Below are 72,089 nucleotides of genomic sequence, written 5' to 3'. Positions count from 1 at the left end.
GCTGTGCTTAGCGAAACATTGTTTGGGTTCTTGGCCTATTAGTTATAGTGACACAATGGATGCTGATTATGAGCAAAGAGTAAACATTAAGTTCTACATTAAGCTCAGGATAACTCCTAGTGAAACATGGTCAAAGAATATGAAGGTGAGGCACTTTCAAGAAGTTGTGTTTTCAAGTGGTACAAAAGGTTTCATGAAGGCAAAGATTCAGTGCAGGACAATCCCAGAGATGGTCACCCATCTACAACACATTCCAATGCACACATGAAGCATGTAAGGCAGTAATTGCAAGAAGAAAATCACGTAACTGTGCATACAATATCAGAACAACTTAATTTGAATCATGATATGTGCCATAAGATTTTACGCAAAGGTTTATGGAAACGGAAACTTAATACAAAACTTGTCCTTCACACACTGACATACAAACAGAAAGAGGAAAGACAAAGAATTTCTTCTGCACTACTGTATAGAGCCAGATGTGATCCCACATTTCTGTCAAAGGTTATTGCTGGGGATGAATGCTGGTGCTATCAGTATGACCTGTACACGAGTCATTAAAGTGCTGAATGGTGGAGTCCTGGATCACAAGCCTCAAAAAATGTCTGACAACAATCTTCGAGAACAAAGACAATGTTGATCACATTATTTGATAGTAAAGGATTAGTTCACCATGAGTGTGTTCCTCCATGTCAAACAGTAGCCTTGAAACATTTGCAACAAGCATTTGATATTGCCGCCCAGATTTGTGGCATTCTCAGGACTGGTCCTTATTGCATGAAAAACCTAAACCCCATACTGCTTTACCTGTTACCGAGTATCTGGCAAGACATCCTGTTGCTGCCATCCCACATCCACCATATTAGCCCGACCTCTCACCTTGCGATTTTTTCTTTTTTCCTTGAGTGAAAAGGCGACCGAAAGGAAAGCTTCATCAAAATATCTTAGACATCCAACAACATGTGATAAATGAGCTTACTACCGTCGCAGCTGACAATTTCCCTGTTTGCTTCCAATACCTCCAGAAACGTTGGAAACTGCATATGGATAACCAAGGGGACTACTTTGATAATAGCTAGACTCATTACAGTGCAATTTTCTATTTATATATATTAAAAACAAAAAAAAAAAAAAAAACAAAAAAAAGCCTGTCCTGGAACTTTTCTGACAGAGAGAGTATATATGACAAATGAAAGCAGTCCCAGCACCAAACACTGGTTGGAAGTATTGTGTTTGATTAGGGGCCCTAGTTTTCAGGTTAACAGAACCTGTTCCACCACTTGTGGCATGCTTATTTGGTAAAACATCCATATCTCACCTCTGTATGGCTCATCATCGCCAGCCACTGCTTGCATCTGTCCTGGAGAGTGGTGGCAAGCTACAGTTCCAATTAATGGGATGTTCTATTAGTCCAGTGGCAGGTCTCCATGCCTGTGATGACATACGGAGCAGTAGCAGGTCTAGAAAACTGCAGGTGTGGTAAGGGTGTTTTGTACTTTTCAAGCCAATAAACAGATGATCTTTTCTGAAGGGAGTGTCGGGCTGCCACCTTCTTGATCAGAAAAACTGATATTTTAAGCACAATACTGATTTTTTACTACAATGTTTGATGCTTCTGCATCTGTTCTGTCTTCACGTTTACCAGGGCACAATTGCATTTTGTGTGTAGTTTTTATGTGGTGACTTGCACAGGATTTTATCTGGTATGTTGATACTGGGCTTTGTGTGTCTTTTATTTAAAAATACCATTTTTTTCCTAGGATGACAGGATGGTCTTGACCACGTAGGATTTGAATGCTCTTGTGCAGAATTTCACAAGGTTATGTTAATGCTATTTATAAATAACTTTTTAAAAATGTTTTAGTTTTATGACTAAGCCACAAGGCTCTAATGAGTATTAGTGGCTAGCCACCACACATCACAGTGGCACTCAAAAGCTTGTACTAATTGTTGTCATCCTCATTTCTCTTTTATACAACACCGAGCTAGGTTGGGACATATACGGTACTTCTTCATCTTCTCGTCTTCACACCATTTTTCTCCTATAGCTGTTTTGTTCCATTCTGGGTTTCTTCTCAATCTGATTTAGACTGTGCCCATCCATCTTGCTATGGGTCTCCCTCTTGCCCTCTCAGCCTCAAGGAAGGAAAGATCTTGCTTTTCATCATGTCAAGTAAGGCTCCCCCCAATCTGGCCTTCTGGGTGATGTTTCCAAAACCTTCCCCATTTCCTAGACTTTACCAGTCCTTTTCCTTCATCTCTGTTTTTTCCCTTCAACCCTTCTGCCAGAAGGAGGAGCCACTGGCCACAAAAGTTTGTGCATTTCTATATCTTCTATGTGTTTTCTCATGCTGCTGTTTGGTGAGTAGATTTTGTACCTATCCATATTATATTTTCAGACAATGATTATTTTTGTGAATACAGTGAGAGGTGGAAATAACATGTGAACTGGATGGGAGATGTAAGACTATGCAAGAAAATAACTACAACTGAGTGGAAGGAGGGATGCAAGTCGACCAAGGAAATGGTTGACATAAACTTTGGTACAATGGAGCACGCATGTGCCTTCTCCCTGCATGTAAGATGACAATGACTAAGACATAACTGAACACTTTTTCTTTACCACTCAGAAAGGAAGATTGAGTTTAACATCCCATCGGCATCAAGGTCATTAGAGACAGAGCACATGCTGTGATTGTGTCAAGAATGGGAAAGGAAATCGGCTGTGTCCTTTCGAAGGAACCATCCTGGAATTAGCCTAGAGTGATTTAGGGAAATTGCAGAAAGCCTAAATCTTGATGGCTGTATGCAGGATGAAACAATTGTCCTCCCAAATGCGGATCCAATGTGCTAACCAATGGAAAAACCTCGCTCAGTGTTTACCACTCAGAAAATATCATATTATGCTAGGGGGGACCTGCTGCTCCACACATTGTGGTTAAGACATTTTATTAGTGGGCCACAGACCGAGGTGGCTTCAGGAGGAACTGTCAGATTGTGCTGCAAGGCATTCCCAGGTGGTGGTCATTAAGAATGACAGATGGAAATGTAGAAGGTGAATGTGGAGTAGCTACACTTTCAGTTTATTCAATTAATTAATTCTTTGTTTATTTGTGTGGTCCTTGGGATCTGATATTACACAGTGTGCTACAGATGTCACACAAAATATGAGGGTGGACCAAATATAAAACAGATAATGACAGTATTATGAAAAAGCTATTCTGCGCTCATAGGTAGCACACCGTGCCGAGTACACATCCACTGTGGCACTCGGGGCCACAGCACCAAGTTATGACACCTGAAGATGGGCTTATAAGAGCCCAAAACCAGTCAAGTGATAATAAAAGAACTTTACAACTGAAGGAGTACTTTCAACCTCTGGTGTTATGAAAATAATTGTTGCTACTCACCATATAGCAAAGATGCTGAGTCACAAACAAGCACAACAAAAAGACTGTCAAACGAAGCTTGCAGCCACACACACACACACACACTCTCTCTCTCTCTCTCTCTCTCTCTCTCTCTCAAGGAAATGCAGCTCTCACATGACCAGTTAAATTTTGTAATCTATTTATTCTCAGTCTAAGAGATTTAACATTCCACGTTCCAAGCTGTAGAATGACAGTTTTGATTTACTTACTGATTTAATGATGACATCCTCCTGGGTGATAATTTACCCTAGAGGATGCTGCCATCATTTGTCCAAACAGAAGGGCTGCTTGCCATTGGGAAAAGTTCTGGCTACAGTTTCCCCTTGCTTTCAGCTGTTTGCAATATCAGCACAGCAATGCCATGTTACAATGTCAGAACAATCAAACATCTAGACTGTTGCCTCTGCACATACTGGAAAGGCTGCTGCACCTCTGCAAAAGCCATATGTTGTCTAGCCTTTCCACAGACACCCGTCCATTGTTGTGGCACCTACAATATGCCTATCTGGAGTGCTTGATTTGTAAAAAGACATCCTGGTACTGTAACCCGCCAGGGGATGCTTTTGAAATGTACACTTCTTAAAATAACAATGAAAACAATCAATTTTTGACAACATAATGTAATTGGATAGATAAAAAAATTCTACCCACCAAGTGGCAATGGAGCAACGACATAAAAGAAAGTTATAATTATGCAAGCTTTTGGAGCCAGTGGCTCCTCCTTCCAGCAGAAGCATTGAAGGGGAAGGACGAGGGGTGATGGAAAAGGACTGGAGAGGTCTAGGAAAAGTGGTAGATTCTGAAAAAGTCACCCTGAACTACGGGTCATGGGAGACTTACCAGATGAGATGAGAAGGAAAGCAAAGCCTTTGACATGGTGCCCCACTGCAGACTGTTAACGAAGCTCCGAGCATACGGAATAGGTTTCGAGATATGTGAGGGGTTCGAAGATTTTTTAAGCAACAGAATTTGGTATGTTGCCCTGGAAAGTAAGTGTTCACTGGAGATAAACGTATCATCAGGAGTGCCCCAGTGAAGTGTGATAGGATCGCTCTTGTTCTGTATATGCATGAAAAATCACAGGTGGAGTGAGCAGCAATCTGCAACTGTTTGCTAACACAGTGGAGTGTACAGAAAACTGTCGCTGTTGAGTGACTGTAGGTGACACAACATGACTTAAGATAGAATTTCCTTTTGATGTGACAAAACACAGCTTGCTCTAAGTGTGGGAAAATATAAGTTAATGCAGGTGAGTAGGAAAACGATCCAGTAATGTCTGAATACAGTATTAGTGGTGTGATTATTGACAGTCACTTACTGCTAGATTTGTAATTCATAGGTTCAATCAAAATGTGAGTGTTACGAAGATGCTTCATGAACTCAAATTTGAATCCCTGGCGGAAACATGACATTCTTTTTCATAAAATATTATTGAGAAAATTAGAGAACAAGTATTTGCAGCTGGCTAGAAAACAATTCTACCACCAACAATGTACATTTCACACATGGACCATGAACACAAAGTAAGAGAAATTATAGCTCATCTGGACACAAATAGACAGTCATTTTCTCCTCACTCCATCTGCGAATGGAACAGAAAAGGAAGTGACTAGTAGTGGTACAGATGCAGTTATGTTGAGGGTTCACTGGCCACCCCACATTTCGGATGGAATAGCTTTATCCACAATACATTCATGCACAATAACAACTGAATGCAAACAAGCATTACCATCCGTGAATAGTAAATCCTGACTAATTGCATTTCTGAAAAGCTGCACATATGCTTCTACTATCCTGTTTCTGTATATCTGGGCACTAACGCTGTTCCTCTGAACACCAGTGCAGATCTGAAAATCCACAATCCCATTCAATAATGGCGCTTCCACATGTCACAACCCTACCACCACAAACTGGTCCCTTTCCACAAAGTAAGATAGCCATTGTTATTTATTTTGTTTGTTTTATTGTTCAGTTTTTGTAATTATATGACTGTCTTTTGACTCATAATACAGGAATACAGACATAATACATCAGTTCCTCACGATAAAGAGTCCCAATGCATATGTGGAATCAACCTTTAAAATTTCAAAATTATTCATGAAAGTCTTCTGCACATAGCCTACTTCCTCACTCCTCGAATCATACTACACTAATTCCAGATTCATGTAAATGTGCGCGTATTCTCAATAACTGCTTACAATTTTGGCATGAGTCTACAAGTTGAAAAGATTAGTACTTTCTCATCACCCACAAAATACTCAGAAAACTTAATTCACAGTGGCAATTTATGAGAGGATCTTAAAAAGGAAGTTACACTTGCTATACCATGCTAATACGAGGGTAATCCCAAAAGTAAGGTCTCCTATTTTTTTATAAGTACATAGAACTCTTTATTTCTACAATGGTTTACATCAGTTTACAGCTTGAACATTTAGCTATTTTTTGACATAATCACCATTTATGTTGATGCATTTTTGTAGACGCTGGGGCAGTTTTTGTATGCCCATGTCATACCATCTCACCGCCATGCTGTAAGAAAGTTATGAACCTCTTCTTTCACCTCGTCATCGGAGCTGAATCGCTTTCCGGCCAAATGTTCTTTTAACCTAGGGAACAGATGATAGTCACTGGGTGCCAAGTCAGGACTATAGGGTGGGTGGGTGATTATGTTCCACTGAAACTGTTGCAGGGGAGCAACAGTTTGCCGAGTGATGTGTGGGCGAGCGTTGTCACGGAGAATGTGTACGCCCTTGCTCAACATTCCTCTTCTCCGGTTCTGAATTGCCCGTTTGAGTTTTTTCAGATTCTCACAGTACCTGTCATTGTCAATTGTGGTCCCAGCGATTCACAGAGTTTCATAGCTTTCTGAACAGCATGGCGGTGAGATGGTATAAACATGGGCATACAAAAACTGCCACAGCATCTACAAAAATGCATCAACATAAATGGTGATTATGTGGAAAAATAGCTAAATGTTCAAGCTGTAAACTGATGTAAACCATTGTAGAAATAAACAGGTCTATGTACTTATAAAAAAATAGGAGACCTTACTTTTGGGATTACACTTGTACCATTGCACAACAAGTGTGACACATTGTCAAAAGAGAAGAAATATTCTGGGTTTTCTGCATATACATTCCCTTAGCAGTACAGATAACTAGTGTATCATAGTGTGCGAGTGAAATGGTGCAGCAACTGGGAACATCAAAAGCCAAAGTACGTGTGATAGTTTGATTCTTGTAGGCAAAATGTCTAAATTGCACATAGATGGCTCAAGAAATTCTGGCAGCGTATGGACGAAATGATATGTTGCATCCAGCCATAATGAAATGGTGCCTACAATTAGACCAGTAACACACAGAAGTGGGTGATGCTGGTCAGAAAGGAATGCCATCAACACTGACCATTGATGACAATTTCCTGGCCATTGGGAAACTGATTAGCAGCAATCACAAATTTCCCAATGATGCGGACTTTCAACCAGTGGTTCTTGAATGTCTCCATGACCAAGGAGCAGGTTTCCATCATTGGGGAACTGAACAACTGGTAAACATTCTCACTGTTGTTTACACAAACTTAGTGACTACATATCTGTGTCACTCTGAAGCGTAGTGCAGCATTCCATAAGCTGGTATGTCATAATAATGAGCAGCTTACTTTTTGAAGTCCCTCATACATTCCATTTTCTTGATACTTTCAGAGAATATTACAGTAATATTTGTACATCTACATGCAATTTTATGAAAATCTCAGTTTGCACTCTTAATATTCCTTGGAGGAATTGTAGTACAGTGAGTAATTTAAAAACTTCAATATGTGTGAATCAAACAATCTGCATCTGAATGTAGAGCCTCATTCTCAGGGTCAGATTGAGAACATTTTTCCATGCAAGTGGCAACTTATCATTTCATACTTCCCCCTTCCCCCCCCCCCCCCCTCCCACCTAGCCCTCAAACACTTTCACCCACACCATTTTCCACTGTGCATTTGAAACTTGCACTTTGGTGCCCCAAGCAGCCACTACTAATTCTGATACATCCCGTAGAGAAATCTTACAGTTGTGATGCCTCTGGCACCTCTCTCAGTTCAATGCTTCAAACTGCAGCTTCTGTAGCTTGGGCCTAAAACTGGCCCTGCATGCTTTCTCACAGGTGTTCCAGTAGCATCATATAACAACATTCATTCAGTCATTCACACATAAGTTTCAATAAATCACATGATGAACAACCTCGAGGGATGTGGAGAGTTTATGAGTAGTGGTGGTCTCTTAATACTCATAATTACAGATATTACATTATATAACTGACAAGTAAGCACATCTCATTGGCATGCGGAAGACCTCCCTTTGATTCATTTTCCTTGGCGGGTGACCTGGAACGGATTCCACTCTGCTTTGCAGTGCCAAATGAGGACCAACATGAATGAGAAATAGTGACTTGAAAATCTGGAAGGCTGACAATGGCTGGGAGGGTGGCGTTCAGACATCATGCCCATCCATACCACGTCCAAATGAATGACATATGGCAGAGGATGACACAGAATCTAGTAGCATCATGCAGTTCTCAGGGCCTGATTGTGGAGAGAGTTTTACCTGTATGTACAGGGTGTTTATAAATTAATACACTCTCTACCAGGGTTTTGACTACCTATTGTCATGCTCTGAAATGAGAAATTTCCTACCCACTATCTTCCCACCCCTCCCACAGTCGTAGTCCACCACCCATTGAACTTATACAACATCCTCAATCCATCCCCACACAATTCCCACTCACAACCCCTTGCCTCATGGCTTACATCCCAACGACAGACCTAGATGCAAGACCTGTCCCATACACCCTCCGACCACCAGCTACTTCAGTCCAGTCACGAACATCACCTATCACATCAAAGGAAAGGCTAGCTTTGAAACCAGTCACATGAACTACAACCTACACTGCAACCATTGTGCTGCATTCTACGTGGGCATGAAAACCAACAAGCTGTCTGTGTGAATCAATGGCCACTGACAAACTGTGGCCAAGAAACAGCTGGACCACCCTGTTGCTGAGCACGCCACCCAACATGAAGTTCTTCATTTCAATGCCTAATTCACAACCTGTGCCATCTGGACCCTCCTCTTCAACATCAGCTTTTCTGAATTGTGCAAGTGGCAATTCTCCCTGCAATATATTCTTCATTCCCTCAATCCTTCTGGTCTCAACCTTCGTTAGTCATTGTCCTTACCCACCTTGCCTCTTTCCTGTTGCCATTCCTGCACTACACAGCTCTCTATTCCACCATCGCACCCTCAGACTTTAGACTTCTCTCTTTTCCCAACCTCCATCCAACCTCCTGACTGCACCTAGTTTCCCTACCCACTCTCCACCTTGCCCCTGTACACAAGAAGCACTTTACTGTACCCACCCCAGCCTCCTCCTTAGCACCATCGCCTGGCTGCCTATCCCATCATGTGCTGCTGCTCGCAGTATGGCTTCAGCTGCCAGATATTGTGGTCTCGTGAGTGTGAATTGTGTTTACGTGAGTAAGCATGTGTATGTTGCCTAGTTTCAACAAATGTCTTGGTGGCCGAAAGCTCACTTCCTGGCAGTCTTTTTGTTGTGCCTTTCTGCAACTCAGTATCTCTGCTATATGGTGAGTAGCACCTATCCCTTTCACTACAGTGTTTATACATTAGCTATACAAAAATAACCTGTAAATGTGAAAAAGGTAAATAACTTACAGAAATGTTTGATACAGCACTGACTGCAGTATATCTTCAAGTTATATTTAAAAATGTTCAGTGTGGCTACCTTTTGTAGCAGGACAAATCTCACATCTGTAATCGAGTTTCTGCCAAATCATATGAACCAAGTCATAATCATATGGCGGCAACTGTTTGTGTTATCCATTGTCACAGCTCGTTGATGTTTCCTGCAAGACCATTCACAGAAGTCCATTGGGGTTAAATCAGGTGATTATTGTGGCCACTCCAATCCAGGTTGGCACATTCCTGCAGTGATATGCAACAACTTCCACAATGATAATGTGGTGGGGTGCCTTCCAGCTGCAACATAAATTCTGCGCCCATATCTTGTAAGAGGCATTAGATAATGTTCAACCATGTCCATGTATGACGGACCAGTTACAGTAGACTTGGCAAAAAAGAGAGGAAGATAAATCTTGTTACAACTTGGGATGCAAAAACCATTTACTACAGGTTAGCCCAGTACATGTTCAATAGGTGACGTTTCTGCTCCCCACACATCCAAATATTACACGCTAGTTCACTTTACCCCATGTACGGAAGATGGCTTCATCAATGAACACAATTTTATTAAGAAATTCATCTTTCATATTAAGAAAATCATCTTTAAACATTTCTACACAAAACTCAGCTTGTTTTTCTTTGTCACTTTCCCTTAAAGCTTACAGAAGTTCCATTTTGCAGGGCTTGTATGACAGATGTTTCTGTAATATCTTTCACGCTGTAACACTACACATATTCGGTTCTAAGCTGAGACCTCTTGTTGATTTAGCCGTACTACAAACGTAAGATTGTTGAACTTGTTAAGTTGCTGTGTCAGAGACCTGACCTGGACCAGGCATCCTATGTGATAGTGAAGTGTGGTGCCTTATATCGCTCCTGTCTACAGCCTTTGTATTGGGAGAATGACTCACACGTGCACAGTGACAGATTGTCTGAAGCAAGTTCAGTCCAGTACATAGTTCTAATTTTCATCCACCAGAGCACAGTAGTGCACAGAAACATTCATGATACATGACAAGAGAATGTTTTTTGTGAATTGTTCTGTTTATTTCTTGAGGGCTTTTTTATTTATGTTTGTACGGTTTTGTATATGCTTTTAGTACTGTGAATGATGTGAGAATGTGGTCTAAAGTGAATATGTAGATCACTGTTCTACTGATAAACACTGTAGCATGATAAAATTTTAAGACTGTGTGAATGCAGACGACGGGGAATTTTGCATCATAATATATAAGTAAGTTTATGGTAAAAGGAACACTAATTCGAGTACAAATGAAAATATTTAATAACATAAAGTACAAACAAAATATCAGAATGTTAAATATTTATTTTGGGAAAAAGTACAGTTCAAAAGTGTGTTATTTGTTAATTGGTTAGTCATGTAAAGTGCGAACTAATGCGGGGGAATAATGTTTTTCTATTGCCCTTAAAGAAAACTGACCAATCAGAATGGAGTATTCTTTGTGCATCTTTCCTCTTGGAGACAGAGACTGCTTACAGCAGTCTAGGTGGTCGGAGCCCAACCTTTCAATGGTGCAGTTGTATGTAGTATGAGCTCTGGAGGAAGTTATAGTTTGCCAGTTTTAGTTGTGTAGTGGTGCTACACACCCAAAAAGTGCTTTAAAGTGAAGGCATATTTATTACAGAAGGCTGCATTGTGTTTTTTTTTTTAATTATGGATTTTTAAGTAATTTTTTGTATGAGAAAAGACATTAATTCTGCATAGCATATCGAGCAGATCGGTGTCTAAAAACTAATGCATTCGACATTGATAAACTTAACAGTGTGGCGAGCATTTTCATTTAAGAACAATCTGTGCTTAGTAGGTGCTCAGATTCCGGGAAATACATTACCATAAACTTGCTAATGTGAATGGAAGGGTTTGTGCATAACTGTGTTAGGATTAGCATGGGCTTGGCAGTGAACGTGTAATTCTTGACTTCAGAATATACCTAAGTTTTGCCAGTATTTCCACATTTCATTCAAAATTAAGACCTTTTCCCAATTTTTAGAATAGTTACATTGTTTGCAGCATGGTGCAAGTTGCAGTACGGTAGGTTTCTGCTTGGCTTTCCTACCGGCAATCTGCTGCAACGAGTTCATAAGTAGGTGTACGTAAAGGAAGAAAAAGAAACCGCGCCGCCACAATAGACAGACAATTTCAGTGAAACAACTGTACCAATCAATAAGTGTTTGTACTTGAGGTGGTGGCTTGTGATATTTAATCCCGAATTGTCTCTGAACTGTAGCAGTGGCTGTGTTCATGAAACCATAAAGAAAGCTGTCCATGTTCTGCAGTGTTATAAGGTTCCATGATGATAGCTGGAATAACTCATTTGCACGTCACATAACAGGAACTACCAGTAACAGCATTAGGCAGGCATAAAACTTGAAGTCATATTGCATTAAGTGCTGTACCAAATATTTCTGCAAGTTGATTACCCTTGTCACAATTAAAGGTTACTTTTGTGTAACTAGTTTATAAACACCTCGTACATAAGGAAGGAAACTGCTGCTTTGAAGAAAAGCATGATCTTCCTCTTCCACTGCCCACCTGCTGTTTCTCATTCTTCCAACAAAGCATTTATGTAATTTTACTCAAACCCTTAACAGCTGCGTATGTACTGGCAAAATACAAGATATGTTTAACACTAACATTTAGAACTCTGCGCTGTTTACATCCCTGTGTCCAAATATTCTGATAAATTGGGGCAACAGCTAATGACGTGTTTGTGTTTTTGAATATATGGGGACTATCCTGGCATTTGTCTTTAGCATTTTAGTAAAACTAAGGAAAACCTAAATGTAGATGGCCAGAGATGGATCTCAAGTGCCGCACTCCACATATAACAACACAAAATGTAATAGCTGGAGATGTATTTGAGATATTTACTGACAGCATGTTTCTACAAGTATAGTAACACACAAGTTTTTTTACACGTCTAACACACATTGATACGCACACCATTAGTGGCGCAACGGACATCTAATCTGTATTCCACTTCTCTCCAAGTACTTGGAAGTATTGCAGGCGTTAACATTTGCAATAGCTGCACAGCTGTGGTGGCAAAGATCTGGTAGATCAGGAACTGTTGTCTGGTGCACCTGATTCTTGATAAATCTCTGCAAAAAGTAAGTAAGTGGCATGATGTCTGAGATTCTAGGGAGCCAAGAAATGGATAGATCACCTCTCCCAATCCAGTGAACTGGAACCTCACGATCCAAGAAATCCCTCACAATGTTCATAAAGTAGCACGGTATGCTCTCTTCTTGAAACATCACACCATCAGGAAGTTGTGGTGCATACATTGTTGCATTAACTGTAGGCTCCACAAAGAAGAATGGGCCTATAATCCTGTCCTCCAACAATCTACACCACACATTTACTATCAGAGAATCATATTTGCACTCTTTAACTACATAGGTGGGGGGTTTCACTTCCTCATATGCAACAATTGTGTACGTTTATGGAGCCAGAATCATGCAATGTAGCCTCGTCTGACAAATAGACAAAAATCAAGAAATGCCTTATTTTCATCCATTTTTGCCAGAATTGTCTCCTTGAATGCCTTATTTTGTGGATTGTCCTCAGGTTTGATTTTGTGGTGAAGCTGCAGTTTGTATGCCCGTAGGCACAATCTTTTATGGACGACATCATATATGGTTGAATGAGGTAACCATAACTGTTTACTTGCTTGTCGAACTGACTTAAGAGGACTCTGTTGGAGGGATGTATGGATTAATTCAACGGTATTCTCTGGAACTGTGTGCTTGGTGTGGTGGCCTGACATTGAAAGCAAACTCTGTTTCCCAAAGCCACTTATCCATTTTTTGATTGTTACATAAGTGAGAACATTGCCATTTGGTCACAGTCCACACTCCTGCCAAAAACGGTGTTGTACCAGTGCAACAAACTTTAGCTATGTGAGAGAACGCACACAAGAACACCTTCTGCTGTGGAGTTGACATGGCTACTGACACACATTTAAATGAAGAAAGCAGTTATGCACCTGTGCACACACTACCAACTTGTGCAAGCAAACACAGAAAACATTTTGTGTTATAATACTTGTAGAAGCAAACTGCCAAGAAATACCTCAATTAGACAAGTTATTACATTGTATGTTTAGCCAAACCCCCTGTATTTTAAACAGTATTTAATATACACTGATGTGACTATTTTCTCTGAAAACTACAAACAAATTCAGTTAAATATTAAACTATCAATAGAAGACAAATAGCAGCTATTTAGTACAATTGGATGAGCAGTAGCTTACCTGCTTTTTTTCTACATCACATTTGGCTGGCATAAACACAAACGACATTAAACAGGATATGACAGATTGTTGTTGAAACAGAATACAGATCTGTCTTTTGCTAATGTAGAAGGTGACCCTGAGAAGGTTGTCACAGTTGAAAAGTAAGTACAGTATGGCAAATAGAAAATTGTTTATTAAAAAAGTATAAAGTTGTGTTGAAAACAGTTTGTACACCATGCTTGGGAAATCAATATGGATTCAGGTTTAGAATATAGGACTGAATAACCATGGTGTGTTGTTCTAACAAGGTGGTGTTACAGCACAAACCACTGGGATATCAAATAGTGTGCTGAAAACCTGTTTTCTGGAAAACTGATCTCGTTAGATGGGGATGTCACTTGGCCCCATTCACCAGATCTCAGCCCACATACTGGCCTCACACTTTCACCAACCTCAAGAGTGTACTTCAAGTGGAGGTAGGATGTTAGGTGGTGATAAAAATATGAGTCATCATCTTGAAATGTTCACTGCTTGCAATGGCCCACACTTACCAGGCATCACTTTCAAATCATAGGTGTTACAAGCAGTAGTCATACTCACTGTGTAATTTTGAATAAACAAGTTTCTCTGTCATCTCGTGTGTTTTATTATCCTTTAAAATGTGAGAGGGTTTATGGGTTACCATGTACACTTTGACTTGTCCAACATTACTTACTCGGGTCTACAGGAAACTATGCAAGAGTGAGTGTCTACTGCTGGACATGCGGTACACAGGCCAACTGCACTGAGGTTCTGACACACAGTTTTAGATGAAGATGATGATGTTTGGTTTGTGGGGTGCTTAACTGCGCAGTCGTCAGTGCCCGTACAAAGTCCCAATTTTTACACAGTCCAATCAAGCCACTGTTATGAATGATGATGATGAAATTATGAGGACAAGACAAACACCCAGTCCCTGAGCAGAGAAAATTCCCAACCGGGCTGGGAATCAAACCCACGACTCCGTGATCCAGAGGCAGCAATGCTAGCCACTAGACCACGAGTTGCAGACATTTTAGATGAAGCTTATCCTGAGGCAGCACTAAACGATGTGGATAAAGGGTTTCAACAAAAATGTGGAAATGCATGCTCAAACATAAATACAGATGCTAGCCAAGCCTCCAGGTTGTACTGTTGTATTTTACTAAAACTGCATCTGTGCAATGCCCTATATGCTAAGTGACTTTGAACATGGGCAAATTGTTAGTGCTTATACGGTGGGTGCTTCCATAACAAAGGGAGCTGAAGTATTTGTTTTCCAAGAGGTGCCGTGTCATGCATTTATATAGTGTACAGGGAAAGAGGAAAAACATCATCTGCTACATCACAGTGTGGACAAAAAAGTGTTGAGTGATCACAATATGGTCATTTGAGAGGAATATGACAGAAAATAAAGAGGACAACAGCTGCAAAAGTCACTGCAGAACTACATGTTGCACTCGCAAACTCTGTTGGCACCAAAACAACAACAGACGGTGTAACGTTGCAGCTATTTGCACGGCTGCAGAGTTTTGCAGTAGGTTTTATTCCATTACGTCAAACTGTATTGGAGGCTGGCAATGAAGCCGTTGTGCAGTTGGCTGCTGGCGTCATAATGCCATCTGTCACGGCGTGCGGACCATGAGAACTGCTCTGTGTGGAGCGTGCTAAGCTCACTTATTCATCTCACCTAAGAAACTACTTAACTATGATAAATATGATCTTGTTTGTTTTCAAATTTGGTATACAAAGTTTTATAATTTATAAGAACAGTGTCTAAAATTTTCATGTGGATAACTTTAATAGTTTTGAAAATATAAAAAAACCTATTAAAAAAAGTACTTAACCGACACTTCGTAAATTCAGATAGGAATCACAACAGTTTAAGTTTCTTTGTCATTTGAGAATACTAACAGCACTCTCAGTGTGCACAACTTATCTTTAAGGAGTTTTAATTCTAAACTTCTAATAATTTTGCTTTCGTAGGGAAAATAATAGTTTAAAAAGTTGATATTTATATTTTGTGTTAGGGTGGGAGTAGATGAGGGTGAATGTGAGTGTGTATGTGGGGACACACGTCAAATTTCAATTTTATAATGTATTACACCATCTGTAACTACCAAGTGTTACTAACCAGGATGTCCTGAAAATGGTGAATCCCCCTAACTGGTGGATGACGTATGTCTAGGAGCATTTGCTTTTGTAATAAGGCAGCCAGAAAGATAGTAAGAGGATACTTAGCTCTAAAGTATATTTCAAGCATAGTTTTCTTTTGATTTTCATTTAGTTTGGTTCTGTGGTACATTTTGTGAAATTCTACAATATGAAATGCATCTGCGAATGCTGATTGGCGTAAAGCAGTTTTGTGCACGAAATTGATCACGAAAGGTTAATCTGATTGGATGATCATTTTGATCAACCAATGAGAGAGAAGTCTTTTCCGGGTAATTGAATGAGTTTTATGTCCTGTGAGCGACGGCATTGAGGCAGTCATGGACTCTGTCGGACGAGAAGGTCATGTTATTATCTGTAAGGTGAAGAAATGACATATAAATTGCGCTTGGTTTATATCGCCGTGCTAGCAGATGCAATAACAGAGATTTCGGTGAAGTTTTGAGAGGTTTTGGAATGTTGGTTGCAGAATAAACTGCATGTGAATCTATCGGCCTTTGTGAATATTGTGTGTGGCGTGTTCCGTATGCAGGTACAGAACATTTTGGCGAGCATCTTCTTTCGAAGAATCCACTGAAAAGGACCGAATGTGAACTCGTTTTGTAACAGAGTATTGCCTGAGTGAATCTTGTAATATTTCAGGTTGGACTTACCACATTTCTGGCTGTCTTCCGTGTGATATAAGCTGCACGAACTAGTAGTAGATGTACTACCAACGTAAATGTGGGCTCAGTGACACAATAAATGCAAAGGACCGTAATAAAATATCAGTATCTACAAACATTTTCAATGAAGGGATGAAGCACCCACTTTGCCCATTACTAATAGAGATTTACAGGCTTATCTTGTTACTGGAGTTACACAGACTTTGTAATCGTAAGTATGGACGATGGTTTTCTTCAACGCTGCTTTTCTCATCATCTACATAGTACCTATGAATGCAGAGTAATGGGTGGTGAATGGACACTATACTGATATAGGTGGACATTAAATAAATCGTGAAATGAGACCCGCCAACCTCGCCCCACCACAACGGAATTCAAAAAGCTGGGAATTCCAAAACCACATATCAGTGATGCCAGTCCCCATAATAGGAAAACATGGTGCCAAAGCCCTAAAACCTGAACTATGGAGCAATAAAAAAGAGTCATTTGGTCAGATAAGTTTTGTAGAACAGTGTTTCCAACTTCTAGCCAAGTTTACACCCCGAGACTCACAGATGACAGGGGTTGAGTAGGGATTTGGGCACCCTTATTGTGGTATTCCACAGGCCTCATTACTGCCAAGGCGAGTGTAACCATTTTGGCTCCATCGCATGGTACTATGTTCCACAATGGTGATGCTATGTTCCAAGATGACAACTGGCTTTGTGAGCATGAGAATGAATTGTTGCACCTCCCCTGGTCACCACGTCAGTATTATTGAGCCTTTGTGGTAGATTTTGAAGAGAGGGATGCATGATCTTCTGAACTTGCCACTACTTTGCAGGAAAAATGGCATAAGATTCCCTTGAAAACAAGGGACCTGTATTTATCCAATCCCAGACAAATAGAAGCTGTTTTGAATGCCAATAGTTTTCCTAAACTATATTTACCACAGTAATATGTTTTTGCTGTTTGGATATTTTTGTCCACCCTTGTGACTTTAGGCACTGATGGATTTCACTATCAGCTTAAGTGCTGCTATGGTGTAGTTATTGCGTGTGTGGTACTCCACCTGCGTTTTGGAACTACAGCCAGAAAAATGAAACAACATACTGTGACACATTCACTACTGCTGGCAAGTATTCTGTGTCAAGCTGGTTTTGTGGCACTAGATATTCTATCTTTTTAAAAAAACAGTTTCCAATGCCATCTTTTGTTACAGTACTTCATCAATGGAGATATTTCATCATTTAAAACTGTAAATAAACTTGAAATCTGGGTTTCATTGAACTTAAATAAAACTTAATACACAACTGAGCACTGCACTGTAATCAAGACATTGTAAGAAATCCCTGGCAGCTACCAATGTTGTTACCAGCTTTCAGCTGTGAAACGCAAACAGCTGCAGGCATGACAACAGGATTCTACAGAACTGCGACAACACTGAGGCATTGCTGTACAAATGTTTACAGAATCATGTTACACAACTTGTCGATGCAGGAAAGCGAACCTGCAGCACCCAGACCACTGCAACTGTCAGGGATCTTCTTACGCTGTCTCAACTGTAGGACTGAACATACAATTACAAATGCATGTTTGAACATAAATACAGATGATGCTGGCCAAGCCTGCAGGTTGTACTGTTGTATCTGGCTATGAACTGCACCTGTGCAATCTCCTGTAGGCTAAGTGGCTTCGAATGTGGGCACATTGTTGGTGCTCATATGGTAGGTTCTTCCGTAACTGAGGGAGTTCAAATATTCGGGTTTTCAAGAGGGTAAATCAGACAATGAAACAGAAATTTACAAATTTTTAAGTGTTTATTTTGATATGAGCCTACACTGGAAGTCATCAAACTCTTGGTCTACACTTTAAGCAGTTTGACATATTGCTAACAGGCTCAGTGCAATTACTCTCTTATGAAGACTATTGTCAATAATCAATTACAGTTTCAAAACAACATGATATAATGCTAGAAGGAGAAATTAACTATATTGTCAGCCAGTCTGTCTTAGTGCGACTCCACAAGTAGTAAGGTAATCAACCATATGAATCTGATTGCTCACCCAGTGATGTGGAGAATCTAACAAATAACAAAATTGGAGTAACTGAAGTGCTCAATATCTCATTGCCAATTCTTAACTAAACTGTCACGTTTAAATAAATCTGATCTACACCTCTGGCTATGCTACAGGCCAGTATGTCGCCATCTAATATTTTGTGTTCACATTTGTTGACTTTGCCAACTCACAACCAAGTGTCACTCTCCAATCTAACTGTGACCCCCAGGCTACTAGTCTGTCACTGCAATCCACATTCCCAAAACTAGATGCAAAATAACTATTTTCAATGTTCTTTTCTATTTCTGTTTGCACATACATATGACATCAAATGCCATACCACCACCACCACGTCATGGGAGGAAGCAGACACTAGGTATCGGTACATTCAGTTAACCCATACAATTAGCTTCAAACACAAACTAAAACCATACTGTCATGACAACTTTTTCTACTCCATAAAATAATGTAACAATGTGTAATAATAATGAAAATTTGGCTGAAAATAGCCCAGAAAAATCGATGTACATAAGAAAGCTTAAGACAACTACGTAAATGGTCAGCATGTTACCATATTTTTTTCAGAGAGAAAGTGTACTGTATTGTAATCTGACATCATAGCTTTCATCTCCTCTTTGCCTTTTCCTGATTATTCTATGTGGTCGGCACTGTTAAATGGTTTGAAGCTATATTATAGTGGTAGGTGGTGGCTGGATGATAAGCCTCATGCCGCCACTCCCTTCACCTCCCTTCCCCTTCCAGACACTAGGATGAAATCTGTGTAGCCTGTCTGTGTGCATCTAGAGTAAATATATTTAAAAGTGTGAAAGAATTTCCTAAGGAAGGGCACCTAGGACTGTCTATACACCAATCTTATCAATTGGTAACCTACATAAATTAGTATTTTACGAGTCCCTAGCTATAGCAAGGGTGTGATAAGTTGGCTGCGTGTCCAGAAACACTGGTCTTAAAAGTCAGCATCATTCAGATCACTTCGTGTCACCTGTTCTCCATTTCAGATTGCTGCCACCCTTAGTGACTCCGACATTGTTCTGATATAATAGGCTGATGGAATGTGTGAAAGTAGATAACTGGTTCATTAATAACAGTAGTTACACTTACAATAATACTGAGTGTAGTTGCAGCTCTCTGAGACTACAGACGTGTGTGCAAGTTGAGCTTTTGTGTGTGTGTGTGTGTGTGTGTGTGTGTGTGTGTGTGTGTGTGTGTCTACTGCTGACAAAGGCCTTAATGGCTGAAAGCTTTGATTGTGTGAATCTTTTAATTGTGCCTATCGCAGCTCAGCATCTCTGCTATATGGTGAGTAGCAACTTTCCTTCTCTCGTATTGTTACATTCCATCCTGGATTTTCCATTGTTTGATTTAGTAGTTACACTTATATTTAAATGCATTATGCAATATGAGACACAATCACAAGTGTTTACTAAATGTTATGAACGACTTTTTTTTCTACCCACTGCTTTGTATTACAACCACCTAACTTAATTTCGTATTTCATTGTCGCAGATAAGTACCACAATTTTTAAGATGACTGTCTCAGTAAAGCAAATTTCTGAACCTGTCTTACTTCCATGTCAAAATTTAAACCACAGCAGCTGATTAGCACGAGTCACACACACCAGTGAGCTGTCAGTACTAGAAGACAAACAATAAATCAGTTTCACCCTCACGTCCTATAACCTCGCAGTGGCTGCCTTACTTTCCATCTACCTCTAAGATAACTGGCCAATTTTACTTAGCTGATAGCCAAATATACCAACGTCAATTAAGATTAATCACATATGAAGATATTACAGTCTCTGTAAGTATATTTGTTTCTTACTAATCAGGAATATTACAGTCTCAAGAAGTTGTAAACATTACCTGACGTATTAGGATTCAGCTGTTAGTTACTAGATGCATATTATGACAAAATATAGCTGATAACTACTGGCCACATAAGTACCTGATTCCAACTGTATGTGGCCTGCTGGTCTCATTTTGATGACCATGTATCTATTTCATGATATGTCTGTATTAGCTATACGCTAAATAATAAAAGCGTGTATCTGAGGTGGGACACTAATACCAGCTCAGTATTCAGCTAGTTAGGTGTGGAAACCATCTAAAAACCACATCCAAGTTTGTTGGCTCACCAGCCCTCATTGCTAAAGCATGAAGCTGGTTCGATCCAGGCATAGATCACCATCACGTGTCCCAGAAGTGTTGCTTTAACACGTTCGGCTATCAAGGTGGGTAGTATCATAGTGAGAGATCACAATTATGATCCACTGTACATCCAAACAACCAACTCAATACAAATTTAATAATTACGTTATCCTGTTATAAAGCACAATATAGAGTGCCCCAGATAAGTAGCAACAAACTCTGAGGGTCTGTAGGGGGTGAGGAACGTATAGAGGATAAGCACCTGTGTCCAGATATGTCATCCAATGATGCTACAGAACACTGAAGTTATAGGCGCCAGTACCTGCTACTAGGCAACCCCTTTGGCAGCAAATGTGACTTTGTATGCTAATGGGCCATAGGTGGAACACCGTGTAATATTGTTTGTCATTCAGTGCCTCGATCACCAGTGGAGAAGGTGGAGCTAGCTGCTTTCTATGCCTTGCCACCTACGAACGTAGCCCTCTGTTACCTTAGTGGGTTACAGTTTTCGGCGCAGGTTTCCATCTGCAGTTTATTTTTCTGCTGGAACTCTCTAAAATCTCCAATGTTTTTCGGTATACAAAGAAAATAAACTGCAGGTGGAAATCATCATGCACCAAAGCAACAGAGCATAACCTGAAGAGGCCAGCAGCAAGCTCCATCTTCTTCACTGGTAATCTTGGCAATAAGACGCTATCGTCACATAACAAACAACATTGCGAGACATTCTGCCTACAGTCCGACAGCATACAAAATCGCATTTGTTGCTGAAAAGGTGACCTCGTTGACGGTGCCGGCACGTATAGCTTCGATGTTTTGTAGCTTCGTTGGATGATGTTTCTGGACATGGGCTGCCATCCTCGACTTGTTCCTCAAGAGACCCTTTATAAACCCTCAATGTTTCTTGCACCATTTCGGGGCACCCTATACATAGCAACTAGTAAAGTGCCAAAATCTGCATAAAGGTTGTACTTTTCAGTTGTGAAAGTTGTTTCTGTACCTACTGTGGTAGGGCTGAAATCTAATAAAGACACTATTACTTTTTTCCCTACTCTGCTGTGTTTACCGTAATATGCTGTAAGTGTAACATATATTCTGGTGGGATGCAGCTTAACTATGTCCAAGAGGACAAAATTAGCTAATTGCTAATAATGAACTGAAAGTGTTTAGTTCAACATAAAAAGACAACCTACACAGGAAATTTATTTCTTTTAAGAAAAGGCTAACACAAGTCAATTTCAAACAGTAAGGCCTCCCCTTTCTTACACTGACAGCACTCTTAAGGTTTATGGGAAAGAACCCGTTCTTCTTTCCTCATTTTGTACATCAAAATAATTATCTCAAAACCAGGCAGATGGGTAGTACAAATACAAAAAGCACACCATAAGCAATAAAACATTGCACACAATTATTTAGTTACAAAAACAGCATTCTACAGATGTGAAATGTTGTGCAACAGAAATTCAAACATGAAACTGGAACTGTCTGAAATACGACGTAACACATACACGAAGGAATACATGAGGAAATAAGTCTATGGAAGGACCTTAACAGAGGGAAATTTGCTACGGAATTTAGCAATAGTTAAGTCTGTACTAGAAAAGAGTAGGACCAGGTGCGTATCATCTCAGGGCACTGTGGACAGCTTGTAAAAAAGATCCCTGACTTCCAGTGGGCTCCGCACATCTACCTCACGTGACCAAGTAATGTGCTTTTCTAAATGAGTACGAGTCAATGTCTCAACGTCGTCGCAGCTCTATAGAAGACTACTGTTTTCACCTTCAACTGTTTGTGCTCTGCAGGTGAAGACTGGCAAAGAAAGCTGTCTGCAAAAGAAGAAAGAATTAATAGCACAAAAGCCATACTTTTACAATAGCTCGAGTTTTGTGAACTATAAAATTCCAACTGATGTTTATCCATTGGGGACATAAAGATGCTAAATTTACAGGAAAAAAAGAAAGCCAACAAAATTCAGGAAATTGATAGTATTAAGCACTGGTGGGTAACATGAGGCCTGCAATTGGCTTCAATCTGTCCCACTGAATTAGTGTAGCAAAATCACCTGGTCCTACTCCAAATCCCATGCCACTTTCCTTGACGTTGACCTCCACCTGTCCAATGGCCAGCTTCACACGTCCGTCCACATCAAACCCACCAACAAGCAACAGTACCTGCATTATGACAGCTGCCACCCATTCCACATCAAACGGTCCCTTCCCTACAGCCTAGGTCTTCGTGGCAAACGAATCTGCTCCAGTCCGGAATCCCTGAACCATTACACCAACAACCTGAAAACAGCTTTCGCATCTCGCAACTACCCTCCCGACCTGGTACAGAAGCAAATAACCAGAGCCACTTCCTCATCCCCTCGAATCCAGAATCCCCCACAGAAGAACCACAAAAGTGCCCCACTTGTGACAGGATACTTTCCGGGACTGGACCACACTCTGAATGTGGCTCTCCAGCAGGGATACGACTTCCTCAAATCCTGCCCTGAAATGAGATCCATCCTTCATGAAATCCTCCCCACTCCACCAAGAGTGTCTTTCCGCCGTCCACCTAACCTTCGTAACCTCTTAGTTCATCCCTATGAAATCCCCAAACCACCTTCCCTACCCTCTGGCTCCTATCCTTGTAAACGCCCCCGGTGTAAAACCTGTCCCATGCACCCTCCCACCACCACCTACTCCACTCCTGTAACCCAGAAGGTGTACACGATCAAAGGCAGAGCCACATGTGAAAGCCCCCACGTGATTTACCAACTGACCTGCCTACACTGTGATGCATTCTATGTGGGAATGGACAGCAACAAACTGTCCATTCGCATGAATGGGCACAGGCAGACAGTGTTTGTTGGTAATGAGGATCACCCTGTGGCTAAACATGCCTTGGTGCACGGCCAGCACATCTTGGCACAGTGTTACACCGTCCGGGTTATCTGGATACTTCCCACTAACACCAACCTATCCTAACTCCAGAGATGGGAACTTGCTCTTCAATATATCCTCTCTTCCCGTTACCCACCAGGCCTCAATCTCCACTAATTTCAAGTTGCCGCCACTCATACCTCACCTGTCATTCAACAACATCTTTGCCTCTGCACTTCTGCCTCGACTGACATCTCTGCCCAAACTCTTTGTCTTTAAATATGTCTGCTTGTGTCTGTATATGTGTGGATGGATATGTGCGTGTGTGCGAGTGTATACCTGTCCTTTTTTCCCCCTAAGGTAAGTCTTTCCGCTCCCGGGATTGGAATGACTCCTTACCCTCTCCCTTAAAACCCACATCCTTTCGTCTTTCCCTCTCCTTCCCTCTTTCCTGATGAGGCAACAGTTTGTTGCGAAAGCTTGAATTTTGTGTGTATGTTTGTGTCTGTCGACCTGCCAGGACTTTCATTTGGTAAGTCACACCATCTTTGTTTTTAGATATATTTTTCCTACGTGGAATGTTTCCCTATATATATATATATATATATATATATATATATATATATACAAAGATGATGTGACTTACCAAATGAAAGTGCTGGCAGGTCGACAGACACACAAACAAACACAAACATACACACAAAATTCAAGCTTTCGCAACAAACTGTTGCCTCATCAGGAAAGAGGGAAGGAGAGGGAAAGACGAAAGGATGTGGGTTTTAAGGGAGAGGGTAAGGAGTCATTCCAATCCCGGGAGCGGAAAGACTTACCTTAGGGGGAAAAAAAGGACGGGTATACACTCACACACACACACACATATACAGACACAAGCAGACATATTTAAAGTTTGGGCAGAGATGTCAGTCGAGGCGGAAGTGAAGAGGCAAAGATGATGTCGAATGACAGGTGAGGTATGAGTGGCGGCAACTTGAAATTAGCGGAGATTGAGGCCTGGTGGGTAACGGGAAGAGAGGATATATTGAAGAGCAAGTTCCCATCTCCGGAGTTCGGATAGGTTGGTGTTGGTGGGAAGTATCCAGATAACCCAGACGGTGTAACACTGTGCCAAGATGTGCTGGCCGTGCACCAAGGCATGTTTAGCCACAGGGTGATCCTCATTACCAACAAACACTGTCTGGCTGTGTCCATTCATGCGAATGGACAGTTTGTTGCTGGTCATTCCCACATAGAATGCATCACAGTGTATGCAGGTCAGTTGGTAGATCACGTGGGTGCTTTCACACGTGGCTCTGCCTTTGATCGTGTACACCCTCCGGGTTACAGGACTGGAGTAGGTGGTGGTGGGAGGATGCATGGGACAGGTTTTACACCGGGGGCGGTTACAAGGGTAGGAGCCAGAGGGTAGGGAAGGTGGTTTGGGGATTTCATAGGGATGAACTAAGAGGTTACGAAGGTTAGGTGGACGGCGGAAAGACACTCTTGGTGGAGTGGGGAGGATTTCATGAAGGATGGATCTCATTTCAGGGCAGGATTTGAGGAAGTCGTATCCCTGCTGGAGAGCCACATTCAGAGTGTGGTCCAGTCCCGGAAAGTATCCTGTCACAAGTGGGGCACTTTTGGGGTTCTTCTGTGGGAGGTTCTGGGTTTGAGAGGATGAGGAAGTGGCTCTGGTTATTTGCTTCTGTACCAGGTCGGGAGGGTAGTTGCGGGATGCGAAAGCTGTTGTCAGGTTGTTGGTGTAATGGTTCAGGGATTCCGGACTGGAGCAGATTCATTTGCCACGAAGACCTAGGCTGTAGGGAAGGGACCGTTTGATGTGGAATGGGTGGCAGCTGTCATAATGCAGGTACTGTTGCTCGTTGGTGGGTTTGATGTGGACGGACGTGTGAAGCTGGCCATTGGACAGGTGGAGGTCAACATCAAGGAAAGTGGCATGGGATTTGGAGTAGGACCAGGTGAATCTGATGGAACCAAAGGAGTTGAGGTTGGAGAGGAAATTCTGGAGTTGTTCTTCACTTTGAGTCCAGATCATGAAGATGTCATCAATAAATCTGTACCAAACTTTGGGTTGGCAGGCCTGGGTAACCAAGAAGGCTTCCTCTAAGCGACCCATGAATAGGTTGGCGTGCGAAGGGGCCATCCTGGTACCCATGGCTGTTCCCTTCAATTGTTGGTATGTCTGGTCTTCAAAAGTGAAGAAGTTGTGGGTCAGGATGAAGCTGGCTAAGGTAATGAGGAAAGAGGTTTTAGGTAGGGTGGCAGGTAATCGGCGTGAAAGGAAGTGCTCCATCGCAGCGAGGCCCTGGACGTGCGGGATATTTGTGTATAAGGAAGTGGCATCAATGGTTACTAGGATGGTTTCTGGGGTAAGGATTCCAGGCGTTCGAGAAAGTGGTTGGTGTCTTTGATGAAGGATGGGAGACTGCATGTAATGGGTTGAAGGTGTTGATCTACGTAGGCAGAGATACGTTCTGTGGGGGCTTGGTAACCAGCTACAATGGGGCGGCCGGGATGATTGGGTTTGTGAATTTTAGGAAGAAGGTAGGGGTGCGGGGTGTCGGTGGGGTCAGGAGGTTGATGGAGTCAGGTGAAAGGTTTTGTAGGGGGCCTAAGGTTCTGAGGATTCCTTGAAGCTCCGCCTGGACATCAGGAATGGGATCACCTTGGCAAACTTTGTATGTGTTGTTGTCTGAAAGCTAACGCAGTCCCTCAGCCACATACTCCCGACGATCAAGTACCACGGTCGTGGAACCCTTGTCCGCCGGAAGAATGACGATGGACCGGTCAGCCTTCAGATCACGGATAGCCTGGGCTTCAGCAGTGGTGATGTTGGGAGTAGGATTAAGGTTTTTTAAGAAGGATTGAGAGGCAAGGCTGGAAGTCAGAAATTACTGGAAGGTTTGGAGAGGGTGATTTTGAGGAAGAGGAGGTGGGTCCCGCTGTGACGGAGGACGGAACTGTTCCAGGCAGCGTTCAATTTGGATAGTGTCTTGGGGAGTTGGATCATTAGGAGTAGGATTAGGATCATTTTTCTTCGTGGCAAAGTGATACTTCCAGCAGAGAGTACGAGTGTAGGACAGTAAATCTTTGACGAGGACTGTTTGGTTGAATCTGGGAGTGGGGCTGAAGGTGAGGCCTTTGGATAGGACAGAGGTTTCGGATTGGGAGAGAGGTTTGGAGGAAAGGTTAACTAATCTGGAACCACAACACCCTACACTGTGATGCATTCTATGTGGGAATGACCAGCAACAAACTGTCCATTCGCATGAATGGGCACAGGCAGACAGTGTTTGTTGGTAATGAGGATCACCCTGTGGCTAAACATGCCTTGGTGCACGGCCAGCACATCTTGGCACAGTGTTACACCGTCCGGGTTATCTGGATACTTCCCACTAACACCAACCTATCCTAACTCCAGAGATGGGAACTTGCTCTTCAATATATCCTCTCTTCCCGTTACCCACCAGGCCTCAATCTCCACTAATTTCAAGTTGCCGCCACTCATACCTCACCTGTCATTCAACAACATCTTTGCCTCTGCACTTCTGCCTCGACTGACATCTCTGCCCAAACTCTTTGTCTTTAAATATGTCCGCTTGTGTCTGTATATGTGTGGATGGATATGTGCGTGTGTGCGAGTGTATACCTGTCCTTTTTTCCCCCTAAGGTAAGTCTTTCCGCTCCCGGGATTGGAATGACTCCTTACCCTCTCCCTTAAAACCCACATCCTTTCGTCTTTCCCTCTCCTTCCCTCTTTCCTGATGAGGCAACAGTTTGTTGCGAAAGCTTGAATTTTGTGTGTATGTTTGTGTTTGTTTGTGTGTCTGTCGACCTGCCAGCACTTTCATTTGGTAAGTCACATCATCTATGAGAATCATATGATATGATGTTGCGGTGCCTGTGTTGTTCCAAAGTACACTGAAATATTCCCAATCGAACATTGCACTGTATTTCTGAATAACACAGGCAACTCAATATCGTATTCATCCACTGACACTGGGCAAGAAACTTTATATTAAAATGTCTCCTCTGTGAGGGAAACCTCACAGTGGATGTACCAGTGCAGACACACATGTTGAGGTTGATAAGTTCTGTATGTGGTTATGAAATGGTCAATATAATATTTTTCAAATGATGAAATTCACAATGTCTACATGGTAGTGGAAAAAGGTGTACATGAAACCAACCCGTGCCTACCCAGTAAGTCATATGACATGTCCATGAAACCAATCCATGTATATCCATTACATCATTACATGCCTTAATGGAGACACATGGTTTGATTTAATGGACACCTTAGTCCACTACCCTGGAAACATGAATTTCATAATTTGAAAAATATTGATGTATACCATTTTATTACCACATGCAGCACTTGTTAAATTCAACATATCAGTCAATTCTGTAAATGTTTCCTTTTTCATTCAGTAAATTCTGTCGACTTACTTAACACACAGGCAGCTATCATTACATGACAGTTTGATTGTACAGAGACTAATAAAGATGTTTCCACAGCTGGCCATTAATATTAACATATAAGGTTTTGCTGCTGTTCTAAGGCTCTTCATATAAAGCCAAAAGTTACACATGAAAGGATGTAAATAGTGTTTGTTGGCCAGTGGCAGTATCTTCCTGAGATGACCCAATATTTAACAAGAAATATGACGCCATTAAAGTGGAAAAGTGTCACAGATTAATGACATAAATTAATTGAGCAACCTGACCACTTTAAGAAATAACTTTCATCTATCCGATTTCATGCAACTAGGCCCAAAGAATAACTTGAACAAACTAGTAACTGTGTATTCCATTCCATTATGACAGATGCGGCAACAGTGGATAAACGATTCAATTATGCGTTTCACACAGTTAGCAAATCATCAGATTGGAACAGTATGAAAATAATTACAGCTCAAACATGTGAACCTAGCAAGCAGAGGACCTAATATCACTAAAAGGGTAACACAAATGAAAAATGAAATGAGCATATGGCATTGTTGGCCGGGAGGCCCCAACCCGGGAAGTTCGGCCGCCGAGTGCAATTCTTATTTCAGTCGACTTGCGTGCCAGTGATGAGAATGACAACACAACACCCAGTCCATGACTGGAGAATATCGCTAACCCGGTCCTGCTGCATGGGAGGCAAGTATGGTACCACCCAGCTAAGCAGGCGGACAGTAACACACATAATTGGAATTAATAAAGCAATTACATAGTTGCTGTAGAGACTGTTCACTCATTTCAAACTAGTAACTGATTTTGAATTACATTACCAAAATTTCATGGAAAACCTAATGCTCTCCCAAACACTAAAATCTCCAACCTTGTTCAGGTACCCAGGAAGGACTTTTTTTTTTACCTGAGGAATATATTTGGTTTTATAGAGCTGAGGAGACTACAAAATGACAACTGGAGATTTGCCACTACAGAAATGCAATGGAACAAATAAATTCTCTCAACAGTTCAAAATGGGTGAAATATATTCATTTTTAAAATTAAGCATTACATGCATATTGTTCTGCTGTCTTTATAAATAATAATTTCCTTTTTTCAGGAATGGACTTAACTTTTGTCCTTTCATAACAGTAGTAGTACTTTTCACTTTGATGGGTTCATATTTCTTGTTAACTATGGGGCCATCTGAGGAAGGTTCCGCTGCTAATATGAAATACTGTTTACACCCTATCAAAGTGCCACTTTTGGCTGCATAGAAAGAATCTTGGGAGGACAGGAAGACACCATACACCAATACTTGTGGTTCGGCGAATTAATGTTCTAATCTTTTTCTGTAGAAACAACTTCCTTAGTCACTGAACAAATTGTCACGTTATGACTAAACATGATGACTGCCACAAAGCTACAGCAGATCCTCACACCTGCCACCATGGCCTGGCAGTGAAACATCCATCACTATGTGTGTGGCAGTCAGTGTGTTAATGGACAGATACGAGTTGGTTTCAGGGACACCTTTGTCCATTACCTTGTAGATGTGAATTTCACCACTTGAAAAATATTAATTTTTGATCATTTTATTACCACTCGCAGAACTTGTTAACCTCAGTGTGTGTGAATTCTGTACAAGTTTTCTATTCCTTCAAATACTGCAGTTGACTTATTAACACACTGATTGCTATCATTAATAAAATGATTAATGATAGCATTCCCTTCCCCCTCCCAGAGTTATTACTTTTCGTTTGTAGTTTTCTGCATCAAAACTGGGGGATGAGGAGGGGGGGGGGGGATTATTGGTACCAAAATTAGAGAGAAAAATCACCTCTTAAATGGCATATGATTAATGGGTCCTCAGTTCTTAGGATCAAAGCATTAGTAACTGTGCATTTATTGTTAAATGAGCATTGAAGATCTGGATTTGACAGTATTCCCACCATGCAAATACCCACTAATTTAATGCAGTGTCACCTCCACTTCTTGTCATATGAATATCTTCAACATTTTTCATAGATATACAAAGAAAAAACCACAAATCAAAGACCTATTGTTGAGTAGTAAATCAAGGCATATTTAAACAAATCTGAAAACTATCATCTGTATTACTAAATTACTAACCTGGTTCTGGCACCCAGTAATAGCTGCAAGTTGTAAGTTAAACGGCTTCCAGAGGCAACAAAAATTATGAGTTTCATTATTTTATTATAATAATTGACCATATTTAAAATACTGTCATATCTACTCATTTTAACACAATACAATGTTAGAACTGCATGTATGACCCGGGGCACAGTATCTCAACAAATGCAAGTAGCCAGACTATATTCACACCCCATATTTAAGAATGAGGGCACTTAGACTTGCAACAAACATTACACATATTTCAAACTTCTACAAATACTTTTTCTGGCTGACATCCCTCACCCCCACAAAATAAAAATGAAAGGAAATAAGTTAATCACTTACTACTTTTTCACTGTCCATGCAGCAGAATTGCAGCATACGGCACAATGCTTTCATTTATGACTTCTTTATGCCCTTTTGCAGACAGTATACATACGTACCTGTGACTGGAGCTCCAAAATTAAATCATTGTATGACACAGTTATGGAAATATGATAAACATAGAGTTGGGTGGAAAGCTATCTTTTGTTTGAAACAGAACACTTAATAACCAGATTTTACTCACCCAGTATTTGCTAATGGGAGTACTTAGTGACTTTCAACAAACTTTTAACATAATTTCAAACCTTTTCTACAATTTTTCTTGCTATATGCTTCATAACAAATACGTAACTACTGGTAAAGTAATCAGAAATCTGTTTCATAGGCCACTTTGCAATTTGATTCTTTAAAGAATGAAGGGTTTACCAAATTGTCACAGCATATGCTATTCTATGATTGTATCCATTATGATAAATTTCATGCTTGTATTATGGACTCTAAAATAAGTAAAGTTAGCAAACCATATCCAAACAGTATACCAAAACTCCATTTATCTGTATTAACAGTACATTATATTTTTGTCAAAACTTTTGTAATGTTGGGTTTTATTTGTTTGGCATGCATTTCTAAAAATATATTAGGCTAATATATTAAGGCACATACTCCAATCTACAGAACTATAACACAGTTTCTTAAAATAACATACATATACTTTACCACAAAACTATCCCCAATACGAAGGGCTTATATAAAATTATTTACAAAACAAATGCTCCTTGACAAAAAATTCAGTCACTGTTTGCAGTATTTACACAAAACACGTAATACTGAATTCCGCGTTTCCTAATCTTTTATGCACAATTTTCTCTTCGAAAAAAATTGGTCACATTTTCACATCAGTTTTACCTGGGAATTTTCGCACTTGATATGTAATACGTTTTGACTAATGGAATAGGTACTAATTAAGACTAAAGGAATCACAACATTAAATTCCACGGAATTGTTTTTATCACAGGCACGATATTTTACAAGCGAAAATTCATTGATCGCCGCGGGGTTCATTCCCCTCTGCTGCTTCTGACGTATTCTGAGGCTTGTCCGTTCTCAGTCTTCGGAACAAAAGAATATGTGGTTCTGAAACACAATATATGTTACCAGTACTATCTCGTTTTCGTGTTTCCTAAACAGATACTTAAAATTTTTGTGACAGTACCACACCATTAAATGAAGCAAAAGGACATCAGAATGCTCATTACATAGAACTCATCATAACATTTAATAAAACATTCAGATATGGCTAACCTGGTGAATGCAACATATAATGAACCCAACCCGGACTCTGCTGCACTCCAAGGTTCCTCCACTCTGTTTCTGTCATCAAATGAGTTTTCGGAACATGTTTGGCAATATCTGCTGGTAAAATCACATGCCTACGGAAAAACACAACAAGTACCACTGTGTTTATTACAATGTCACAAGACCAATGAAGATATCTACACATTTAAAGACCGGTCCGGTGTTGTTGAAACTATAAAACATAATACACACCTGTATTCGTAATTTTGATCTTGATACTTCTCAGAATATTGAATCTGCTCAACAGGCATTTTCTTTTAAATTCATTAACTCCTCTAATATTCAAAACACTCAACTACACTAACAAAACTTTAAAAAAATCACACAAGCATACAACCAATACAACTGATGCGCCAAAGTATTCATTTGTCGTTGTACATCACGTGGTTCACAGAGATGTTAGTTGCTAGCCAAACAAAGGGAAACCAATGATTTTACATTCCATATGTCTCTGGTAACGTCATGGAGGTAAAAATCATAGTCTAGACTGTGGTAAAAATCTACCTCCATGGATATACTTGCGTAAGCTAGGGTGAACATACGTTTTAGAAATTTTTTCCCTCATTAACATTTTTCTGTAGCGAATGCAGTAAATATTACGGTCGGGAAATTGACGAGGGTGCTCTGAGTTCACCACATCTATTCCGCAACAAACAAAAATGCTACACATAATAAATACAATATTTGCAAAAATGGTACTTGAAGCTCCGTACGAGAATGACAATGTTTTAAACATAGTTTCTTTGAACTACCTCCGGCTTTCCACACTGTTGACCATGAGATATCACTTCTAAAAGCTATACGCATTGAGTATAAAAGGAATAACACATTAGTACTTCAGTCAGACCTAGAAAACGCGGAGCAGAAAGCAGCGATATCCCATAAGTCAGATGATCCAAAATTTTCCGTGAAACAATTGTCAGAAGTTCCTCAGGGGAACATATTATGAGTAATAGCGTTCTATGTATAAAATCTGACTTTACAGAAATTATAAGATACCGTATGGGGGAAAAACTTCTCTTTCCTGAATAGAACAGAAACTTTATTGTCACATAAGATATCATATACGCTGGAAGATGGCGGAAGCAGTGTAACACGGGTTAAGTTCGGATCGCGAAATTTAGTTCTCCCAGGTAGTGTTGTCTAGTACCAGTGGAAATTGTGTAAACAACAGTGCTCTGTGCAGTAGTGCTATTTTTTCTATGTTCCGCCAATATCTTCGAGAAAATGGTAAACAGAAGAGTCAACAGCAGCGCGTCCAGCAGCGGGGAAGCAGCAGGTGCGGCGGACCCGCTCTTGGCGGAAGATGTGGCTGTGGCTCCCGGTACAGCGGAGCTGGTCCGCTCTGAGGTAAACGCTGCGCTTCGCGATAAAGACAGTCTCGATCTGATAGCAGGCACTATATCAGATCCAGTAACGGCAGCAGAATTGGCCAAAATGCGTGAAACTGTTGAGGCCAATTCTACCGAAATTACATCACTAAAAAAGTCTGTGTCTGAATACGACAAAAAGGCACGAGAGTTGGAAGTAAAACTATCTGCCGCAACAGACATGCTAGAACAGCACCAAAGACGAAATAGTCTACAACTGTTTGGAGTAGTAGAAAATAAGGAAGAAGACACAGACAGCCTGCTTATACAGGTTTCGCGTGAAAAATTAGGCGTTGAAGTGACTAAGGCAGACATTGACAGGAGCTATCGGGTAAGACGAAAACTACCAGGTGCTACCAAACTTCGTCCAATAATAATTAAATTTGTATCATACCGAAAAAGGGTAGAGATCTTTACCCAGAAGAAGAGGTTAGCAAGGACAGGGCTTACAATAAGGGAAGATCTGACACACGAATGGCTAAAGATTTTAAACAGTGCCACATCCCATTTCGGTCTTCAGAATGTGTGGACTCAGGATGGCAGAGTAATCATTAAGACAGCAGCTGGAAAGAAGACAGTCACAAACATGACAGAAGTGAATAGTATTAAGTGAAGCTATTCGAGCCAAAAGTGCAAACTTAACACCATTTACAAATTGTAGCAGCCCTATACTCAGATATACTGTCTTGTAATTGTATTAACATTTTAGTTATACCCATATTTGTACCTTCAACTAATTGTTTTTGTAACTGTATTAACTTTTTACTATTTTTTGTACCTGTAGGTGTAACGCTTACTTAATTTTAGTTACTGCTAATACTTTTTTCATTTTCTCAGGTTATTCTCTTACATTATGTAATAGTACCATTGCAATTATTAGTCTCTCCTTTAGTTCATTAATCACCCATCTCTTTGGTTTAAATTGTTCATAACAAAAATCACTATCAGTATCACTTTAGCAAATTTCAGTCTAATTGTAGCTTCCTATGACAATCACTTCCAGTATTACTTTCGTAATTTTCAATTTAATTCTAGCTTACTACGATAATCTATTCGTTATTAAGCTTACTTCTCTCTGCTGACAGCATCGGCCTCTTAAATCACTCCCCTTTCCCTTATTTCCACCCTAAGCTGTTTCAAATACGCTAATTACATTTCTCCTCTTACGACAGAGGATACACAGCGACACAAAGCCGTCACTATTTTGGTTATATTCTCCTTGCACCGAATACCACTAATCCATTTTCTATACTCCCGCAACATCAGGAAATCTCTTGCAGTCGCCTTTCTTTCGGCACTCGCGGAGTCACAAACAGGGCGCGCAAAATCTCGGACACCCCTGTGTTACGTCACTTGGCGGAAGCACCGGCCAGTGCCCCTCGCGGCAGGTAGTGTCTAGCAAAGGGACAAACCAGTCTGCCACCCTACTCCAGGCTGCTCAGCGGAACACGTCAGAGCTTTTAGTAGCTCACTGCAACATCCAGTCTTTACCTGCACATTACGAAAAACTTAGCCTCTAAACTACCACATAATCCTCTTATCTGAAACGTGGTTAAAACCACACATATCCTCTGCAGCTATTCATCTCCCAGAGTACACATTTCTTAGGGCAGAGAGATAAAAAAAGCGAGGTGGTGCGGTCGGCGCGTATATACGAACAGATCTCAAAGCGAAAGTCTTATGTACGTCAAACCCTGCTGAAGAAAAAGAGGCTGAATTCATGTTCATTGAAATAAATATACAATGTCGAAGTTCTTGCCTGGCGTCGTGTACAAGCCGCCAAAAATATGCTCAATTAGTTCCTTTCAGTCGGAATTACATTCACTTCAGTGTCAATACGAACATGTCATCGTAATGGGTGACTTTAACATAGACCTGCAAAGAGACACTCCCTCCGCAATAAACCTAAGAAGATTGTTTAGTTGCAATAGCATGAACATTCTTCCATTACAACCTACACACCATACGGCGCACAGTCATACTCTTATAGACATAATCGCAACGAAACAGACTGACAAAGTAAGAGATGTTGGTCAAACATCGGCCCCTGGCCTCTCAGTACATTATGTAATATTCCTGGCCTACTCTGTGCAGCCCCAAGGATCAAATCGCGTTACATAACTTGTAGGAACATGAAACGTATTTTCCTTGACGCTCTAACAGCCGATTGCTCAGAAATCACATGGCATCAAATAATCAGAGAACCTACAATCGACGGCAAAATTAATGAATTTGGTGATAAAGTCACTGCCCTCTATGACAAACATGCACCTGTACGCACAATCTGTGTAAGAAAATCTGCTGCTCCATGGCCGACAGATGAATTACGTCAAATGATGAATAACAGGGATGCTGCCCACAGGCGTTTCAAGGCAGATCCGAAACCCGAGCGTTTCAAAGAATATAGAAAGCTACAGAACAGAGTGAAATGCTAAAATCAGGCACGCTCGCTACCTTGTATGCAGCGATCTGACGCGCACGATCCTATGGAAGAATCTCCGTAGCTTGGGGATCGGAAAGGCAAAATCGGGAACTACTTTTCATGTGTCAGCTAACGAATTAAATGAATTCTTCTCTGCACCTCTGAATACCCACACGGTGATAATTACCATCCACAAGAATCCCCAAACAGGATAACTAACAACGATACCTTCCATCTAAAACATGTAAAAATAAATACAGCAAGAAAAGCAATAATGAGAATCTCTTCTGATCCAATAGGCAATGACAGTATTAGTATAACCATGATTAAGAATGTTGCCGATATCTTAGTATCTGTCTTAACTGAAATATTTAATTTTTCCCTCGTGAATGGAATACACCCCACTGCATGGAAAAGAAGCATAATTCGACCCATCCCTAAGATCGAAAACCCGCAACTGCCTAGTGGTTACCGACCAATTAGCATACTGCCTGTTGTTTCCAAAGCACTGGAATATATTGTTGATGATCAAATCACTGAACACCTGCATAAATTCAGCCTGTATGACAAATTTCAATCCGGTTTCCGTAAACATCACAGCACAAACACTGCTCTAATTAAAGTAACTAATGACCTGAAATATGCCATCGACAACCGAAAGGCAACAATATTGACGCTACTGGACGTCAGCAAAGCTTTTGACACTGTTAACTTTGACATATTGCTCAGAAAAATGCAACAGCTTAATTACTCAGATAGTGCAGTGAGATGGTTTGAAAGCTACTTAAAAGACAGACAGCAATGTATTGTCTGCGTCAATGAAAAATCATGTTTCCTCGGGAGTGCCACAAGGATCAGTCTTAGGACCACATTTGTTTTCTTTATATGTCAACGATATTTCGTCGGTTCTGTCCTATAAATATCATTTCTATGCCGACGACCTCCAGCTCTACCTAAGCGTCAGACCTGAAGATATAAACACTGCAATCGCTCAGATGAATGATGATCTGTCTTCAGTAGTGACATGGGATAAAAACCCGGGGCTTAAACTAAATGCAAAAAAGACGCAAGTAATCTTAATAGGCAATCAGAAATGAATAAGTTCAGATTTCCGAGAACGGCTGCCTCCTATTCTGCTCGACGGTACACCAATACCATATCAGAAAACAGTTAAGAACTTGGGTGTAACTTTGGATGAGCATCTCAACTGGGTGGAGAATACAGTCCCAGTGTTCTGGAAGACGTCTGCTTGGCTCTATGGTCTCGAAAAGTTTCGGAACATATTTCCACAGGACTTGAAATGCCAGCTCATGCAAGCACTCGTTCTACCGAACCTCCACTATTGTGATGTAATTCAACAAGGCATGAGTAGTGAAAACAAAAGACAGCTAGAACTAGTCATGAATGCCTGTGTGCATTACACCTGCAACATTCGCCGATATGATCATGTTAGTGCTTCATACTCCCAGCTAGGGTGGCTGTGGCTGGACAAATTGCGTGACTACCACACTCTATGTCTACTTCACCGACTCCTCGTAGCGCAAGCACCCCAGTACCTTGCTTCAGAGATTAAACACCTGCCATGCCATCATAATCGAAACACGAGGTCACTCTTATTTGGTATCCTAACTGTGCCCACTCACAAAACAAAAACTTTTGGAAACTCCTTCTCAGTTGCTGCTGTCCACCTCTGGAACAAACTGCCCCTTACCTTGTGCAAAATTCAATCCCCTGCCACTTTTAAGAAGAAGTTGAAGTATTTCCTACTATCATCCTCATAACGTTCTCCACAAAATTAATGTACAAGGCCAATCTTCTCATTTGTCAAATAGCAATTCTAGTGTCTCCTATCTTGCTCCTGAGATGCCTTCCTCTTCATCTATCTCTATTAGCCACACAATCTTCTTTTCCTTTATATTTCCTTTATTACGTTTCATCATGTCCCTATTCTTCTCCTCCATTCACCATCAGTCTCCCTTATACTCCCTGCTACTAGCACTCCTATCTAAAATCTGTCTATTCTATAATGTCTAATTATAACAGTACTTTTGATCTACGAATATAAACTCTATATGTATGTATTTTTCCAGGTGTGCCTTTGTAATTGTTTATTTCACTTTTCGTACTATATGTAGTTTAACATGCCTACTAAAACATGTGAATGTAAAATAAAAAACATATGAATGTAAAATAAGTAGAATGCCTGGTTAGATGTAAGAGATGGCCTGATGGCCCTAATCTTGCCAGGTTAAATAAATAAATAAATAATAAATAAACATATACAATCAGATGATTGGGATATAGATGACTCATCAGTTTAAGGCTAGTTTCTCATTGTAAGTATACAAAATGATTGCAGGTATTTGTAATTTTAAGTAACACAAAATGATTTAAGATAGTCATGTTGAAAATAAATTAAAATTAATAATAAGTATTAACTTAAACTACTTTTTTTAGCATGACAGAATAAAATGTAACATCAGGCACAGTTATTTGTCACAGTCAGTCATAAATTCTTCTACAGTGTAATAATATTTACTTCCTAGGTATTTTTTAAAATGGTGTCCAAATTCTTCTGGTTTATAATTTTTAAATTTTTCACAGAATTTATTTCCTATCTCATACCCATATAGTAAGGTTTCTTCTCCAGCAGTTTTAGCCTATGAGTTGGTAACTTATACTGATATTCGTTTCTTGTTTCATAATCATGCTTAAACAGGTTATCGTCAAAAATTTGTGAGTTTTGTTTAGAAAACTTAATTGTCTCATAGATATAGAGGCCAGGAACAGTCATAATATCAAGGACTTTGAACAGAGGTCTTCACGATTGTCTTTCTTCTGCACCTGCCAAGGCTCTAATGATTTTTTTTCTGTAGCCTAAAAACTCTCTGTAAGTTTGTTTTCTGTGATCCCCCAAAAATTATATCATATCTAATAACAGATAAAAAATAAGCATGATATACCGCTTTTTTGACTGGTGTTTCTATTATACTGTTTATGACATTTGTAGGGAAGCTGCCTACTCACGCGGTAGTAAATTCACATCATTGTGTGCCAGCCAGTCTGTTGTAACTAGCTCTGACGTCATAAAAGTTGCGCAATACTTTAAAAATCAAGCAAATAACCTAAAACTTTTATAGCATGTCAGGAATAATGATAAATTAATGTGTGTTAAATATCAGTTCGATAACTTAAGCCATTTCCGAAATTTGGGCGTTTTTCTGTAAAAATAATTGGCGCAACAGAAAAGAGCTAGAGACTTAAAAATTTATATTTAAATTCATCTTTCATAATGATTTAATAAAAACAGTACTTTGGATTTCACAGATTAAGATTTTAGTGGAAATTCATGATTTTCTGGTTTTCGTCTCAAAATTGAAGGAAGCAAGATAGAATAAGTAGGCTAATGAATAAGGCTAGGATGTTTAGATTTAAATAGGTTGGAGGTCCGCTATGACTAGGAAGATGTGTGAAGTTTCTTTTGAATACCTATAAAATTATAGCGATAGCGGATCTCAAAAGGGACAGTTCAGAGCTCATCTGCTGCGTGCAGTGCAATTAAATTAATTCTCTCGCCCAAAATATTTAAGTTAGCCACGTCAAAATTTTATTATCAATACTTACCTGCGTGCTGAATGCACATTTAAATTAAGAGCTTATTCGGCCATCAGCAAGAGAAGCTATAATTTATTATGTAACTTGAAGTGGTGCGTTACTAGCCCAGCGGCTAGTCGGGACAGCCGATTTGATCAGGCGTTCCCTCAGCCGTCCGCACCGCGGCTTTATATAAAGGAGCGCTGCGCGAGGAAGCAAGGCCCCAGTTCTCTCCAGACGCTGAATGACACGCCATCTGTGTCGGCAGTCGCGCTGCGTCGGTATCACTGCTACAAACCGCCTCGGGTGCCGTATTCAGTTACTCGAGATGCGCGTAACCATGAAATCATTTCAAGTGATTTTCATTTTCTAGCTTCAGTGTGCGTATTGTCGTATTTTCACGTGCCGTCGCGGGACAGACATTCTACCAATTATTTAGCGTGGCGTTTGATGAAATACTCTCATCAAATTATGGCGAGCATTCATTTCAACATTTAATTCGGACATTTATAGTTGCTTCAGCGCATTAGACTCTGAACTGCTCTGTTAGTTAGGTTGTAGGGATACTTGTGGTTTTTTTATTTGTGAATTTGAGAATATACTCAACTATTTTGGAAAATCGTTTTTGATTGGAAATCCCGGACAATCTCCTAATTCTTCAGAGTTATAAGCTGCAGCTATAAAATTCTTCTCAGATGAAGTGGGCACTAGGAACTCTTTTTACAAGCTTCACGTTTTGTTAAATTGCTTTCTGGGGGCTAACACGTAAATAGAGAGCTAGTGTTGAGAACGGCGAAAGACAGCTTTAACAATATTCTAAAAGCCAGAAACTGACAACATTCAAACATTTAAACAGCTATCATATTTTCCCTTCTTCTTACTCGCCGCCCCACATATGGTGCATCGGCCGGGAAATACTGAAGTGAAAGTGATTTTTAACTATTCGGATTCGCGAGTGAAATGCGACACGCAGCGGAGTAATAGAACAGTGAAAGTGTTACGTGTGCATGTGGACGACGCAATTGGATTAACAACGCATCTGGATTGACGGAGCTGGCACTGAGTCTAGCGGTGCTGCCGGCATCGCGCGTAGCCAGTTTCGCTGCACCGCAGTCGGAGCCGCAGCAGCCGGAGCCGCGCCTGTAGTTACGGGCCACGCAAACAACAGCCGTCGGAGTGCCGTCTGCAGTTCAACGTGCCACGTCGCCTCAGTAATCCTGGTACGCCGCGCCGACAACGTCGTGCAGAAGGAACTAAGTTAAGTGAAAAGCTGTTAAAAATTTTACTAACCTGCACTAAAAGACTGTCGGCGATGGAACCGCCAAAAGAAACTGAGTTTAAACTTAAATTAGAACCTATTTCTGTTGAGGGAACTGTAAATTCAGACAACGTTTCAAGTATAAACATGCATGAAAGTAATAATGTTAAAGTGAAATATGAAGTATTGTCTCCTGACAGTAGTGTGGGAAGGGGCAATGATTCAATAATAGAGACCCCTGTAGTAAAGAAGAAAGTAGAAATTGTAAATTTATTGGATGATAGTTTCTCTGATGAATTAAAAATGAAACAGTCATCAGAGATGGTAGAGTTTAAGAAGGAGAAGTTAGATATAACTGATCAATCTGAAGTTTCATTTAGTTTTGATGATTCTGGTATTGGAGCTAGTTTTTCGTCACCTGAGTGTGATAAAAAGCCAGCTAGTGAGCAACCCAAAGATGCTGGGGCTGTTGATCTAAATGTTATATTACAAGCAATAGCCGCCAGTCAAACAAATTTTAATATGCGGTTTGAAGCAATGAACAATAAATTAGAATCCAATAATGCTGAATTAAAGTCTGAAATAAGTGAACAGGTCAAAGGCAGTAACGCTGAAATAAAGTCTGAAATAACTGAGGTCAAAAACAGTAATGCTGAATTAAAGTCTGAGATTGTGGCCAGCCAAACAAATTTTAATAAACGATTGGAGGTAATGGACGATACCTTCAAGGCTGGTTGCAATAAGTTGAAAGAGGATCTAGACAGTTTGAATTATAAAATTGATTACAATCATGAGGATGTTAAGAAAAAGGTTGCTCAACAGTTTTCTGAGATGTATAAAACAGTTAAATCCGAAGTTGCTGAGGTTCGCAAAGACTTCCAAATGGAAGATGCGAAGCTGGAGCACAAGTTAACAGAAAAGATCGAGGCAGAATCTGAACTGTGCTCAGATAGATTTAAAGATGTTAATATAAAGGTAAACATATGTCAAGCTGACATAGATGCAATCAAAACTGATACTGCAATTTTGTCATATGATGACATGTTGGAGACCGTGGCTGTTTTTGAAGACAAATGTTGATGGTGTTAAGACAGCAACCAGCCACAAATTTACTTTGAGTTCCTTTATTCAAAGGAAACCGTTACCGGTTTCGAATCGTTGCGATTCATCATCAGACGGTTTACACGCTTTCTTTCTACATTTGGTGTGTTTTTATAGATTAATTGTCCTAAAATATAAATAAAACATAATTACAAACACGCTACACACAGATGGTTGCGTTGCAGATTTTCGTTGCATGTGACTTACGTGAAACGTCGGTTTCGAGTGTTTGTTTCCATAACGTTCATCCAATCGATGTAAATGCATTCGCACTGCATCCTCGTTGTTGCACACGTAATAGTTCTCACTGTACACTTTAGATTTGTCGCTGAGATCATTCCAACCACGCACCACATGTTTTGGTACATACAAAGAGCTTACAAACATATAGGTGTCACAGATGCTATAATATATCGTAACATTAGACGATGATGTCCTATGTTTGGAAAGAATCATATATTCTTTTACAAAACTGTAATGTCTTTTACATTAGTACAGAGAGATTTTTTTTTGTTTTTTGTTTTTTTTTTTTTGCTAATTTAATTGTAAAGGTTTTTATATATATTTAGAACTGTATTGGTAAAATAGTACATTATTTTATTACATTTGGCAGCATGAGAATTATAGTAACATATAAATTTTCCACTTGATCTGCAGATAGGTGTATTAATATTATTTGCTATGGAGGCTGGAAAGTAATTTTTGAAAATTTTTCAGGAAAGGGGTGTTAGCCAACTCTGTTTGTTCGTTAAGGATGTAGTCTGGGGTGCTGTTTTTGTGCGTGTGTATTTCTAATTCTTCTAATATATTCATAGTGGCCCCTTTTTCTGTTAGATGTAAAATCTTTAAATTGTCCTCAATGTTTGCTACTGAATGGTTTTCTTCAGCAATATGGGCTGCAAATGCTGATTTGTTCAAGTTACCAAGTCTTAGAGCGTCAATATGTTCTTTATATCTAATTTCAAAACTTCTGCCTCTCTGTCCAATGTAGAATTTTGGGCATGTATCACATTTGAGTTTGTATATTCCTGATTTACGGTAGGGACTCTTGGAGGTGTTTACATCATGGATCACTTTTTGTTGTAATTTATTATTTGTGGAAAAGCTGATTTTGATATTTTTCTTCTTTTTAAATAAGTTTGCTATTTGGTATGAAAGTGGGCCTATGTATGGGAGAGTAGCATATTTAGGTTTGGCTTCAGTGGCACACTGCTTTGGCTTGAAGTGACTGCTGTGAGGTGGATCTGTGGGTTTTGTCTGCATTTTCTTGTGGAGTTTTTCTATTATTGTGGGTTTATATTCATTATTATGAGCAACTGTTTTAATTATCTTGATTTCATTTTGCTGGTCTGTGTCACTCATTGGTACTTTTTTAATTCGGTGTAGCAATGTTCTGAAATATGCCATTTTTTGTTGGCGGGGGTGGCAAGATGAGTTGCTAATACTGACATCTGTTGTGGTAGGTTTTCTGTAAATACTGAATTGATGTTTATTGTTACTATTGCAAATTTTCAGGTCAAGAAAGTTAATGCTTTTATTAGTTTCATGTTCAACTGTGAATTTAATATTTTTGTGCATTTTGCTAAGATCTGCTACTAATGTATCTATTTCATTGCTTGTACCATCAAAAAGCAGTATTGTATCATCAACATATCTTCTGTAGTATATTATTTTGTTTGAGATGTGCTGGTTGGCAGAAAAGAATTTTTGTTCTATATGGTTGATGTAAATGTCAGCCAATATCCCAGCTAAGCTACTTCCCATTGCCAAACCATCATGTTGTTGGTACAGTTTGTTGTTGAAGTTAAAGCAATTATGCTCTAGAATAAGTGAAAGTATTTCTATGAGTTCACAGATCTCTGCAACACTAATTTTCTTATATTTAAGCAGATTGTTTCTTATAATATTAATAGTCTCTTTTACAGGGATGTTCGTGTACAGGTTGACTATGTCTAGTGATGCTAATTTAGCTGTTGGTGGGATGTGGATGTCTTTAATTAAGCTTATGAGTTCGTGTGTGTTATGTATGGTGTAGTTATTTTCAAATGTATAGTATTTGGTATTGAGGTCTTTTAATTTACGGCTTATGAAGTATGCAGGGCTGTTTCTGGAGTTAACAATTGGGCGAATGGGACAATTTTCTTTATGAACCTTTGGCTGTGCCCGCAGTTTTGGTGCCGAGGGATTCATTGTTATGCAGTTACGTATTTCATATTTGTTCAGTAAAAAGTTACAGTTTTGTAGTAGCTTTCGGAGTTTAGTTTGGAATTTCACTGTAGGGTCTGTCTTTATTTCAGTTATATTGTTGCTATGGAAAAATTGCAAGGTTTTCTCTACATATTCTCTTTCATGCATTATGATTAAAGAATTTCCTTTGTCAGCTTTTACTATGAGTGCTTTACTTTCAGACAGCTTGCTGTTAATATTTTTCAAATCTTTAAGTTCAGTGTTTTTGCGGGTATTATTTGTTTGAAGTTGTTTCATTATCAGTTTATTTGTCTTGTATGCAACTGCATTTTTCTCACATGTGTCTAGTTTTGCTGTGTCACAAGCAAGTTTTGTGCAGGCTATGAGGTTTTTAACACTGTGATTATTGAGATTTGTTCCAATATTATGTTTCAGACCTTTATTTAACAAAGTGAGTTCACTGCTGCTAAATTGGATGTCAGTTGTATTAATGACTCTATAAAAAAAATTGTGTTGGCTTAGCTGTTTGTTATTATCAAACTCTGGATTGTTCATAGATTTTAAGGCTTCAATTTTCTTTTTGTGTTTGGATAGGATAATCTTTTGTTCTTTGTCTACTTTATCATCTATGTGCTGTAGGATGTGCGAGAATTGTAAAGGTGAGAGGCTGTGTCCTAGCTGCAGATGCAAGTTGTACATGACATTGTTTAAGTGTTCTTTTTTCTTGTATTGCATTTTAATCTCTGTTTTTAGCCATATATTTTCACATTTTTGCTTAGCAAATCTGGCAGCTTTAGTTTTGCAGTTAATTTTGACTTTGACATATTTTGGGACTATTTTAAGTGACATACACTCTTTGTTGAATTTAATGTTAAGAGACGTTTTCATTAGGTTAATTTTATGTTTCTTGAAAGCATGTATATTTCTCATTACCTGGCGAGGTAAGCTTAATGCAATTTTGTCATATGATGACATGTTGGAGACCGTGGCTGTTTTTGAAGACAAATGTTGATGGTGTTAAGACAGCAACCAGCCACAAATTTACTTTGAGTTCCTTTATTCAAAGGAAACCGTTACCGGTTTCGAATCGTTGCGATTCATCATCAGACGGTTTACACGCTTTCTTTCTACATTTGGTGTGTTTTTATAGATTAATTGTCCTAAAATTTAAATAAAACATAATTACAAACACGCTACACACAGATGGTTGCGTTGCAGATTTTCGTTGCATGTGACTTACGTGAAACGTCGGTTTCGAGTGTTTGTTTCCATAACGTTCATCCAATCGATGTAAATGCATTCGCACTGCATCCTCGTTGTTGCACACGTAATAGTTCTCACTGTACACTAAATATGCTACTCTCCCATACATAGGCCCACTTTCATACCAAATAGCAAACTTATTTAAAAAGAAGAAAAATATCAAAATCAGCTTTTCCACAAATAATAAATTACAACAAAAAGTGATCCATGATGTAAACACCTCCAAGAGTCCCTACCGTAAATCAGGAATATACAAACTCAAATGTGATACATGCCCAAAATTCTACATTGGACAGACAGGCAGAAGTTTTGAAATTAGATATAAAGAACATATTGACGCTCTAAGACTTGGTAACTTGAACAAATCAGCATTTGCAGCCCATATTGCTGAAGAAAACCATTCAGTAGCAAACATTGAGGACAATTTAAAGATTTTACATCTAACAGAAAAAGGGGCCACTATGAATATATTAGAAGAATTAGAAATACACACGCACAAAAACAGCACCCCAGACTATATCCTTAACGAACAAACAGAGTTGGCTAACACCCCTTTCCTGAAAAATTTTCAAAAATTACTTTCCAGCCTCCATAGCAAATAATATTAATACACCTATCTGCAGATCAAGTGGAAAATTTATATGTTACTATAATTCTCATGCTGCCAAATGTAATAAAATAATGTACTATTTTACCAATACAGTTCTAAATATATATAAAAACCTTTACAATTAAATTAGCAAAAAAAAAACAAAAAACAAAAAAAAATCTCTCTGTACTAATGTAAAAGACATTACAGTTTTGTAAAAGAATATATGATTCTTTCCAAACATAGGACATCATCGTCTAATGTTACGATATATTATAGCATCTGTGACACCTATATGTTTGTAAGCTCTTTGTATGTACCAAAACATGTGGTGCGTGGTTGGAATGATCTCAGCGACAAATCTAAAGTGTACAGTGAGAACTATTACGTGTGCAACAACGAGGATGCAGTGCGAATGCATTTACATCGATTGGATGAACGTTATGGAAACAAACACTCGAAACCGACGTTTCACGTAAGTCACATGCAACGAAAATCTGCAACGCAACCATCTGTGTGTAGCGTGTTTGTAATTATGTTTTATTTATATTTTAGGACAATTAATCTATAAAAACACACCAAATGTAGAAAGAAAGCGTGTAAACCGTCTGATGATGAATCGCAACGATTCGAAACCGGTAACGGTTTCCTTTGAATAAAGGAACTCAAAGTAAATTTGTGGCTGGTTGCTGTCTTAACACCATCAAAACTGATACTACTCATATTGTACAAAGAGTAGATAATGTTGAGATGAAAGTAGAAAATATTAATACTAACATGGCTAACCTTGAGAGTAAAGTAGCTTCAGTAACTTCTGGTAATGGTAGTGTACAACAAGTTGTAGCTGCAAACGCCGCTTTTATCGGGTGTCGGCAGTTCTTGCGGTTCGATCCAGATAAAAATATCCACCCGCTAGATTTCTGGAACGATTTTGAAGATGTGATTCCACCAACTTGGTCTGAACGAGAGAAAATCTCATTTATTAAAAGCCATTTAGCAGGTGACGCCATGCGTTGGTCAGCTGATGTTATGTTAAAGTGTAAAACATTAGCGGAGTTCAAAACTGCTTTCATTAATGAGTATTGGTCTAGCAATAAGCAAAATGAAGTATTGAGAGAATTTTGGAGTGGAAAACGCTTCAATGCAGGCAAGGAATCAATTAAAGAGTTTGCTAGGTCATGGATCTCACGTTTGTCACATTTGGACGAAAAGCTGGAACCTGAAATGATTATACTAGGTCTTGAAGCCAAACTGCCATGGTATTGGCAAACTAGAATTATATCAGCCCCTAGAGACAATCTGGATCGTTTCATTGAATATCTGGAACGTGTAGAACGTGTTGCTGCAAATGAGGAGCAAGCACGTAATAACAGAAATGCTAATAATAATAGTAGTAATTTTAGGAACGAGCAAAATGGCAATGTAAACATCAGAACAGTAGGTGTTCGCCATCCTAAGAGAGGTAGGAATTGGGGAAATAATTATCAGAACCAACAATGGCGTCCAAGGGATAATAATTTTGTTCCAAACAGAAATATGCATGTAAACAACAGTACGGAAAGTAATGTTATGCCAGCTAACTATAATGAAACTAAAGGAAACAGCAGTAGGCCGAGGCAGGAAAACTAGTTCCCGTCTATGAGGACACTGGCGCTCACCAGGCGGTTACTTTTCCTAAGCCAGTAGTTAAGGGAATTGGTAAGACAGATCAGAATACTCAAACTGAACATGTAGATGAAGAGTCTGTAGCACCTAAGGATACAACAGAAATATTAGATCACTCACAGTATTTGATAGATACCGTGTTAGAGACGCTTTCTAAGTGGGAAGAGAAAGAGAAGGCGCAGCAGTGTAACGATAGGGAGGAGCTACAAAATATTGAATTGTCAGGTGAAGAAGCAGAAGAAATTCATGCTTATATTTACGATGAAGATGATGTGCTCTTATCTAAAGTGCCTGTGCAGGATGTTGATAATGTACTAATAGATTTAGGACAGGAGATAAGTGAGAATGTAGAGGGTAGGCTGTTGAGGGTCGATGAACCCAGTAGCTGTGACCAGTTGTCACTTGAGAAGGAAACCGACGATAATGGTGAAAGTGGTTTAGCTGTAACTAATGTTATGCCCGGTCTGGAAGCGCAGAATCGCCCAGACTACAGTAATTTGGGTCATGTTCAGCAAACTAAATGTAATGAAGTCGTGCGGTGTTTCGATTTAAAATTAATAGACCGACTGGAAAAGGCAGCGGAAAATGTAATTCAGGAAACCCCTACACACTGTGACCTAAATGTAATGAAGACAGATGTCGATCACTTTAGTTGGAGACGAATCCAAAAGGAGCTATTAGATGAATTTGAAAAACCACCTGTACAACCTAGAATAAGCCACCCTATAATAATAGTGAATATATTGGGTATCAATGTACGTTGTCTCTTAGACAGTGGTAGTGAGGTGAGTGCGATATCACAGTCCTTCTTTGATGCATTACCTGGTAAAGACAAGCTTACAGTAATGAGGGTATCAGGACTAAGAATAATTGGTGCTACTGGCAAGGTGTCAAAAACAGTAAAGCAAGAAGCTTTACTGCCCTTTAACATAAATGGTAATTTAATTGATCATCCATGTTTAATTGTAAACAATCTCAGTATTGAGGTTTTAATTGGCATAGATTTCTTGTCAAAATATCAGAGTGTTGTTGACTTTGAAAGAAGCCAGTTAAAAATGGTCTTGCCAATAACCGGAGTAATTATAGTACCTTTTAGTGATAAACATGTAGTAACTGATGATGAAACTTGGGAGCTGCCTATACGAGTTCTGAAAAATAGGAGGTATTGGGACGAAGGTGTTAATCTTAGTAACAGTAAGCTGAACACAGAAGAAGAAGAAGTAATTATTTTAGACAAAATAGACGCTAAATTGCAAGAAATCGATAAAATTTCTGCCAATCAGAAGGAAGAACTGAGACTGGTGTTGAAAAGGCATCACAAGGTATTTTCAGATCGACCTGGCATAGTCAAAGGTTATGAATGTCAGTTAAAGGTGAAACCCGGCCAAGTGTTTTTCAGGAAGCCATACCAAATACATGTAGCTAGGAAGGAGGCAGTTCGAAAGGAAATACAGAGAATGCTGGAGTGGGGTGTAATTGAAAAAGCGGTCAGTGAGTACAATAATCCTCTTGTAGTTGTACCAAAAAGAGACGGGAGTGTCAGATTGGTCTTGGACGCTCGTTGGTTGAACGAAATAGTGGTTAGGGAAAGTGATAGACCGCAGAACATGGACGAGTTATTGCAAAAATTCCGGGGAGTAAAATTCTTAACTTCTATGGACATCACGTGTGGATATTGGAATTTGCCACTGGCGGTAAGTTCAAGGAAGTACACAGCTTTCTTGTACGAAGGAGTTTGTTACCAATACCGTGTGGTACCTTTCGGACTTAATATCTCTGTTTGTGCCTTCGTACGTGTGATGAGCCATGTTTTAGGACCAGCTTTAAGTAATAAACTAACAGTCTACGTAGATGATCTGTTAATAGCAACTCCTACCTGGGAAGAACACATAGCTTTATTAGAGGAAGTGTTTGAGGCTATTGAGAAAGGTGGCATGAAACTAAAGATTGAAAAGACAGAGTGCGTTAAAGAGGAAATAGGTTTCTTGGGATATAGGATAAGTGGAAAAGATATTCTGCCTGACCCAGGAAAGCTAGCAGTCATTGAAAAATTTGAGGCTCCCAGAAACAAGAAGCAGTTGAGATCGATGTTCGGTCTTTTCAGCTTCTATAGGCGTTTTGTTAGTGATCAGGCTTTTAATGCTCCCTGTCTTCACCTCCTGCTGAAAAAGAATACCCCTTGGGTTTGGACAGCAGAATGTCAACAGGCGTTTGAGGTGCTTAAACATTCTTTAATTAATAGTCCTATTTTACATCATCCTGATTTTGAAAAACCATTCTGCATGTCTGTTGATGCTAGTGGCTATGGTATAGCTGTGGAGATATTCCAAGTAGAAATAGAGAACGAACAAGAAGTGCACAAGACTATAGCTTTCGCAAGTCGATCTTTACAGGCAGCAGAGAGAAATTATGGCATCTCAGAACTGGAAGCATTAGCAATTGTATTTGGGGTACAGAAGTTTGAGCAGTATTTATTAGGTCACAAGATAATAGTTTACAGTGACCATAAGGCGTTGACCTTTTTAAAGACCTGTAAGTTGAGGAATTCTCGTTTGATAAGATGGTCATTGTATCTCCAGCAGTTTGACCTTGAGGTTAGATATATTCAAGGGAAAGATAATCTGGTAGCTGATGGGTTATCTAGAAGTGCGGAGCTCTGTGATGACGCGGGAATTACAGCAACAGACCTAAATGAAGTTCGAATGTTTGCATTGCACGAAGTAAAGGAAGAAAGTGCATTAAAGAGAATGATTAAGAACTTGAGACGCGAACAGAATGCAGATGACCAACTGAAATTAGTGAAGAGCTATTTAGGAAATGCGAACTATCCTAAGGTTTCGCAATACTATTGTCTGCATAAAGGTATTTTGTTTAGAAGGAGAAAGGTAGGTGTTTCTGAGTGGAAGCTGTGCTTTCCCTCACAACATGTAGACTTACTAATCGACTACGTACACCTGAGGTATGGTCACTACGGTGCAAAGAAGTGCATTGCAAAATTACAAGAGAGGGTTGTGTTTGACAACATGTACCGCCGGGTGGCCAAGCGCCTAGCATCTTGTGTAGTGTGCCAGAAAGTCCGTGCTGCTAACACCAGAATACAAGGAGATATGCATTCAGTAGAGCCAACTGAAACCCTAGAATTACTGGCCTGTGATTTGTTTGACCCTCTTCCTGTTTCGAGAGGTGGTTGCACCCATGTTTTTGTTGTTGTGGATGGATTCAGTAAATATGTTAAGCTATACCCAATTAAAAGAGCAAATGCAAAAACATTAGTTGAAAAGTTGGAAAAAGATTTCTTCGTGAACGTTGGCGTTCCGAAGAATTTGCTGTCAGACAATGGGCCTCAATTTACTTCTGATAGATTTAAAGAATGTCTAGCTAAAGCCGGAGTGAAACATCTGAAAATATCTGCGTATTTCCCCCAAGGAAATATGAGTGAACGTATTATGAGGGAATTGAATAGGCTTTGCAGAACTTATTGTGCTCGGAAACACTCAAGTTGGGCAGAGCACATTAAGTATTTTGAGAATGTAATTAACAACTTAAGACATGATGCCACTGGTTTTGCACCTTGCGAATTGATGTTTGGCCAAGAACCGCACAATGTAATTGCAGATATGGTAGAATTCCCTATTCTAACACAAATATCCACAGACGAGAAGAAACTAAAGGCTAGGGCAAATATGAGAAAAAGAGCGTTGGAAAGGAAGAAGCGTCATGACGCAAAAGCTGTACCTACTAGTTTTGAAATAGGTCAGTTAGTCCTTGTCAAAACCAAGGAAAAATCAAAGAAAGTAAATGCAGAAACAAAGAAATTCATGTTCATATACCAAGGACCTTTCAGGATCATAGGAAAACCACATGCCAATGCATATAGGCTAGAGTACCCTAAAAGTAAGAAGCTATTAGGTCTCAGGAATGTGATTGACCTAAAGAAATTCATAGGTAATTAATGAATGCTGTAGGGAGGAGGTTGTTCTGTAACCTCTACACAGTGTGGCAGCTGTGCAGTCCCAGCTGTGTGAGATCTTCTTTCCCTTTCAGGTCTCACTCATTCTTCATCTTTCCTATCGATCTCTTCTTCCCAACACATGAAAATTTTCTGTCATGGCTATCAAGCCATGCGTTCTGTAACCATTCTATCCACCGATTAGTGAAACAAAATACCTGATGTGACAAACCTAATAGTGACAAACAATAGAGAAGTATGACGTAATTAAGAAAAAAAATGTAATTGAGTAACAAGTATGTATAGAACCCTGGTAATATTGTAAGTACAAGTGTTGTTTATTGGAAATGGTCCCATAATAGTAATTTGAAAGGAAGTACAAATTCATGTACAAGCAGGATCTGAAGTGGTAGTGAAACCTAGTGTATGCATTAGAGCTAACTAATTAATAGTAAGAGAGAGTGCTTAGTGTCATGAAAAATATGCAGATAAGTTGTAAGGATGAACTCACCTTGTGTAGCAAGGAAAGGCAGTGTAATAGAAATGAACAGTGTTTGTGGTTGAGACGTGAAGGACACGTCCCTGAAGTATTTATAAGATTGGAGCTGGCCATTATTTTGGTGTAGTGTGTGACAGGATACACCTACACGTATTGAGGTTATGAGTTGGAGGCGTGAATGCGACCATAGGTACCCTTATGTTAGATGAGACAGAGCAGCTCATGGTGTCCTATAGGTTTAAGGAAATTAGCATTACGCTCATCCATAATTAATTGATGCATTTTAGTGGTAGGTCTGAGAGAGACTACCTGTGGTTTCAGCGTCCGATAGAGTGGAAATGGATTGCCACGTGAGCAAACTGATCAGCTGCAATACACTAAAGATAAGAAATAAATGTGCTATCCTATGCTTTAAATATTAATAGAGTGAGTGTTAAATAAGTAATACACTAAGCAAAGTAAATAAGTAACAGAATGGCAGACATAAAACATTATTTTAGCTCAGCATAAATACACTTCAAAGTAAGTAAGTACCTAATTGCAGATGTGGAACTGACAACAGCAGAGGACCAATAAGTGGATTTAGTAGTCAACTAAACGTAGTGTGTTTTGAACACTCGCAACTGTACTATTACCAAAAGTTACTCATATGAACAAAGAAGCTGAGAAAACAACCACTAATCATACTCATACTATCTCTAAGAATAAGGTAATCAACGATGAGTCAGCTAAGTGAATAAAATACAGATTTGTCAGGAATGTATGGAGCATTGGTTCAGTGTTCCGGCCCTGAAATAATAAATTGACGTTAAATATGATTTATGATTATATGCCTTGAGCATAAATTTTCTCTAGTACATGACTAAAGGCGTTTTGAGCCATTTGTTTAACGATTTTATGACAATTAAGTAACTGCGAGAGTAAAATAGAAAAAGTCTGTTAACTTTGTTCCAGCAACATATTAAAGGATAACATGTATATATCCCCATTTCATTGTGACCCACCCTTAGATATTAAGTGAACAGAGTCTGAGGCACTCTTTTTGTTTGTTCTACAGGACAAACCAGATAATGGCAGCCTGGTAGCTGCGTGAAAGCGTGGAGTAACTTGGACACAACTCACAGTGACCCCTCCCCTTTCCCCATGCAATTTAGAGAGATCGAGAAGGACGCACACCATAGCAACTTTCCCTCCTCTACTCTTGTGAATGGAAGTGTAGGACGCCAGCCAAAGCGGCTACAACCACGTGTGTAAAAATTATGTGTGAACTTTTCTTTCAGGTTTAGAAAAGACTGCTAAGAGATAATCATCTGTTTATGTATCATGTTATTTACTTTGAATTTGTGTACGTAAAAATGTATTTAATGGATCTACGATTTTCATAATTTTTCAATTTGCATGTGTTTGTTTGTCTAAGGCAATATGTATGCCAAAATATTTCATTGGCTTTGCTTGAAATTTGAATGACATTGTTTAAAAGGCAGTGAACATGCCCACAATTTAAATAATTAATGTAGGTAATCGGTTTTCTATTAATGTTTCTACGTGTTTACATTTCAATTTTGATTTTTCATAGGGAGTTAAACTGTACTCTTGCTACCCTTTTTGTAATTAAATTTTTTTTCTTTCATTAACATTCATAATACAAAAAAAAAATTTAAGTAGAGGGTGATGTAGGGAAGCAGCCTACTCACGCGGTAGTAAATTCACATCATTGTGTGCCAGCCAGTCTGTTGTAACTAGCTCTGACGTCATAAAAGTTGCGCAATACTTTAAAAATCAAGCAAATAACCTAAAACTTTTATAGCATGTCAGGAATAATGATAAATTAATGTGTGTTAAATATCAGTTCGATAACTTAAGCCATTTCCGAAATTTGGACGTTTTTCTGTAAAAATAATTGGCGCAACAGAAAAGAGCTAGAGACTTAAAAATTTATATTTAAATTCATCTTTCATAATGATTTAATAAAAACAGTACTTTGGATTTCACAGATTAAGATTTTAGTGGAAATTCATGATTTTCTGGTTTTCGTCTCAAAATTGAAGGAAGCAAGATAGAATAAGTAGGCTAATGAATAAGGCTAGGATGTTTAGATTTAAATAGGTTGGAGGTCCGCTATGACTAGGAAGATGTGTGAAGTTTCTTTTGAATACCTATAAAATTATAGCGATAGCGGATCTCAAAAGGGACAGTTCAGAGCTCATCTGCTGCGTGCAGTGCAATTAAATTAATTCTCTCGCCCAAAATATTTAAGTTAGCCACGTCAAAATTTTATTATCAATACTTACCTGCGTGCTGAATGCACATTTAAATTAAGAGCTTATTCGGCCATCAGCAAGAGAAGCTATAATTTATTATGTAACTTGAAGTGGTGCGTTACTAGCCCAGCGGCTAGTCGGGACAGCCGATTTGATCAGGCGTTCCCTCAGCCGTCCGCACCGCGGCTTTATATAAAGGAGCGCTGCGCGAGGAAGCAAGGCCCCAGTTCTCTCCAGACGCTGAATGACACGCCATCTGTGTCGGCAGTCGCGCTGCGTCGGTATCACTGCTACAAACCGCCTCGGGTGCCGTATTCAGTTACTCGAGATGCGCGTAACCATGAAATCATTTCAAGTGATTTTCATTTTCTAGCTTCAGTGTGCGTATTGTCGTATTTTCACGTGCCGTCGCGGGACAGACATTCTACCAATTATTTAGCGTGGCGTTTGATGAAATACTCTCATCAAATTATGGCGAGCATTCATTTCAACATTTAATTCGGACATTTATAGTTGCTTCAGCGCATTAGACTCTGAACTGCTCTGTTAGTTAGGTTGTAGGGATACTTGTGGTTTTTTTATTTGTGAATTTGAGAATATACTCAACTATTTTGGAAAATCGTTTTTGATTGGAAATCCCGGACAATCTCCTAATTCTTCAGAGTTATAAGCTGCAGCTATAAAATTCTTCTCAGATGAAGTGGGCACTAGGAACTCTTTTTACAAGCTTCACGTTTTGTTAAATTGCTTTCTGGGGGCTAACACGTAAATAGAGAGCTAGTGTTGAGAACGGCGAAAGACAGCTTTAACAATATTCTAAAAGCCAGAAACTGACAACATTCAAACATTTAAACAGCTATCATATTTTCCCTTCTTCTTACTCGCCGCCCCACACATTCATTGCAAATATTAGACTATTTAGATGGTGACACGTCTGTCCATGATAAATTCTTGTTTAGCATTACACCTAGAAATTTGGTACAATTTGTGGTGACAAGGTGATTGTCCTCATATGACATTTCTAGTATATCCTGTACAGCTTGTTTTGTGGTAAAGTGAATGATTTGTGTCTTTGTTAGATTTAATTTCAGATCGTTATTTCTCACCCAGGCCTCAATTTCAACCAGAGACTGCTGAAGATAACTGATTAAATTTTCACATTTCTTGCAACAGATTATTGTTGTAGAGTCATTCACATAAAGGATAGTGTCTGAATTTTTGTTAGTCAGCAGGTCATCTACATAATACAAGAACAATATTGGCCCAAGGATAGATCCTTGTGGCACACATTGTTCTGTCTTTTTCCAACTTAAGAAGAATCTCTTATCATTTTCTTCAATTACTATTCTTAGTTTCCTGTTTAATAGGTAAGATGACATCCATCTCAGTGAATTTTCACTAAAACCATATGTTTGTAGCTTGCCATGTACTAGTTTGTGAGCTACTGTGTCAAATACTTTAATTAGGTCACAAAAGATGCCTCATACATTCATATTTTTATCTAGACTACTACTAATTTTTGTAATAAGTTCATTAACAGCTTGCACAGTGCAGTGTCCTTTTTGGAAACCTTACTGACCGTTCTGGATATAGTTAACTATCTAGTTACATGCAGTTCTCTCAAATATTTTGGAAAATATTGATAACAATGAGATTGGTCGATAATTACTCACTTTATTGTGTCTGCCTTTTTTGTAAATGGTTTGTATTTCAGCATACTTCAGTCTATCAGGAAAACATCCTTCCTTAAAAGATTTATTCATTATAAGGGACAAATGATGTGCAATACTCTGGGTAACTGCCTTTATTATTTTTGTAGGAATTTCATCCCAGCCTACAGAATTTAAATTCTTCAAGTACTTTATGATATCAGCTACTTCAGAATAGGATATATAGGTGAATTTAAATTTAGTGGGGTTACGTAAACTGGAAACAGAGAATATGTTAGGGGTGAAAATTCATCAGTTTTACATGGATTTATGAAGTGGCTGTTAAATGCTTCACAGATTTGTGTAGGGTCCCAAACAATCTCACCTTCAAACACCAGTTCAAGTTTCCATTATCTGCCTTTTGTGACACCTATTTCATTCTGTACAGTGGTCCATATTGCTTTAGATTTATTTTTAGCGTTTATAATGTAATTATTATTCGCCAATTTTTTGGGTTGTCTGACAAGTTTATCAAAGATATTCCTATATTGCATTACATAATTTAAGAATTCAGGGTCTCAATTGACTTTCGCCTCCACATGTAGTTCTCTTTTCCTCATGTTTGAAATTTGAATACCCCTTGTTATGCATTAACCCTTCTTAGGTGTGTAAGTTTTGATAGTTATAAAAGGAAAGCATTCATTGAACACCATCAGCAAGGCCTCCAGAAAGTTATTGAAATATTCATTTACTGAGGAGTTAGCAGTAAATGGCCATGAGATGAGGCTGATTTTATTAACAAACATTTGAATGTTTTTTTGTCTAAAATTTCTGATTTTATTATTTGTGTGCTTTGGGCTAACACATGGTAATGGCACTACTAGAACACTGTGGTCTAAGATCCCTAAGCTTACTTTACGTTTTTCTGTTACTCTGTAGTTTAAGCTACTAGTAATGTTATCTATGCAGGATGCCAACGAAGCAGTTACCCTAGTCATTTCTCGAAATTAGAATAAAACTATGTGTGGACATCAGTTCCTTCATCTTAAAGGCAAATTTGTCATTTTTTTCTCAAATCTATATTAAAATCAGCACAAACAACATTTTTTCACGTAACTTTTCAGTTTTGAGTTGGTGGAGTAAATTTTCAAGTTTGACCAGAAAACTGCAGGAGATTGAGTTAAAAAGGGCACAATATATATTGAATATCAGTATGTTATAGACAAGTTCTATGCAGTAACTCTCAAATGTGAATCTTCATTTAAATTATTGAAATTTTGCTTAATTTGGTATTATACTGATGAATGAAACAGCACACATGAACCACCATACCCATTGTGTTTACTTCATAATCTGTAAGTTTGTTCAATAACTTTATATTTTCATCTCTAAGCCAATGTTCACTTAAGCAAATAACCTTTACAGACCATTTTGTTCTGTGTAGAAATATTTCTAAGTCATGAAGCTTGCTGACCAGGTCACTTGATAAACCTCCAATATTCAAATGTATATTATTGTTATTTGCTATATCAGATGTGATGTCATCAATATTATCTACTCTAAACTGGCCAAACACTACCTTGTGTTGATTACTTATCTTAATGTTTTTTTCTTACAGTTTCTATTAAAAAATCCTTAAGATGGCATGGTGGTGAAATTTTCCTCCTGTTGTGAGTGGCTCCTGTTGATTCTTCTGCTGTTGTTTTTTCTGTTGATTTTGGTTTTCTGTTGTTGCTTCTTCCCCTGTTACTTGTTCATGTCATGATGATAGTTCTGATTCTGGCAATGCTGATGCTGCCGCCAATAGTGATAGTGTCCCTGTTGTTGCCTCTGATGATGCTGGTGCTGCTGTTGATTGAGATGATGTTGCTGCATCTGTAGGTCCTGCCACGTCCAATGAGGATTGTCTTGCTTCAGTCAATGCTGGTTTTCCTGCCGGTGGTGAGGGCTGTGGTGTATCAGCTGGTGATGGTTGTTTTGTTTCTGATATTGATAGTGGGTTTTTTTTGTTGTTGTAGTTTTTTAATGATTTCACTGCTATTTCACTGCTATTATTTGTGGCTGGCATGGTAATCTTGGTTCTGCTGTTGCCATCGACGTCTCCATAATTTTAGGACTGAGAAGTATCTTTCCCTTTCCGTTTAAGTGCTTACCACCTCTTGTAAATCTGTCTCTCTTTATGTATTTAGCAGGTAGAAATTGAGCGTTTTCGTACATTTTGCATATGTTCTCGAACTGTTTGTTAGCTTTCATGATTTCTTTATTTACACACGAATCGTTTATGAGGTCGTGTCTGTGTGGAATTCCAATGATGGTCATTGTATTACTCTGATTGGTATCCAGTATTTCCATTAAGTTTTCGACAGAACTCGATAATTCATTTTTGTAAACATCATTGCCTCCCTCCACTATCACTGTGCATTCATTTGCATATGATGAAGTTCCGGCTTTTATGTTTTTTGTAATTTCGTGCATAGCTTCCCCTGGTTTCACGTAACTAGATGCGTTTGTACCATGTCCATAACGTAAAATTTTTGCGAATCCACGTCCATGGCTATCCGAATGCATGTTTACTTTCGAAAATTTCGTTACTACCTTTCTCATCGTAATTATAGACGCACATTTGGTTGTGTCTTGATTTGCATAGAATTCGTCTGGTCTTTCGTCTGTTTCTAAAACACTGAAATTGTTTTTTAAAGGCACTTCGAATGTGTTTTCACTTTGTTTTCCACGAGTGAATTGTTTAGGCCTAACAGACTCGGCATAGATTTTGTTTGGCATAACGTGCGTCATATTTGCACTTTTGCAAGTATTGCCATAATTTTATAATATCATCACACAAGATTTTTTCATTTGTGTCTATTTCACGAAGTATTTCGTCTTTTTTTCTGCAAAGGTCCGCATTTTGAGAGTTGGTCACTGTCACTTTCACTTCCATAAGGATTTGCTTGTTCTTTTCTTCTAGTGTTTTTTATTAAGATATGACACACACTCATTTTCGTACACTGCACTATATTTCTCGCACACAGAACATTTACTCTTCATTACACACAGAGCTTACAATTAATACCATCTTCTATGGCCGCCATCGTCTATTCCAATTCCAATGCTGTCCTCATGGCAGCAACACCAATAAAACGCCGGAACTCCTAGCAGTGAAGGCAAATAAATTATTTATTTATTTAGCATCTTTGGATGTACCTATATGAAACAAGCTAAGTACATATCTCCATTTCAGTTTAACACAATAATGATCACATACACCACCTCATTATCCAGGTTAGTGTGTATTCATTTACTGGCTAGAAAGGGCTTTCTATAAGCAATTTCTGTTTCAAATATGAACTGGTAAACAGTTGTACAGTCTCATTAATAATAATAATAACATTTTATTGTCATTCAGCTCGGTGACAGCAATAGACAAAGTCAAGAGCACCCATTTCTCAATGTACTTCAGTTTGTATGAAATGCATGAAAGTAGAAAACACGTGTTACAAATCAGTACTTTCACCTTCAAAAAATTCATCTACAGTATAAAAAATTGTTTACTAGTAGCGTATACAATTTGGCTTAAAAAATATTTACAGGCAGTTCTTTAAAATCTTTGCATCGTCTGGTAAACATCCTTAGTCGCAGAACTAGGTAGGAGTTCTGTGATTTACATAGTCCATGATGTGGCATGTATACACATGTTGTATTTCTAGTATAATAGCTATGAAAATCACTTCCCAATACAAATTTAGAAACATTGTTTCTAATGTACAACAGAACATTATAAATGAATAGGTTTGCAACTGTCAGACATTGCAGTTTAATGAACAGAGGTTTACAGTGTTCTGATTTACCCGAATCAGTAATTATTCATAATACTTTCTTCAGCAAAAGTAGAATGTCATTTATGTGACAACTACTACAATAAAATTCCATATGATACAATGGTTTGGAAGCGAACATAGTTATATGGAATATGTCCTTTTAAATTTCTGATTAGAAAATAACTCTTGAAAGCCTGCATGATATATTTCTGATGTGTTGTTCCCAGGCCAATTTGTTGTCGATAGTAACACCTAAAAATTTTATGGTTTCTAATTCATGGTTGTTTGGGATCTCCTTCAAGCTAAAGTAAAGTTTCTGGGTTTTAGTTTCAATTAGCAATAAACTATTCGCTCTAAACGATAATGAAGATTGAGCAAACGCATTTTTGGTCAATGTTTTCAGTGTGGTTAGATCTGAGCTATTATTCAGAAATGTTGTGTCATTGGCAGACATTATTGTGTGAGAATTTATGAATAATGGCAGATCATTAATCATTAACAGAAACTAAAGGTTCGAGTGCTGACCCTTGTGGCACTACAGGCCTAACATAAACCAAATTTGATTTCTCTTGTTGGTGGTTCTCTAAGAAATATTTAAACATGCGTCTACTGTTGCCATAGAAATCGTAATAGAGTAGCTTATTCAACAAAGTATTATTCTCTACAAAATCAAAAGCCCTGCTCAGGTCACAAAACGTTGCCTGTGCATAGCCCCTAGCCTCAAACACATCTCGGACAAATTTTACTAGGGAATCCATTGTGTTAGTTGTGGATTTAGGCCCTACTTTTCATAAATCTAAATTGTTTATCACTGATTATATTTTATTTGCCCAAGTAAACACTAACTTGATTATACATTATTATTTCAAAAATTTTGGAAAACTCACAAGTGATGGATGTATGCCTATAGCTAGTGGTACAGTTCTTTTCACCCTTTTTAAATGTGGACGAACTCCAGACATTTTTGGTTTATCAGATAACTTACTTTCAACAAGACATTTATTTACACAATAAGTTAAAGGATAAATTACAGAGTCAATAACATCTTTCAACAAATTACATGACAAATCATAGTAATCAACACTAGCTGAAGGTTTGAAATTTTTCACTATTTTCAGGGTAGTATTTGTAGACACCTCTATGAAAGTGGAAGTGCTCAGGAAAGGCTTTTGTAAGCAAGTGTCCATGATACTAAGTGTAGTGTCAGGTTTGCTTATTGAACTACTAATTTCTTCAGTGAACAGGATACAAAATTTATTAAATTCTTCTGGGCTTATGGCAATATCATATTTTTGTGTAGTGTGGGCAAGAGAGTTAATTACATTCCATGTTTATTTGCATTTGTTTTTGGACTTTTCAGTGTTTACTGTATTATGTAGTTTCTTTGCTTCTTTGATTGCCTGCCTATACTGATCCTTAGCATACAATTCTTCATACACTTCTGATTTATCATTTTTGTACAGGCCAGAATATAGCATAACAGTACTTTTCAATTGCTCTAACTGTGGAGTATACCATTCCCTTTTTCCTTTTTTTGTAATTACTACAAATATTTACCATACATTTTTTCTTAATGGCATTATTTTTTGAATATATTTAAAAATACACATAAAAACTCAGCAAAAACAAAATCAGAGGAACAATATTGAAGCCTACTAAAAAGGGAGTCCTATCTGAAACAAGTGAGGGCACGTCTAAACCTATCCATCCTCTCTATACTCATTCAGAATCAATTTTTACTGTCCCATAAAATACAGAGTTAAATCACAAGTTTTAATGTACAGGAGACTCGGCAATAATGCAATTACAATTTATATGTATTATAGAAACAATAATTTTTACTTTATAATTCACAGAGACTGTGAGTAGCCTAACAACATTATTACTGTAAAAAAAAGAGAATAATTATTACAGACATTTATTAAACATAAAACTTCTAAGCTTAAGTAATAAAACAGTTCAGCCACTTGCTTTCTTGCTCAGATTGTCGCATTATCATTAATAAATTCTTCTGAGGAATAACAACATTTCTGTGCTAACAATTGTCATTGTTTTTGCTTTAGTTGCCCCATCTCCATGCTGACGATTTGTTCCTTTTTTAGGATTTTGTAAATTTTCATGCCCATGTATTTTGAGGTTTGTGCAAACAGCTTTAATCTACAAGTGGGAAGCATGAGATTCTCCTTGATCACTGTATTGATGTTTACAGTTACTATTTCATAAAGGTACAATCATGGAGCACTGAATATTTTTAAATTATTTAACAGTGGGCAGCAAGATACTTCCACAGGAGAGCTTCTGTAAAGTTTGGAAGGTAGGAGATGAGATACTGGCAGAAATAAAGTTGTGAGGATGGGGCGTGAGTCGTGCTTGGGTAGCTAAGTTGGTAGAGTACTTGCCCACAAAAGGCAAAGGTCCCGAGTACGAGTTTTGGTGTGGCACACAGTTTTAATCTGCCAGGGAGTTTCATATCAGTGCACACTCCACTGCAGAGTGAAAATCTCATTCAAGATACTTTCGGTTTCGCATGAGACATATTTCTAACAATTGATTTTTGTATTTTAAGATTCTCTAGTCATTTTGCTTGTGCCTCCCCAAAAAATGCCTCCATGCTAGTTTAGTATGACAGAATCCTCATTGCAAATGTCAGGTTGTTTAATTTACTTGTTAAATACTTTGTGTGTGAAGACCAAGATAGGTTTGGTCCAAATGCATGATTAAAAGTTTAACGCAGTCCACTTCTTTCAGTTCTTGGTTTCTACGACTAATGTGGAATTCTTTTACCTAAGATTTTTTAGTTTTAAACCGCAGAAAATGTGTTTTCCCAATATTCAATTTTAGCCCATTTAGTTGTAACCAGTTATCAAACTGTCTAATAATACTGAGACAGTTGAAGGAATTTGTTGGGGGTCATTACTTTCAAGAAGTGCAGAAGTATCATCAGCGAATAAAACTGAGTGTGAATTTATGCTCAGGGGTAGATCATTTATATGAAGTAAAAGCAAAATTGGATCCAGAACAGCTTGCAAAATAATCATCCATTCAGAGATGTAACTATGCTTTGTTTTCCATTTGTGAGGTATGACCTAAACTCTAAAGCACAACCCCCAATTCTATATATTTCCATTTTATATAGGAGCAAGTGATTGTTAATACAATTAAATGCTTTCGTGAGTAATAAATTATTGAGCAAAGAGGGTGAGCTACTATTCTGGCAGATGCTTTAATCACTTGGGTACATATGCCATCCCACCCAGCAGAATTTTTGTTTTTTAGCTGTGATATAGTTTTCTCTACATCTTTAACTGATTTTTTTTTTCAAATTTGTCAAAGTATTCTTCTGCCTGTGTCTTAAATGTACTTTTTCTGCATAAGCATGTAGATTTACATATGATTTAGATACATTTATAAAAAAAAAGTATTGAATGACTCTGACATATGAGCCAGGTTTGTTACAATTTTACTCCCCACCTTAATTTTGGAAATGTCTTTGCTGTCAGTTCTAATCCCCAGTTCTGATTTTGTGATGGACCATACTGCTTTGATTTGTTTCCATGAACTGAGATTTATTTATTATTAACCATTTCCTTTGCTGCTTTCACTACCTTTCTAATATGCTTTTATACTGTTTAACATACTCAATGAAAACAGGGTCTTTGTTGTATCTCAATTCCTTGTGCAATTGCCTCATTCTTTTCACTGGATATTTTTATTCCAGCAGTGGTCCAATTTAGCTTATTAGACACTTTTGTGTGGTACACTCTAAGTGGAAATATTTCATTAAATATGAGGGTTGGAACTTTAATAGTGGCAACTATTTATTTACAGCTCGTACAAAATAGATATGTGTTTCAAAGTTTTACTGACCTTTAAAGTAGTATTGTGTATAACCCGTTGCCAGTGATGTGGATGTGGCAGGATACTCTTAGCAGTGCCAGTTGTGTTGACAGTTCGAGCAGCATGGTCTATTGCCCAATGGATTTGTAACAGTTCTGAAGTGAATGCCGTGAAGTGTTTCCTTCAGTTTAGAAATTGAGTTGAACTTACGAGGGCTTAAGTCAGGGGAGTGCAGTTGGTGGTATAGCACTTAGCAACCCCATCAGTCAAACAAATCAGTAACAGCTGGCACTGTATGTACTTGAGCATTGTCCTGCAAAATGATGGTCAGACCCTGCAGAAAGTGTCATCACTTCTGTCTCTAAGCTGTTCATTTTTGTAACACAGCCTACAACCTGACCATCATTTTGCAGGACAATGCTAATTTGTTTGATGTGGCAGCTAAGTGCAATACCACCTACTTAAGCCCTCATGAGTTCAACTCAGTTTCTAAACTGGAGGAAACATTTCACGGCAATCGCTTCAGAACTACTACAAATTCATCGGGCAATAGACCGCGCTGCTTGAACTGTCAACACCACTGGCACTGCTAAGTGTATCCTGCAACTTCCACATCACTGGCAATGGGTTATACACAATGCTGGTGACAACTTTGAAGGCCAGTAAAACTTTGAATCTCGTATGTATTGTGTAAGAGCTGTAAATAAATAGTTGCCACTATTAAAGTTCCAACACTCCTACATGTAAAACATTTTCAATAATATGTTAAAATATACAGAGATTGGAATCTCATCTTGGACTTGCCTTTTCACCTCTTCTAATTTACAGCAGAACAATTTTAAATATCAATTTTTAAATGTCTTTTGCAAAGTTTTTCTAGTACTTTGTACATTTGTATTAGTCATTTCAATAAACAAAGCTGAATGATCTGAAAGTCCTAAATCTACACATAGCTTCCTCGCATCATCAAATTTATAATTGGTTAGAATATTATTAATACAGGTTTCTGTATTGTCAATTTTTTTCTTGTGAATTCTGTGAAGTTTGCCTTGAACTCAAATTTTTGGATTGGTTCCATAAACTGTATAGAGTCACTGGTTTCATTTGATAAATTTATATTGAAATCAGTGGCAATTAAAACCCTTCTTCTTTTTGTCATTACTGACTTTCTGTAAAAGACCCATTAATTTTGGAAAAAATAATTTTGTTGCTGCTACACCTGGAATTCTGTATATTGATATAATGACAATATTTTGTTTTTCTAATTCAACTGAGCAGCTTTCAAACACACCTTCTTCACTGGTCTAGTAGTTACAGTTTTTCCTTTTGGGTTGGCGCAATCTGAAGTTGCATTACTAAGACTAATTATGTCAGTGTACATACAAGATCTCTTAATATTTCTGAACATATTGTCTGGACAGACAGAGCCCATTGTAAGTTTACAGTTAACACAGTACAGGTTAAATGGTCAAAGCAAATTTATGAGCTCTGTCACAGTCTTTTTGTCCTGTAGAACATCAAAGTTGGAATTGACAGCCTCTCCAATGACAATATTGTATTTCTCGCATTTTAGTATACAAAAGTACATTAAGAGGTCCTCAGGTTTCTCAAAGAAGACATGTGGGTCATCACTAGGTGGCCTGTACACTACTACTACCATAAGCTTAATGCTCTCAATTACTAAACCGGATATTTCTAAATTCAGTTGAACACAAAGGGTGTTGAGATCTGTCCTACCACAGTTTGGTGCAAGAGGTGTTTTTACATATATTGCTACTCCTCCATGTAAGTGATGTTCTCTTCTGTAGCAATCAATTAATGTGTAATCATCTGATATTTTGTATCCAAGCTCATCCTCCTTACATCAACGTTCACTTAAGCACAAAATACTCATCATGTTTTCATTTTAAAATTCATTAACTATTAAGTTTTTATCTGCCTTGCCCTGAATGTTGAGGAGGCCTGTTTTAAACTCTACTTTTGACATTGCTTTATTTGCATCTTTACTTAGTTGACACATCCTAATGCTATTATTTAAAAAAATGACCAGGTTGTGCCCTTGTACTACTGGAACATATAGCCTGGTTTATGCTGTAAAGGTTTTTTGTCATTTCATTTGAGACATAATACAAACAGGGCACTACTCTTTCTTCCTTCCCAAGCTTATCCAATATTACTCTCAGAAGTGTATCACTTAAAACACATTTACCTAGTTTGTTGAAGTGCTGGCCATGCTTGGTGTGCCAATGTCCACTACAACTATTGGTGTTAATTATGGTAACATTTTTAAAGTGCTTACAGATAGCTTTGTACTCATTGTTGGTCTGTTCCACTTCCTTATGCACACATGATCACTGAAGCAAAACACGCCAATGAGGCACATTTAATGATAACCGCATTGGAGTGGGTTAACACTTCGAGAGTCTTCCTCAGTGTCTGTGTCACTACCTTTCTCTCGCTTCTGCTGACATTGTTTGCTCCAGCTATTAACACTACAAAGTCTTTGTCTGTCTGGGCTGTGCTGTCTTTCCTGTTTGACGTTGAAATCTCTTGTAAACCATCCCCTGGTGTAACAATTCCTTCTATTTCAAATTTGTTAGTCACGGAAGGCTTACTTTCCATTATCATAGCTGATAACTGTCTGCATAAATGTTGATTTTACATTCCTTCTTACATATTACTCTGTTAGTTACTAGGTTCCGAGTCTCTTGCACCATCTTATAAGATGAGCATGCTGATACAATTTCTATATCATCTGTGTTTGGAAGTGAATCATATTTGTTATTAACTGGTAGAAGAGAGTCCTGCCCATATGTATTGGTAACAGGTTTGCAAGAACTCCCCTTCAATTTTGCAGTTACCCATATTCGCCTGACCGGTTATTGTGAGCTATTATAGTCGTAACATCACTTTCTGGCAGTTCTTCTGCAGGTTTAGACATATTAACACGTACCTGCTGATCACTCTCTTGTCATTCTTTCTAGTTTAGCTGCGTTGTGTTGTGAAACTCTTAACTTTATCCTGTTTGTGGTAGCATGATTACATGTATCTTCATTTTTATTGAACTTGTTGTATGTTCCCATGCAAATAGCATTGTCAAAATTTAAAATTTTAAGTTTCTTGAATAATGATGAACAGCTATCAGTTTTTCTAGCATTAGCCATTATTCTGATACTTACTTTTTGCAGTTTGAAACTTTTTGGCATGATTTGACTGGCTACATATTTGTATCCCATAGGTCATGATAGCATTAAATAATGAGAAATACACTATTTATAAGCAGCATCTGTGACTAGTGGTTTAATTTGCTAGTCATTTGATGTTTCTGAGAACCAATAAAGCTGAACTTAGTTTACTTGTTAGGGCAGCAATGTGAGCTTCCCATTGCAACAGTTGTCTATAGTGAGTCCTGATAACTTTGTGTTTTGATCTACGCTCATATCCAGTTTTTGTAATTGTGGTAGTTCCTTTACTCTCCATCTGTTGTCATTCACAAAACGATATTGTTTTTGTTTTACTGTCCACATAATAGTGTCTTTAAATAGTAAAATGTCACCAACAGGAATTTTCTGTGACTTGTCGAAAGCATTTGACTGTGTGAACCATGACATCATGTCACAGAAATTACAATTCTATGGTATAAATGGAATAGTATATGAGTGGTTTAAGTCATACTTACAGAACAGGAAGCAAAAAGTTTCCTTATATTGGTCAAGTGATTTAAATAAGTTCGTCACTTCAACTAACTGGGGTGAAATTACATTAGGTGTTCCACAGGGCTCAATCATGGGTCCCCTTCTGTTCTTGATACAGCCTATCGTATCTGAAACAGGAAGCTCAACTGACATTGTTTGCTGATGATACAAGCATCATTATTAATCCTGTAAAAGAAACTCCAATTGAAAACAATACAAATAAGGTCTTTGGAAAAGTCATTAATTGGTTTTCTGCAAATGGGCTTGCTCTAAACTTTGAAAAAACGTAGTATATCCAATTTTCTGCTGCAAAAAGTACATTTCCTTCAATAAATATAACATATCAACAGAAGTCAGTGGATCAATGGAACACACAACCAACTAACTAACTAACTTTTCTTTTTATTGAGAATTAGCATATTGGTTCCTAGCCAGACCTCAGAATCTGGGAAGATGGAGGCTCATGCTCTTTCTGGCCAATCTGATTTAGGTTTACTGTGATTCCCCTAAATAATTTCAGGCAAATGCTGAGAAGGTTCCTCCATGCTGTGTATGTCTGTATGTTTTCTTTGTGTTAAGCTGGCAAATGTTATGTCATTGTAAGATGATCCTTCATTGAATGAATTACTAATGCTATAAGAAATTGCTAAATGCTTGCATGACATTTGTACAGTTGGTCCTGTAGAAATGTTTTTCTGACCATGAGCTAATACTACACCATTTATTCTATATCATACTCTAAAACAACATACATAATGCTACCTGTGAAGAACAACTGGTGATGAGGACACGAGATTAGGAAGGAGACTGTGTGAACTTTTTATTTATTTATTCTTTGTCCATAGACTCTAGGTGACTAATTTCCAGCTAAGAGTATGGGGAGTCTCAACTATTATGTATTTTCCATCATGGTACAATATAACAGCTGATAATTAATATAATATTTAATAATCATTCATACTTTATATACCTTCTCTAGCAGATATACTTTAAAATATTTTTAAATAAATCTAATTCCTTTGCTTTCTTTATAGAATTTTGTTGCTTGCTAAGAAAACCTTTTGCCTACACTCATCATCTGTTTGAAATTTTGCTGTCTTATGCAATAACTGTCCTTTTCTCTTGTTGTGTGGTCATGTACATCTTTATTTTGGAAGTTTATCACTTACTTTCATTGCCATAATGTTCACATGTATATAGAGTGTGTACACCGTCATAATATTATGATGTAAAATATCTTATCTACAAGTTTACCTGGGTAGTATTTTGGCTATACATCGCTCTGCTCTGTCCTAAATTTTAAATACTCTTTTTAAGCAGCTAACTTGTACAGTTCATCATATATTGAAGAGCCAAAGAAAGTAGTACACTTGCCTAATATCGCGTAGAGCCCCCACGAGCACACAGAAGTGCCGCAGCATGATGTGGCTTGGTGTCGACTAAGTAGTGCTGGAGGGAATTGTCACTATGAATCCTGCAGAGCTGTCCATAAACCCATAAGAGTATGAGGGGTTGGAGATCTCTACTGAACAGCACACTGCAAGCCATCCCAGATATGCTCAATAATGTTTTTGTCTGGGGAGTCTGGTGGCCAGCAGAAGTGTTTAAACTCAGAAGAGTATTTCTGGAGCCACATTGTAGCAATTCTGGACGTGTGAGGCATTACATTTTCCTGTTGGAATTTCCCAGGTTCATGAGAATGGACAATGGACATGAATGGATGCAGGTGATCAGACAGGATGCTTATGTACATGTCACCTGTCAGACTCCTATCTAGACATATCAGGGGTCACATATCACTCCAACTGTACATGCCCGTCACCATTACAGACCCTCCAACAGCTTGAACAGTGCCCTGCTGACACGCAGGGTCCATGGATGCATGAGGTCGTCCCCATACCAGTACATGTCCATCTGCTTGATACACTTTGAAATGAAACACATCTGACCAGGCAACATGTTTCCAGTCATCAACAGTCCAATGTCAGTGTTGACAGGCCCTGGTGAGGTGTAAAGTTTTGTGTTATGCAGTCATCAGAGTACATGAGTGGGCCTTTGGCTCCGAAAGACCATGTTGATGATTTTTCATTGAATGGTTGACACAATGACATTCGCTGATGGCCCAGCACTGAAATGTGTAGCAAACTGTGGAAGCATTGCACTTCTGTCATGTTGAATGATTCTCTTTTGTCATCATTGGTCCCATTCTTGCAGGATCGTTTTCCTGCCGCAGCGATGTCAGAGATTTGATGTTTCACTGGATTCCTGATATTCATGGAACACTCAAGACATGGTTGTATGGGAAAATCCCCACTTCATTGCTACCTCAGAGATGCTGTGACCCATCACTCATGTGCCGACTATAACACCACTTTCAAACTTACTTAAATCCTGATTACCTGCTGTTGTAGCAGCCGTAACCAATCTAACAACTGTGACAAACTTGTTGCCTTATATAGGTGTTGCAAACTGAAGCACCATATTCTGCCTGTTTACATATCTCTGTATTTGAATACGCATGCCTACATTTCTTTGGTACTTTAATGTATATGAATTAAGTGGGACAGAGTACACAAATCCATAGTACTTTGGCCAGCCACAACTTCGCCACTTTGTGCACGAGGGAAATCTGTGTGTATATCTTTCCACACAGTACATCTACACTGATCAGCCAGAACATTATAACCACCTACCTAATAGCCGGAATGTTGACCTTTGGCACAGATAACAGTGGTTACGTGTCATGGCATGGAAGCAGTGAGGCTTTGGATGGTTGCTGGAGGGAGTTGGCATGGCATCTGCACACACAAGTCACCTAATTCCCATAAATTCTAAGGGGGGGATGGGGGAGGGGGCGATGAGCTCTGATGCCACGTTCAACCACGTCCCAGATGTGTCTAATCGGGTTCAGATCTGGCAAGTTTGCTGGGGGTGGGGTCAGCACATCAACCTGGTGCATGCCACTGTGTTCCTAGTTTTCCTAGAACTACTCTCTCACACTCCTGGTCTTGTGACATAACGCACTGCCTTGTTGAAAAATGCCACTGTTGTCTGGAAACATCATCGTCATGAAGGGGTATATGTGGTCTGTAACCAGTGTGTGATACTCCTTGGCCATCATGTTTTCCATGAGCTTCATTGGACCCATAGATGCCCATGTGATTGTTCCCCAAAGGATGATGGAGCTGCCGCCAGCTCATTTCTGCCCCACAGTAGTATAGGTGTCAAGGTGCTGTCCCTTGGAAGATAATGGATTTGCAACCTTTCATCGGCATGATGAACAAGATATTGGGATTCATTAGACTGTACAATGTTCTGCCACTGCACCAATATCCAGTGCTGAAGATCACATGTCCATTGCAGCTGTAGTTGCCAATGTCATGGTGCTACATTGGTACATGCATGTGTTGTCGGCTGTGGAGGCCTATCATTAGGTGTCGTCTGTGCACTGTGTGTTCAGACACACTTGTACCATGCCAAGCATTAAAGTCTGATCTTAGTTCCGCCACAGTTCACTATCTGGCCTGTTTTACCGGTCTGCTCAGCCTATGATGTCTGACATCTGTAATGAGGGTGTTCACCCAGTCCCATGATGTTTGGACGTGGTTTCACATTGGTTTTCCACATGTTGAAGACACTCACTACACCACTCCTTGAACACCTGATGAGTTGTGGAGTTTCCGAAATGCTCATGTTGAGCCTCCAGACATCAAAGTGTGCCCTTGGTCAAATTCAGACAGATTGTACGTCTTCCCCATTCTACACACGGACAACGGACCATGCTTGTGTCTGACTAGCAGTCATTCCTCGCCAAGTGATGTTACTATCACCTGGGTGGGTTTATATAGATAGCAGGACAGTGGTCATAATGTTCTGGCTGATCAGCGTATGTGCTCATGCATGTCAAATGCTTGTCTATAATAGTTCTTAGAAAAATAGGGCTGCCTACTTCTTTAACTGCCTCACTATTTAATTTAATATTTACGCTATACATTTCACCCTGTTCTGTTTGGAACACCATGTACATTTGTTGTGGATTAATTTAGAAAAATATAGTTTTGTACTGGCTATTTATTTGCAGCCTCAGTATTTAAGAGCGAATATTTTTCAAGCTGCCCCTTTGTATCAGCAGCACATATAATTGCAGTGTCATTAGCATACATTGTAAGTTTCAGTTTCATATATTCTGGGAAATCATATATGTAGAGAATAAACAGTATTGGCCCATACATGGAACTGTGTGACACCACCAGACAATTTGTAATTCAGATCTGTGATTAATTATATTTTTTCAGAAGCCTGTCTGATTTCTGTGCACTCTTTCTGTGATTTGACTTTGTCATAGCACTTCCCTTGAGTCCCATACCGACAGAGTTTCTCAATTAACCTGGAATGATTTATGCAGTTAAATGCTTTAGTTTGGAACATGAGGATTCTAAAACTATTCTGTTCCCTGTCAGCTGAACTCAAAATATGTTCAATGAAATCTGTTCAAGCCATTATTTTGATTTCCCTTCTCTGAAACCATGTTGTGGTCAGTGTAGTGTTTTAGATTTATTCATAAAACTTGCACTTCTATTCTACTTTATCATTTCATATATTTTAACAAAAGTGGTTATCACTGATACTGACTTGCAGTTTCCTAATTAACCTTTGTTTCCTTTCTTAAATACTGACTTGACTTTGCTCATTTTTATTGAAGCTGGAAGTATATGTTCCACTGTCACAGCATTCAGCACATGTATCGAGAATTTTAGAATAGTTTTCCTACATTTCTTTATGGGCTATGATGTAACACCTTCTGAGCTAGATGTATGTTTGCCAGTGTCTTTATTAGATTTGAAACTTCTGAATCAGTTGCTGGTATGAATGCAATGCCATGCACCTCATGGTGGTTTGCAGAGTATAAATGTAGATGTAGATGTATGGCTTATACTGGAATTTTTGGCTTTGTGCTTTGTACTTTCTGCATGTGTTTTATTTTGATTTATCAAATGATCTGCTACAGTCATATAGTATCTGTTAAAAATGTTTGCTATTTATACAGGATCTACATCACTTTTGCCATCTTTCATTGTGCAGATGTCCTCTGTCAGTTTTTTTTACCTGTCTCTTCATTTATGAAAGACCATAAGTCTGGTGAGTAATTTCCTCCTTTATTTACAGTTGTGCAGATGCAGAATTCCTTTGTTTGCTAAGTAACTTCCTCCTTTATTTACTGATGCATAATTCCTTTGTTTCCCAGATAAAAATTCAGTACCTATTCTTTTTTATTGTTTTCTAGCCTCGTTGTAAGCT

The 72,089-nt window shown here is 38.8% G+C and overlaps 1 protein-coding gene across 1 annotated transcript; it reads right to left on the bottom strand.

The window, feature by feature from the left end:
* Positions 1–30,850: 30,850 nt before the first annotated feature.
* Positions 30,851–32,003, bottom strand: LOC126210245 (cyclin-dependent kinases regulatory subunit-like). The gene is made up of 3 exons (XM_049939434.1): positions 31,830–32,003; positions 31,584–31,711; positions 30,851–31,415 (listed from the first exon to the last, which is right to left on the bottom strand). The coding sequence occupies exons 1-3, from the start codon at positions 31,886–31,888 to the stop codon at positions 31,321–31,323; spliced, it is 282 nt and encodes a 93-aa protein (XP_049795391.1). The 5' UTR covers positions 31,889–32,003; the 3' UTR covers positions 30,851–31,320.
* Positions 32,004–72,089: the final 40,086 nt, after the last annotated feature.

This window comes from Schistocerca nitens, chromosome 10, assembly GCF_023898315.1.
Source record: "Schistocerca nitens isolate TAMUIC-IGC-003100 chromosome 10, iqSchNite1.1, whole genome shotgun sequence".
In the NCBI taxonomy this organism is placed as follows: domain Eukaryota; kingdom Metazoa; phylum Arthropoda; class Insecta; order Orthoptera; family Acrididae; genus Schistocerca; species Schistocerca nitens.
This window is presented reverse-complemented; position numbering and strand designations above follow the sequence as displayed.

Bases quoted from the DNA above. Each gene is read 5' to 3' on its own strand.
- LOC126210245 (XM_049939434.1), bottom strand. From the start codon at position 31,888: ATGCCTGTTGAGCAGATTCAATATTCTGAGAAGTATCAAGATCAAAAT. The intron at 31,712-31,829 runs GTGTGTATTATG...GTTTTTCCGTAG, and splicing joins GATCAAAATTACGAATACAG to GCATGTGATTTTACCAGCAG. The intron at 31,416-31,583 runs GTTAGCCATATC...ATTGTGTTTCAG, and splicing joins TTATATGTTGCATTCACCAG to AACCACATATTCTTTTGTTC.